General features: G+C 36.6%; 1 protein-coding gene across 1 annotated transcript; it reads right to left on the reverse strand.

The window, feature by feature from the left end:
- Positions 1–17,902: 17,902 nt before the first annotated feature.
- On the reverse strand, positions 17,903–55,061 carry LOC115217573. The gene is made up of 10 exons (XM_029787314.2): positions 54,732–55,061; positions 47,582–47,609; positions 41,932–42,060; positions 41,234–41,349; positions 39,926–40,043; positions 38,499–38,662; positions 37,889–37,948; positions 35,702–35,810; positions 32,168–32,332; positions 17,903–19,311 (listed from the first exon to the last, which is right to left on the reverse strand). The coding sequence occupies exons 1-10, from the start codon at positions 54,810–54,812 to the stop codon at positions 18,590–18,592; spliced, it is 1,692 nt and encodes a 563-aa protein (XP_029643174.1). The 5' UTR covers positions 54,813–55,061; the 3' UTR covers positions 17,903–18,589.
- Positions 55,062–72,089: the final 17,028 nt, after the last annotated feature.

Here is a 72,089-nt window from a genome sequence, read left to right on the forward strand (position 1 = left end):
CTAAGTAACGGGGACATAAACACACCAGCATCGGTTGTCGAGCAATGCTAGGGGGACAAACACAGACACACAAACATTAACGCACATACATATATATAGATATATACGACGGGCTTCTTTCAGTTTCCGTCTACCAAATCTACTCACAAGGCTTTGGTCGGTCTGAGGCTATAGTAGAAGACATTTACCCAAGGTGCCACGCAGTGGGACTGAACCCGGAACCATGTGGTTGGTGAACAAGCTACTTACCACACAGTCACTCCTGCGCCTATATATATATATATATTCATTTATTTTTTTATCTGTATCAGTTCAAAGCTGCAGCCATACTGGGGCACCGCTGTTTTGCTACACTATCATTTTTGAGAGCTTCCTCTGATATGTGGCATTTGGTGAATAAGGGAGTTTGATGTCGCTGCCCTCATTTGCACCTCCTGCATCGAGGTAGGTTCATCTGGGATTCTTGGCAGGAAGAGATCCAGTTTTGTTTGAAAAACACCTACATCCACTTTGTGTAGGTCCCTTAGGCTCTTTGGGAGAATATTAAAAAGCTGTGGAACCTTGAAACCCAAGCTGTTGCAGTAACTGATCTTCAAACACAACAGCAATGTTAGGATCTTTGGCACTGCATTGTGGCGACCCATTCTGGCATCTATGTAGCTCTCAATGCCAAAACTTGGTACAATCCCTTCCAAGATCTTCCAGATGTATATTACTGCAAATCTCTCTCATCTTCGCTCCAGGGAGTAGAGTCTTAGCTGTTTCAGCATTTCCCAGTAGCTGGGCAGTTGCAATGAGATGATCTTCTTTGTGTAACTTTGCTGGATTGCTTCAAAGTCTACTGTTAATTTTATAATGTGGGGTGACCATAGTTGGGAGCAGTAGTCCAGGCAGCTGAGGACCATCATGATTCCCTTCTCTATGTTCTGAAGGTTCTCAGGATCCATCCAGCCTTCCATCTGCACTTTGTCACCACTTTTGTAATGTGCACTTAGAAAGAGCTATCATCACTCATGTCGATACCCAGGTCCCTCACTGGTTTAAGTTCTAGGATTGTAATCCCCACTGGGCTAGGGTACACACACACATATATACATTTTCAGAAGTGGTAGTCTTTTATTTTTTTTCACTGTCATAGTGACATCAGTCTGCAGAAGAGAATTGTATGGGGATTGATGTTACTAAAGTGGAAAAATCTATAGGTACCTTTGGAACTGGTAGCAAACTGTGTTTTTTTTTTATTAATAAGTCAGTGTCACTAAAGTGGAAAAATCTATGGTAATTTATCATTAAAGAGAATCTCTCTTATACACACGCATGCGCACCTTCATTTTGGGATCACCCCTAGGCTCAAAACGTTAAAGACTTTTTCACTTCCCGAGCATTAAACTAATACATTTGTCTGTGGTCTACACCACCTGTCTATATATACATATATATATATAGGAAGAATTCACAAAAAAAACAAAAGCCGAAGACAGGTGGTGTATATCACAGACAGATGTATTAATTTAATGCTCGGGAAGTGAAAAAGTCTTTAACGTTTTGAGCCTAGTGGTGATCCCAAAATGAAGGTGCGCGTGCGTGTGTATAAGAGAGATGTATGTGTGTGTGGAAGAGGGCTGGTGACCTTGCATATATACATATATATATGCACACACATCTATGGGCATATACAGAAATGCATTCACCAAATGTATACACACCTAAACATGTATGTACATGTTTATATGACACTATGTACCTATATATTTAATATATCTATCTATCTATATATATATATATATATATATAATTACCAAAATAATATATATATATGTATTATATATGTATATATCTGTATGTATGTATAAAGTAAAGAATGGAACTGGTAAATACTGATGAGCCAATAGTGTATATATATTTCAGTAAATTTATTGTGCCATCTTTACCTAAATTCAACATATATACACCCCACATATATATGTATACACATATGTATGCAATAGATGTATGCTGCTTTCATACCTACACATGCATTCAAATATGTGGAGGCAAGAGGGAATATACCCAAATATCATATTTATACATAAAGGACAAGTGGGGGAGTTATGAAGGGATAGAGTTCAAGTGCGGGTGCTATGGGGGAGAGAGAATGGGGAAAAAGGATTTCAAAGAGGCAGACTGCTTTTAATCTCTACAAGAATCTACTGCAGTGCACTCAATATTATATGGAACTTAATAAAATATTTTGGTAATATTCAATCACATCAGATGCAGCACGGATTTTTGTCAGTGAACAGGTTGCGGTCTTAAAGCGACGAAAATATTTTGACAAATTAAACTTAAATGTTGAAGTGAATCGAACGGCTTTTGTGTGTTTCTTAAATGGCTTACGAACACCTTCCACGCTGCAATTGTTTTCGTTTCAGCACACGATCTCAGCAATTATTATTAATGCTATTAGAAATATAAACTAAAAACTTTAGTGATAACACCTCCTCCCCTAAACACACACACGTGTGTGTGTGTATAAATATATGTATATATATATTTATATATATATATATATATATATTATATATATATATAATATATATATATATATACACACACACACATACACATACAGGAGAATTTGTTTGGGGATTTGATAATCCACATGAATCTAAAAAACATGTAGTTGTTCTTAAATAGATTTATTCACATACCAAACTAGTTTCGGCAATTTTTTGATTATCAATGGTGCAAATATGAAAAAAAAAAAGGTTTAGGAAAGTTAAAAGTTACAAATTAAAAACTGGACCATGTTTAAGAGATTTCAATGAGTTTCACAGGAATAGATAGTAATATCAATGTAAATGCTCAGCAAAGATCATAAGAAATGTACATCATTGTAAGTTCAGTTGTATTGAGGTTTTACAAAATAAGTATGGAAAAAAGAGGAAAAGGTGGAGACAAAGAAAAACAGTTTTTATGTACAATTTCTGCTGCCTGTAGTTATTTTTTTACGATTTCAGTCTCACTCCATTGGTCTCTTCACCTTTCACACCATGTTGGTGTTGGAAGTACTTTGGGTTTGAATCTTAGCATGTATGTGTTTTTATGGAAAGGGATCTAATTTTTGATTAGTTATATTGATGACATCTTATTCTTTTTCATGTGGGTGTTTTGGTAAATTCTAGTACATATATATAATAATATAATAATAATAATGATAATTGTGTACAGTGCTCAGGTGCACTACAACTCATCTAAAGTGTATATATAATCAGGTGTAGTTTCGGCGGATTTTGGAAAGCATGAGGGCCTTAAAGGATGCAGTGTCATGGCAGTCAACAACTGATGCAGGCAGTTTATTCCATGCTTCAGCAACTCTGAGCGTGAAAAAATGTTTCCGAAAGTCATGGGAGCTGTGTTGTTTTCTGACTTTGTAGGCATGTCCACGTGTGTTAGACACATGGAGATCAAAAAGGTGTTCAGTGTTGTTGTTGGTGAGGTGGTTGATAACTTTGTGGGTGTTTACCAAGTCTGTCGCCAGACGCCGGAGCTTCAGTGAATCCATGCCCAGGGAAACAAGGCGCTCAGAATATGGTAGGTGTCTGATGGAGGGTATGCATTTGGTTGCACGTCTCTGGACAGATTCCAGGAGGTCAATGTTCTGAGCAAGATAGGGGTTCCAAACTGATGATGCGAATTCCAAGTGTGGTCGTACCATAGCTGTATATAGTTTTAAATAGATGGCTGGAGAGCGGCTAACAAAAGTCTTGCTGAGTGATGCCAAGACACCCTCGGCCTTCTTGACAATTTTAGAGATATGCTTTGTCCAACGCAAATCACTACTGACAGTGATGCCTAGGTCACGCTCGCAAGAGGATTTCTTGATATCAGTGTTGTGGAGGGAGTATGTAGGCACAAGGTTTTTTCTCCCAAAATGCATGGTGGTACACTTGTCCACAGCCAGTTTTAGTTGCCAGTCTGTGATCCATTGCTGCATTGTGTCTAGGTCTGATTGCAGGAAAGAGTTGTAGACATCAGGATCTGTCCTCTTGATTTCAAGGTACAGCTTGATGTCGTCTGCATATTTCAATACTGTGGCATTCTTTAAAGTGGCATCTATGTCATTAATGTATGCCACAAACAAGAGGGGACCAAGGACAGATCCCTGTGGCACACCCGATGACATCTCATATGGTGTAGAATGCTGTCCTAGAACTGTGACTACCTCCTTTCGGCTGAGAATGAAGGATTTCAACCAGTTAAAAAGGTCATCCCTCACACCAATTGCAGAGAGTTTCACCATAAGCCTTTTGTGTGGCACAGAGTTGAAAGCCTTAGCAAAGTCAAGGTAGACAACATCCACCCGTGAGCCACTGTCAGTGATCTGAGTAATGTCCTCAAGGAACTCGACAAGCTGATCACTGCAGCTGGAGTTAGGGACAAATCCATATTGTGAGGGTCGGATGAGACTGTGAGAGCTCCAGAAGTTCCAGAGTGTTTCTCTGACACACGATTCCATCAGTTTTGCAATACAGCTAGTGAGACTGACTGGGCGATAGTTGACATGCCTTATTACAATGCAGTAACTATACATCTAGGAAACAGCTGTTCTTAAAAACAGAAGTATTTACAAGTCTTAATAATAATAATAATAATAATAATAATAATAATACTTACAACGACAACGACCATAATTTCTTTTATTTGCCACCAGGATGAAGAATGAGGGGTACAATATAAAGACGGACATAAAGTGTAGGGGTTTACATATAATGGAATGATAAGATAGAAAGTATACGCAGTATACATTAGAAGAAGGGAAGTATACATAGTATACAACACTAGAAAAAGATGGGGTAAAAAGTGATAGTGATGGGGTCCTCCTGATACAGGAGGACCTCTAGGGATAATCAAGGAACATCACCATCCAAGATCATCTTGAATACCAGGGACAAGAGCCCTCTCCAACTTCTTTCTTCCAACTCATAGGTCTACACTGAGAGTGGTACCAGCCACTCTTGCCATTTTTGCAACTTTCACCCACCTTTTCATAAATTCACTTGCGGACAACACCTCCCTCTACACCCTCACTTTCCTTTTCAAGTGAAACTTGAAAAAAATTGATGGGTACTTTACCAAGAGGAAAGTTTCTGTCCTCATTCCTTTCAGCCTCGTCCACCAGATAACTACTTTCACTACAGCCACCAATCAAAGGAAAACTGCCTTGCCAGCCCAATTAAAGAAGGATGGTGGGACAATCATTGTTATGGATTCAGCTGACTGATGGATCTGTCCTACATGTGACAGCAGTTGTTCGACATAGCACCACAAGACAACAATGCCCAGACACTGAAAGAATGCATGCAAAACAGTTTTGTCACTCTGCAAGCACCTTGGACAAGCCTGTCTGACAGTACATCCATGCCTGTAGAGTTTATCTCGAAACGGTAGCGCCCCCCCCCCCCCCAGTAACACTACCAGGCCAAAGACACCTGGAAATTATCCATAATAGTCCCCAATTAGAAAGTCCTCCAGAATAGACTTGCAGTTTGTTTTTGCCTATGCCTAGGGTCTCCCCAAGGACGTCGTCATTCTTACCCACTACTAATCCTCTGTAAATATCTAAAGTAGAACCTCCATCAATCCTATTGCCTGACTTGTAGAGAACACTGACATATACATACATATATATATATATATATATATATATACACAAATATATATACACATACATATATATATATACAAATATATATATACATATATACATATACAAATATATATATACATATATACATATTCTTTTATGTGTTTCAGTCCAATGACTGGGACCATGCTGGAGTACTGCCATTGTGATCATCTTTCCACTATCCACCTTTGTCAGAGCAGCTTCTGGTGAAGGATGGAGTTCGATGCTACTGCCCTCTTTTGTGTTTCTTCCTTAAATATTGGCTTATCTGGGATCTCGGTGAGCCAGATGTCAAGTTCACATTTGAAAACGTCAACATCCACTCCATGGAGGCTCCTCAGATGCTTCGGCAGACAGTTAAACAGCTGTGGACACTGGAAACCCAAGCTATTGCAGTAAATTGTCGTTGCCTGAGATGAAGCAGTCGGCACAGTGGAGAGAGCACAGTAACGTCCTGTTTGTGGTCTGGTATAGCTTTTTATTCCAAAGTTTGGTACCAGTCCTGCCAGTATCTTCCATATATATATCACTGCATACCTCTCCTGCCTTCGTTCCGGGGAATAGAGTCATAGCTCTTTCAATGTGTCCCAGTAGCTCAGTCGTTCCATTGATGCTATTTTCTTTGTGTAATGTTGTTGGACTGCTTCAAGCTCTGCTATCATCCTTTTTGCAGTTTTATTTGGATTAAATGACCTGCATCTTCAGAGCATATCATCTGAATGCAGTTGGCCTGCCGTTCATGTTTGTGAGTATCACTAACTACCAATCTGTTGTTTTACTGTCTTTATCCCAGTGTGACCAATGAGACACAGTGCATTTTATTGTATGTAAAATTAAGTTATATAATTAGGTGAAATTCAATAAGATGATATTCTAGGCTTGAAAACAGAAAAGGGAAGAAGAGAAAGAAACTGAGACGTAAGTCATATTTCATTATATAATGAGATAACTTTATTGCTAATGATAATTTCATTTCCAGTGATATGTGAAAATGAATAACAATGGTAAAAGTATAAAAATGTAAACCTCTTAAAGATTACAAGCTTAAGTGTCTTCTGGAAATGGTTTACAAGTAAAATATATGTATGATGAAAAGTATGTAATTAACAATGTGTAATGAAAAAATTTTAATTATTCATATATCTGAAAATATAAAATCTAACCAATTCATAAAAATAAATGTTGGATCTTTGTGGTTTTCATCACTGTTTACAATTTTGTTCCAGTTGTTTTCAAATTTGGTATATATATTAAGTTTTGTATACTAATTATGAAAACGAAATTTATTTTCCCATTAAATCAATAATTAAAAAGTTATTAGTCTTTAAAATTTGCAAAATTTAGGTATTTTAGCCAGAAGCGAGTATTTACATATCACCGTAGTAAAAATCTGTCTCCATAGCAATCAAAGATGCTGTGCACGTGCAGGAGTATGACCAACAAACTGAGAGTACCTGGGAATCTTTCAAACATGGAAACAAATGTCAGTGTGGAACACACTGTTCCATGGTTGACTCTTTGTGAATTTATGTTGAGAAGGAAATATGAGAAAGATAATTCATTTTATAAAATCCAAGAGTGTAATACAAACTATCGTATTTGAGTTTTTAAACTAATAAATGCCTGTTTTAAACAATGTTTTGACTGCTATTTCTAGCAACTCCTGTTGGTTTGGTCACAGCTTTTAAATATCTAATTTGCTCACAAATCTTTTAATGTTTTTCACTGTTGTTTTCTGATTAGCTGAAAATTCTGAAAATTATCAAACTGAACACCTGTAACATTTTTGCAAAATTTTTCTGAAATAAATGAACAACAAATTTGGATTCAGTGTCAAAAATTACATCTATATGATACATTAAAAATATTTTTTTAAATAATTGTAAACAGTAACGAAAGCCACAAAGATCCTAAATGCTCAATGAATATCAATGAAATACATTTCCATAGGATGATAGTAAACATAAATGTAGCTCTGTTGTTATGCATAATTTTTTCCAAACAATTGAGTTCATACCTGTTCATAGCCAAATCTAACTTCCCTACATATATTGTTTGTGTATGAAGAAAAATGTGAATCTAACTAGTTTTAGCAATTAATACCACGAATCCATCTTGCTTTCAACATGGAATATTAAAAAACAGAAACATATTTAATGATTTCAAAACCTGTATGATGATAATAAATTTTATAAAGATATAAATGTTTATTTATTTTATAAGAATCAATATCTTAATATTTACAAAAATAAATGCATCAAAAAATGTTTATAGCACCAATCATCATTATTTAACATCCTTTGCCCATGCTGGCATGGGTTTAACAGTTTGACTGGGCTGGCACCGGTATCTGCTAATGACTGCAATTTTGCTCGGCTTCATGGATCTTTTCAAGCACGGCATAATGTCAAATGGTCATTGCCTCCATGAGGCCAAAGCTCAGCCACTTTGCCTCCATGAGGCTCAATACTTGAAAGGAACTTGGCCACCTCACTTCTGTGAGGCCCAACACTTGAAAGGAACTCAGCCACTTTGCCTCCATGAGGCCCAGGAGCTCAGCCACTTTACCTCCATAAGGCCAAATGCTTGAAAGGAACTCAGTCACTTTACCTCCATCAGTCCAACATTCGAAAGGAACTCAACCACTTTGCCTCTGATTCAAAGGCTGATTATTTTACGTGCCACCAACACAGGTGTACTTGGCTTGACAGGTCCTCTTAAGCAGAGTACATCACCAAACATCTCACTCACCAGTCATTGCCTCTGTGAGATTCAAAGTTCAAAGGTCATGCTTCACCACCTCATCCCATATCTTCCTGAGTCCACCTCTACCACAGGTTCCCTCCACAGTTAGAAGCACTTCTTTACACAACTGTCCTCGTCCATACATATCACATGACCATACCAGCATAGTCGTCTCTCTTGCACAACACATCCGATTCCTCTTATGCCTAACTTTCCTCTCAAGATGCTTACACTCTGTCAAACATGCACACTGACATTGCACATCCAGCAAAGCATACTAGCTTCATTTCTCTCAAGCCTACGCATGTCTTCGGCTGTTATAGCCCATGTTTCACTGCCATACAGCATAGCTGTTCACACACAGACATCAAACACTCTACCTTTCACTCTGAGAGAGAAGCCATTTGTTGCCAGTAGGGGTAGGAGCTCTCTGAACTTTGCCCAGCCTAATCTTATTCTCATAGCCACACTCTTGGAACAATCACCTCCACTAATATATATGTATATATACAATACAAATTCTGGAGAGAATCGGGTACTTGAATGATATGCATTAGGTAGGTTGAGTTAACCTGTAAACACCACTTTTAGTTGATTAAATATCCAGTAGGATATTCAGGTTGTGCACACAGGGAAAACCACCCCTGTGTATTTAGTGCCTAGGAGCTGGTCCAAAGCACACATTGTGTTGATCATACATTGTTTGGTATACTTTAGGATGCCTGATGTGTCATGAATCCCTATGGTATATAAATAAATAACAGAAAATAGATAAATGTCAGTTCCTTACAGCTGCTTCTAACACATTTTTTGTAGCAGGATTAGTACATTACATCATAGCAAAAAAACTGTTTCCATCAGATGATACATAGAATTTCAAAACAATATAAAAACATTCAGGAATGCAGTGGGAACACGCCTATTGGCCAGCCGAAGCTGACCACGAATGGGAGAAGAACAAAGCAGGCAGTAATGACCATTAAAAGGTTGGAAATATAGAAAGGATTTAGTTAGTGAGTAGGGGTAATATGATATTTATAGTCAACATCACTTGTTAGATAGACGATCACGGGCAGAGGATGGAAGCTGGAGTTAGCTAGACTGGTTCCTTGTCAAAGACTAGAGATGACGTGTAGGTAATTACATATGTATTTTCATGTTATTCATTGTACCATCCGTTTGTGGCCGTTGCCAGCTTTGCCTGGCCCCCATGCCGGTGGCACGTAAAAAGCACCATCCGTTCGTGGCCGTTGCCAGCGCCGCCCCGACTGGCCTCATGCTGGTGGCATGTAAAAAGCACCATCTGTCCGTGGCCGTTGCCAGCCTCGCCTGGCCCCGTGCCAGTGGCACATAAAAAGCACCATCCGTCCGTGGCACGTAAAAAGCACCCACTACACTCACGGAGTGGTTGGCGTTAAGAAGGGCATCCAGCCGTAGAAACACTGTCAGATCAGACTGGGCCTGATGCAGCCTTCTGGCTTAACAGACCCCAGTTGAACCATCCAACCCATGCTAGCATGGAAAGCGGACGCTAAATGATGATGATGATGATTAGGAATGAGAATAGCAAGAATTGAACCCAAGACAAGGTAACTAAAGGCAATTAAGTATCAGATAGGAGTGCAGCATACTGTTGTTAAAGATTAAAGCTCAAAGAGAAGAGGGGAGAGATACAGTTCAGAATTTATGGAGTTATATGGGGGATAGTGGTTATGGTGGTGGAGGGTTGGATTGGAACTCATGATAAATTCTAATAATTGCAGATTGGTAGTGTCTTGTGCTATTGTTTTTATCTGATAAAGAAATATAGAAGTAGGATGTTAATATAAAGGTAATATAAAGGTGATAAACAAACATGCTTGTAATAAGATGTGTGTGCCTGAAGTGAAATTATTATTGGTATAGTTGTTATAAATAGTGTGTAAGGAAATAACAGGTATCACCTGTCATTTCAATTATGGAATTTGAAGAATAAGAAAATTACTTAATATATATCACCTAATACAGAAAGAAGAGGGTACACCAGATCAGGTATCATAATAAGCTACAGGGTTTGCAGTTATCTATTAATTAACTTTTTAATTTGTTTTATAAGTGTCGTGAATATTATTAGTTAATTAGAATGTATAAGTCACTACTGTTCGTTCATTATAATGTGCAGCACTCAGTATAAGGATTACTTATGGTTTTAGTGGACTTGGAAAATTAACTAAGGTGTATAGGCTGCTATTCTATAGGTTAGATACAATCAGATACCACAAATACATAATACTAGGTAAAAACTAGTAATAAGATTTGTTCCCTCATTATCACATACTATTCAAATATTATCAGAGTATATGGAGTAATTAGAGATAGAAAGTGTTGGAAAGGAGAAAAGGAGAAGACTAGTTAGAAGACCCATACAAAGCATTGAGAAAGATAGTGGGACTGAGGTTGTTTTGTCCTCAACTAAAAACTAGAAGAGAGGCTAAGTGATGCCCCTAAAATATTTGAAGGTACAGGTTACTTTATGGATATTTTATGGTACAAGATACATGAAAGATGAAGGTCCAATCTGACTCCAGTACTTATCCTCTTTGTAAGCCTGATACTTACTGAACTATAAATACACACAAACACATATCTGAAATAACTGTAAGCCTATAATAAATAAATAAATCTATTATTTCTGTCCATTTCATATATACAGGATGTGCCTTAAAGAATTCACGGTTATTTAAATAAATTTATTTTACTAAATTTAGTTTGAAATTGCACAAAAATGATTAAAATGTGCTGTTCAACATTCAATTGTTCATGTGCACACCTTTGTTTGTATACATTCAGCAAGTAAAACGTTTCAGTATGACAGCTAACATGGAAAGTGAGACTGTAGCTCTGAAAAAAGCAGATTATAGCACCAAAGATGTGGCTTCAAAGGTTGGTGTTGACCCAACATTATCTATATATTTCTTTATTGCCCACAAGGGGCTAAACATTGAGGGGACAAACAAAGACAGACAAAGGGATTAAGTCGAATACATAGACTCCAGTGCATAACTGGTACTTAATTTATCGACCCCGAAAGTATGAAAGGCAAAGTCGACCTCGGCAGAATTTGAACCCAGAACGTAACGGCAGACGAAATACCGCTAAGCATTTTGCCCAGTGCGCTAACGTGTCTGCCAGCTCACCGCCTAAGACTATCTATAATGTCATGAAATGCTACAGTGAGACAAGTTCAATCAACAGCAAGCCCATTCCTGGTTGAAAATGATCCATAAGGACTGTTGTGGAGTGAACTGACACCCACGCAAGTGACTGTCAGTGGAATGGATGAGTTTTATAAATAAGATGAGCCAGTAGATAGTTGAGGTCGAACTGTGGGAGCGTTAGTCTCATTGATTCTGTGTTGGAGTATTGGATTGTTGTTGTGCGAATGGTTACAGGCACAAGAGTGGCTGTGTGGTAAGTAGCTTGCTTACCAACCACATGGTTCCAGATTCAGTTCCACTGCGTGAGACCTTGGGCAGATGCCTTCCACTATAGCCTCAGGCTGACCAAAGCCTTGTGAGTGGATTTGGTAGACAGAAACTGAAAGAAGCCCATCGTATATATGTATGTGTGTGTGTATGTTTGTGTGTCTGTGTTTGTCCCTCCCAAACATCGCTTGACAACCGATGCTGGTGTGTTTACATCCCCGTAACTTAGCGGTTCGGCAAAAGATACCGATAGAATGAGTACTAGGCTGACAAAGAATAAGTCCTGGGGTCGATTTCCTCAACTAAAGGCGGTGCTCCAGCATGGCCACAGTCAAATGACTGAAACAAGTAAAAGAGTAAAGAGAGAAAGGCTTCTTTCAGTTTTCCTCTAGCAAATCCATTCAGAAGGCTGTGGACAGCCTGGGGCTACAGTAGAAGACACTTGCCCAAGGTGCCATGCTGTGGGACTGAACTCAGAACCATGTGGTTGGGAAGCAAACTTCTTACCTACAGAGCCATATCTGCACCTCCAACAAAAATATAATTAACAAAAAAAGAAAAAGAAAACTAATTAAAACAAAAATATCTACTTAAAAACCAAAGTCTATTTAAAAACATCAACTAAATAGAAAACAAGCAAAAATTTAATGAATGAAAAGAAATTGAAACAATTCCCACCTTAAACATTTTCTAAGGAATTTCTCTTCTTATAAATTCAGATATGTTTCTGTCCATAATCTCAAGGAAAATATCAAAATTGAGAATTAATAGACTTCACCATGTGTCACAAGTTCATCTTCAGAAAAATAGAAGATTGCAGTGAAAATGAATGAGTATTTAAAATAAATGCTATCAAAATAGAAAGACAAATATTATGATAAAAGATTTTTTTACAAAACATTAATTAATCATTCTTAAATTTAAAAGAACTGTTGTATATAGTTAAATGATTGAAAAAAATTATGTTAATGTAATATTGGTTTTGAATTTTGGCACAAGACCAATGATTTGGGTGGAGAGGTGAGTTGTGCTTAACTGGTACTTATTTTATTAACCCCAAAAGGATGACAGGCAATGTTGACCTCAGCAGAATTTGAAGAGAGCATGTAAAAATGGATCAAATGTTGCTAAGAATTCTGCTTGGTGTGTTTAGCTTAACTGATATCCTCACTGTTTGTGTCCCTGAAACTGGAACATGGATGAGTAGCTCTGTGGTCAGTGACTAGACCTTAGAAGGTCTAGAGCCAAAGACCTGGAACAGTGAATGGTGGCCTCTTTTAAAACCTGGGGTAGGCTCAAATGAAGCATCTTATCCGAAGGCTGTGATTGGTTGGCTTACACACTGGCACGATTGGTAGTACTCAGGCGAGGGGGCACGGCCGCGACTTGTAGTTTTGTAGGCAGATCGCAGTTGCATTGCGTGCTAATGATCTTTCCACAGGTTCACCTACGGAAACCTTGTTACGGCTTTTACTTCTTCTGGGTGACTGGCACAGGCTTGCCGCTGGCAGCCCCTACCTATACTAGCCACAGTTGTCATCTTTCGGGAATTTACGGGATGGACCACATCGCTGTATCGACCGTGTCTGGTTGGCTTACACACTGGCACAAAATAAGTCGAAAGACAAACTACGCCAAATGCCAACCAATCAGAGCAGTGGACACAACAGGGTCAAACTAGCCAAAGATGGTTGTAATCTACCATGAGATTATTCCTAATAAAGTATTTCTCTCTCAAACAGTGAGGATATCAGTTACGCTACATGTGCTAACAATCCTGCCTGCTCATCACCTTGATATATAGTAATATTAAAATGACAAACTTCAATAGAACTCATAAAATCATATTTGAACAGTTGTTAGAGAATTAGATATGTTCAAATAAAAATTTGAATAATTATCGTCATCGAGTTTCAGAGTTTGTAAATAATTGCTGTCAGGCGCAGGAGTGGCTGAGTGGTAAGTAGCTTGCTTACCAACCACTTGGTTCCAGGTTCAGTCCCACTGCGTGGCACCTTGGGCAAGTATCTTCTGCTATAGCCTCGGGCCGACCAATGCCTTGTAAGTGGATTTGGTAGACGGAAACTGAAAGAAGCCTGTCGTATATATGTATATGTATATATGTGTGTGTGTGTGTTTGTCCCCCTAGCATTGCTTGACAGCCGATGCTGGTGTGTTTACGTCCCCGTCACTTAGCGGTTCGGCAAAAGAGACCGATAGAATAAGTACTGGGCTTACAAAGAATAAGTCCCGGGCTCGATTTGCTCGACTAAAGGCGGTGCTCCAGCATGGCCGCAGTCAAATGACTGAAACAAGTAAAAGATAAAGATAAAGTACAAATGCAAACACCTGCAGTGGACTGGGAGCCAGTGACACACTCCATATGAATAGTGAGGAATTGGTTTATGACCAACGACCAATGAAACTGCCGGCATCAGTTGTTAGTCGTCGGAGCACTGCATCCTTCAAAACTTCCATGCTTCCTGAGATTCACCAACACTACGCCTGATTTTCTACCCTCCATACATATGCAAGCATGTATCTGACTCGTATAGTGTTCACTTCCCAGACGTTTATACATTAAGGCACATGCTTTATACGCACTTTTGACAAGTTGTGGTGCACCTGAGCACTGTATACAATAATTTCATTATTATTATTATATGAAGGAAAAAAATTATTAATTCACAAGGAATAAATACGGATACACCTAACACGTAAGACTATACACAAAAACACACATATACAAATATGAATGCATGTGTATGGGAAGATAACTTTTTCCTTCGTATATTTGTTTGTTCTTATTCATATTTGATTATCTCCCCTGCGCCAGGCAATTTTTGAGTCATAGACTCTTTTGAATTACCCAAATATGTTCATTCTGTGTTCGTTGTGATGGTCGACTTTTGGCGATCTTTCGATACAAGTACCATAACTGCCAATTATAAACCCACGTGAGTTTATTTACATTTCTGAAGAAAAAAGAAACCCTTTTCCCCTAACCCTAACCCCACATATATATAAAAAAAAACTTTACGCAAAGTGAAGATCATCACTTTGCGTAAAGTTTTTTTTTTTTGAATGAACATATTTGGGTAATTCAAAAGAGTCTATGACTCAAAAATTGCCTGGCGCAGGGGAGATAATCAAATATGAATAAGAACAAACAAATATACGAAGGAAAAAGTTATCTTCCCATACACATGCATTCATGTTTGTATATGTGTGTTTTTGTGTATAGTCTTACGTGTTAGGTGTATCCGTATTTATTCCTTGTGAATTAATAATTTTTTTCCTTCATATAATAATAATGAAATTATTGTATACAGTGCTCAGGTGCACCACAACTTGTCAAAAGTGCGTATAAAGCATGTGCCTTAATGTACAAACGTCTGGGAAGTGAACACTGTACGAGTCAGATACATGCTTGCATATGTATGGAGGGTAGAAAATCAGGCGTAGTGTTGGTGAATGATCTTCAAATATAAACAGACGTGGCAATTATGGTACTTGTACCGAAAGAAACCCAAATATAGTTTTGTTAATTAGCTAGAAGCTTCTTGTAATATATTTTTTCGTTTTCAATATAAATATGTATTTTCTATGGCTTTTTTCTGTTAGTGAACGTGTTGTTTATATCCTCTAGACACACGTGTTTTTATTTACATTATGTTTCGTCTCGATCTTTTACTATTATTTAAAATATATCCGTTAGACTTTTTAAGTTATAAATTTTTGCACAAGTAGACTTGCATACCTTATTATTATTTTTCCCCTTTACAACTTGTTTGTAAATATCCGGTTTAATTTTTCCCTATTATCCCCACCCGTTTTTCCTTATTTAATTTTATTAATAACCTTTTTGATGTTCTTCCTAAAATTCTTCTCACTGATGAGAATGACAATGCATAACTTTAATTATAATTATTATAATTTTTCTTACATATTTGCATTGTCTTTTGAAACGTGCCTATGTATTAAATTCAATTTTGATTTTAACATATTTTCTCAATTTTTATATTTTATATGATCTTTATACATATAACGAATTTTTTCAATTATATACATATATATATATATATATATATATATATATATAGACTTTTGGAGATATGCTGTGATTGAGAAGACTTGGCAACTAAAGTGAGATCACAACCATGCATGTCCAGCCTTGTTAAGAATACCCCTGATGTGTCGGGCGATATGCTATGCTTGAGAAGACCTGTTGAATCAAGTAAAATCAGTATCGTAGCTGGACCAGGTGCCCCCTGACAGGCTCCCGTGCTGGTGGCATGTAAAAAGCACCATCCAAACTTAGTTGATGCCAGGTCTGCCTGACTAGCTCCCATGCCAGTGGCATGTAAAAAGCACCAACCAAATGTGGCCGATGCCAATACCTCCAGACTGGCTCCCGTGCCAGTGGCACGTAAAAAGCACCATCCGAACGTGGTCAATGCCAAGTCCACCTGACCTGGCTCCTGTGCCATTGGAACATAAAAGCACCAACCAATCGTGACTGATACCAGTACGCATTGACTGGCTTCTGTACTGGTGGTACATAAAAGGCACCATCTGAACGTGACCGATGCCAGGCTGTCCTGACTGGCTCCTGTGACAGTGGCAGATAAAAAGCACCCACTACACTCTCGGAGTGGTTATTAGGAAGGGGCATCTAGCTGTAGAAACTTTGCCAGATCAGATTGGAGCCTGGTGCAGCTGCTGGCTGTCCAGACCTCAGTCAAACTGTCCAACCCATGCCAGCATGGAAAACAGACGTTAATCGATGATGATGATGGTATATATATATATACATATACAGGCATGGACATGTAATGTGAGTGTGTGTATATATACATATGTAATTGTATATATATATATATATATATAAGTTCAGCAAAAATTTAGATTCAAACGAATATGGTACTTAATTTAGATGCACCAGAATTTTGTATGGTGTTATCCATAAAAATTTGTGGGGTGATTATAATCAAAATAAGCAACAAGAATGACTCCGGTAATTTAGTACAATTGTTTCGCACTTAAATCTGTTGTAATACTTACAACATTTAATAAAATGATGCAGTGCGAAACAATTGTACCAAATTACCGGAGTTATTCTTGTTGCTTATTTTGATTATATATATATATATATATATATCATGATTCAGACACATACATATGTACATATTCAGAGATTAGAGAGAATTGGTAGCATATTTTATATCCCCATGAAGAAGAAATATGTATAGCATAATTTGAATAGATGTTAAACGACGATGATGATGAAACCCTGCCCCTTTTTCACATTTTATACAATGAGAAATGTGCAGTGTTTTTTGCTACATACTTTGGATTTACAGAGTACTTAATTTCATTTAACTAGTTAATTTAACTAATTAATATTCCGTTGCTTGATTGATAGCTGGTGAATATTACCGGAATTCATCCTGAGTACTCTATTATATTTCTTTACTACCCACAAGGGGCTAAACATAGAGGGGACAAACAAGGACAGACAAAGAGATTAAGTCGATTACATCGACCCTAGTGGGTAACTGGTACTTAATTTATCGACCCCGAAAGGATGAAAGGCAAAGTCGACCTCAGCGGAATTTGAACCCAGAGTGTAACGGCAGACGAAATACAGCTACGCATTTTGCCTGACATGCGTTTCTGCCAGCTCGCCGCCTTCCTGAGTACTCTATTAGCCAAATACATGTTAGAGTTAATTGCCAGGATCATTGAGATCCTCAATTTTACACACACACACACACACACGATTACTAGCCACTGGGGACAACAAATGCCTTTTCCCTGAGTTATTGTATGATGTTTGCAATGCTCTGAAACATGTGGCTTGAATGCAGAGGATTTGAGTAGACTGGAAAGAAATGAAGCAAGCATGTTTTGTTGGGTGTACATGGAAGACATAGAGCAAATGTGCTGAGAGAAAAACTGGGCACAAGATGAATCAAATATAGAATATAGGTAAGAAGACTGCATTGATGTCACCAGCTTTTCCCTGACACAACTTATATTTTCTCACTATCTGGAATTATTTCTCTTATTAGTCATCCTTCATTCTTTACACTGCCCTCTCCATCCATATTTTACACTGATCACCATTCTGAGCCACCACGTTACTCCCTCTATTTAGCGACATATCCATAGAAAAGTTGGCTTTGGAGCAATTTGAACTGAGAAGAAATAGATGCAAGGCAGTTTTTTCTGATGCTCTAATGATGCTGTCAGATTAATTATAATTAAGCGTTTCATTTGCATGAATTGATGAATTCAAATTTTCCTCTAACTCTAGAGGAGCCAACAGAAAACTGCATTATCACAAGAAAATCCTATTCAGGGTCATTAAGAGTTAATTAATTTACAACTTAAGAGTCTTCAATAAGCCAGAATAAAACTGTCTTAATTTTGGAAACTTTGCTCATAAAAATATAATTATTTCTCTCTCTAACATGTCAATGAAATAGGCAAAAGTATAAAATAAGTTCTTTGGTTTTTAAAGTTAAATGTGGATTTTGTTGTTTTTTGTTTCTATAAGAGAAGGAAAAATGCAGAACATCAGGTAAGAGAAGAAAAGAGGTAGAGTGAAAAGGTAAAAGAAAAGCAGGAAGGATCCAGGATGAGATATAAAAATATAAAAATGGAACCAAATCTTTGTTGAAACAAACGAATCCAACCTGTGAATCTTTTAAGCAATTGTGTCATTGTCTACATTTATCTGTTCAAACATGTAACTTATAGGGATGGAATAAATACTATGTTCACATCCATCGACAAGAAACTTTTCAGTGTAATCAGGCATTTCATTTAAAGACTCCATTTTCTTGGGGCAAATATATTTGTCTTCAAACCAATAGGAACTATTTTCTTCAAATGTGGCAGCATTCTTGATTGTGTTTGTCAAAGAGTTAAATTTATGATTGAGTTTATTACTTTTGACAAGAATAGCGAGATCTTGATCCACCCCTGTTCTATGGATTTGTTGAATAAGCAAGTTCAATTCTTTTGTAAGAGTGTAACACTTAACTGAAGGAAATTCACTGCTGATACCAGAGTTTGGTGCCTGAGGAAACTTACAAATGATAAGTTTTTTGCTTGCTTTAAGTTCCTTGAGAAGGGAAACTGTCAAAAGTGCTGAGTTATCCTCTTTTAAAAAATTTATGTAATCTTGGTTGCTTTTCCACGCCTGAATTCTTTTGTGAAGAGCTTTGGAGTAAACAAGAATTATAAAATCAGACTTTTGAATTTCCAAACTCAGTCTTAATGGATCACCACCTTTCACTAGCCGAGCAGCAACTTCTAGTTTACATTTACTCTTATTCATGAACGATATAAACTTATCAATGGCTTCACAGTGGTAAGAATGGTCCTCTGTATAAAATATCAGCCCTCTTTTCTCTTGGACTGTTCCTGAAAATATAAATTCAAACAATCAATAATAAAATATCAACAATATACTAGAATTAAGGGACTGAATTTCTTTAACTAAATACAAGATCAATAGAACTAATCACACAATTTACACAGCTCCAGAAAAATATAATTCCCAAACCAGCCACAATTAAACTTCAGCTCACAAAAGTGAGATTTCAAAATAGACATTATCATCCACAGAGGAATGGAAGCTGCTATGTGGTCACTTGACATGCAAGAACTTTAAAACTTGATTAAAATCTGATATCAGTTGTTGAAACAAAAGGTTATTGAATTTCTAGAGAAATAGTTCATTCCTAATAATAATAACTCTAAGCCATGTTCAAAGACACTTCACTTTACTAACCTAGTCACCTACTTCTTAAATTGATCTTTTTATGTGTTTCAGTTATTGGACTGTGGCCATGCTGGGGCAGTGCCTTGAATGGTTTTAGTCAAACTAATTATTTTTTAAGTCTGGTACTTATTCTATTGGTCTCTTTTGCCACACTGCTATATTACTGGGATATAGACAAACCAACACCAGTTTTCAAGAAATGGAGGGGAACAAAGACACACACACACACACTTACACAGTTTCCATCTTCCAAATGTACTCAGAAGGTCTTGGCTGGCCAAAGGCTACAGTAGAAGACATGATGTCACACAGTAGGACGGAATCCAAGCTCACATTAGTCTCACGTTCACACACACATAAATAATAATAAGACAGACTGTAAACTTCCATTCATCAGAGAATTTAGGCTGTTTTATTTCACTGAACATTTCTATGAATCTGTTTTAGTCCACCTAACTCTAATAAGTATTTAATAAACCAATATCACAATTAGTTATATAGTATTACTATTACTGTCATGATTATTACAACCTCTGTTGATATATAATTATTATTTTGTTAATCATTATTGCTAATATAATCCTATCGCTGTTATAACTCCTGCCACCAAGCACTTCTATTAAGATTTGAACAACCACAAACCCTATTAATCATTCACTCTCTACACATTCTTACAACCTTTGTCTATCTTTCTTCATCTTTCTGTTTCCATGCTTTCTTCTATAATACTGAAGCAAGTCAAAAGTTTTGCAATATTTACTGCTGAGTGGTGTCCTCGCGTCCAGGTCAACGACCAAAGTCCTGAGCCACCTACATGTAGGGTCAAGACTACAGCTTCCAGTGACATCTTCCACCTGCCGCTTTCGCCCCTTTCCCGTCACTACAGGGCTTTTAGGATGGCTGGTCACAGAACATGGACATGTCCTTTGGCCTGCTCTAGGGAATTTTAAGGTGAAGTGCAGTGTGCGTAAACTGGCCCCACCTTTTAAGCACGAGGGTCATCTGCCATGGCCTTGCGAGCTGGGATGGTGACAGTGAGATCCTCGGGCCATAGGTTTGAAGTCAGAGTTACCCTCTCCTAGGAGGGTTGCCAACTATAGCTGACAAACCCCTCCTGCCCGTGCCATCTAAACCATCACAAAAGTGGGAAAAAGATCTGTGGTTTTCAGTAGGCGTATACTACCCGGTTGCCTGGGCCAGAGTAGGGGGTTAGCTTAGGAGACCGCACCCAGAGCCTTTGACTAAAAAGCACTCCACACACACACATTGTTTGATGGCCATTGACTACGCTGTAGTTCTTCCGCCCTTTGACAGGTCTTATTTTTTTGTCCTGCAGGGTGTCCAACAATCACCCGCCTCACCAAGCAAGCCTGGTGGGGTTACCAGTTTAGTCACCGACGACCCGACCATGTAACAATATTTGCATACATAACAATGTATATCACATAACTGAAGCAGTTCAAGCTGTAGAAGGTACCTGCTGAGGTCGGTAGCACTGTAGTAGTTGGTGTGCTAGCACATTGTACATTGCTTTACTCTATATGTGATTTGAAAGCTGCACAAATGAACGTGCAATGTAATATAATGCGGGAACTTATGTTTTATGAGTTAAAACTGGGCCCTAATGTTGTGGAAGCTACCAAAAACATTTGTTGTGAAAAAGGAGAAGGCACAGTTGATCACAGTACAACTATCGATTCCAAGGCTGTTTTCGAAGCCATAGAGGTAAATCCAACGAGCAGAACTCAGGGAGTATCAGATGAGCTCAGCATCTCATGTATGTTTGTTATTGTGCAGCAAAAATACCAGCATTGGTTAACAGAAAGCAAGCTCTTCTGCAGTAGGACAACACAAGACTTCATACTGCTTGAATGACCTAAAATAAACTACAGGAACTTGAGGGAATTGAACTAACGCCATACCCAGCATATAGTCTGGACCTAGCTCCCACAGATCATTACTTTTTCCAATCCGTGGCTCACTTTCTCTGCTCAAGACATTTGATCAACCAAGAGGAGATGAAAGCTCCAGTGAAGTTGTTACAAGAACTGGTGTCAGCATGGGATCAAAAGAATTGGCAGACGGTGCAACATGATGGCTTCAACTTTGAATGCTAGGCTGCTTTTGTTGTAACTTGACAAATAAAGCAAATAACTTACCAAAATATTACAAAATTTTTGACTCAACACAGTGCTTTCTGAGACATGTTTACTTGAAGGTACATTAATGATGATACGATGATAATAATGACATTGACTGTTCGATGAGTTACCTCCCCTAGGTTGTGTAAAATAAGCAGAGCGTTAACGTACTTCAAAACAAAAAAAATTCCTTCAAAAGGCTAGAGCTCTGCAGCCTTCTATTTTAATGTCTTATTTAATTTTTATATCCACACACACGCACACACATACATATCATCATTATTTAACGTCTACTTTTCCATATCTACTTGGTTTGGACGGGATTTTTAAGGCAGACTTTCTAAGGCTAAATGACACCAGTTCGCACCTGTTTTCAAGCAAGGTAATATTTCTCCATGACCAGACATGTTTCCACCGAAGATTGGAAATGAAGGACACTGTTTGCATGAGAGTAACACTTATTTACAACTATCACATAAAGTCAAGAAAGGGGACAGTAACACACACACACACACATATATATGACAAGCTTCTTTGAGTTTTTATCTACTAAATCCACTCCCAACCTTTTGATTGGCCTGGTGCTATAGTAGAAGACACTTGCTCAAGTTGCCACTCAGTGAAACTGAACTTGAGGCACATGGTTGGGAAACAAATTTTTGATCACAAAAATTGATTTACCAGAAAAAACTCGCAATAGGCGTAGGAGTGGCTGTGTGGTAAGTAGCTTGCTTACCAGCCACATGGTTCCAGGTTCAGTCCCACTGCGTGGCACCTTGGGCAAGTGTCTTCTGCTATAGCCTCGGGTTGACCAAAGCCTTGTGAGTGGATTTGGTAGACGGAAACTGAAAGAAGCCCATCATATATATGTATATATATATATGTGTGTGTGTGTCTGTTTGTCCCCCTAACATCGCTTGACAACCGATGCTGGTGTGTTTACGTCCCCGTAACTTAGCAGTTCGGCAAAAGAGACCGATAGAATAAGTACTAGGCTTACAAAGAATAAGTCCTGGGGTCGATTTGCTTGACTGAAGGCAGTGCTCCAGCATGGCCACAGTCAAATGACTGAAACAAGTAAGAGTAATATAATCAGACACCATGAACTACATTTCAAAAAATGATGATGTAACTTTTCAATGTTGTAAAACAAAGAATTGTCAGGATAAAACATTAGAGTTAATGACTGTCAAACTTGGTGCATTAGAATATCGGACATTTCATTCTTAATGACCTGATGGATGGATGGATGGAGCCATATATAAAAACTGGCACTCTGTCAGTTACAACAAGGGTTCCAGTTAATCCAATCAATGGAACAGCCTGTTCATGAAATTAATGTGTAAGTGGCTGAGCACTCTACAGACACATGTACCCTTAACATAGTTGTCTGGGAGATTCAGTGTGACAGAGTGTGACAAGGCTGGCCCTTTCGAAATACAGGCACTACTCATTTTTGCCAGCTGAGTGGACTGGAGCAACATGAAATAAAGTGTCTTGCTCAAGGACACGATGCATTGCTAGGAATTGAACTCATGACCTTATGACCATGAGCCAAATAGCCTAACCACTAAGCCATGTACCTTCGCATAGCCATATATACAAGGTTAGCATATACGTATGTATGTATTTATGTACATGCATCAAAAAGAGATCAAATGTCCTTCCCAAGCCATAAGATCATAAACCTGGTTTCCTGGATTCTGTGACATGTATTACCCATTCACAGGATTGCTAAATTTTGTTAGGATTTTTTTATGCATTATTCATGGTACCAACTTGCAAGACTATGAACCCCAAGAGAGGCAACCTTAAGCTAGGAAATGAAACGTTAAAATAAGAGAGCCAGAGCAGAGCATATTTCTTGCAGTGGTGAGGCTACATAGCTATTTATATTTTAGAAGAGAGGATAGGGGTGATCAGGATGAGGCTGGGAAGAGATAAAAAGTAGTGGTGAGATGTCTGGATGGACCCTTGAAGTACAAGGTGAGTTAAAGAAAGTAGGGACAAAGGAAATAGGAGTGTGAATGAGTAGAGTTGTAAGATATTATGGAAGAATGAGAGATGGGGAATGGATTGGGGGTGAATATAATGAATGAAGAACAAGTGTTGGGTATATGATGAGTAAGAGAGATAAAAAGAATAGGTGGTAAATGTAGAAATTTGGTAAGGTTGAGTGGAGGGTGTGTGTGACCAATGATGCATTGGAGTGAGGAGCAATAGTATGGATACAGTAGACAAGTGAACAATAAAGGGATGGACAGATATATATGGAGTAAAATAAATGAGGTAAAACAGCAAGAAGATGACATCAAAAATGTGTAATTTAGGGGTCTAAGTAGTAAGGTTGCTGTAATCTGGAAGCCGTTCAGCGACGTGCAACCAAAAGAATACCCTCCATCAGGCATTTGCCATATTCTGAACGCCTTACTTCCCTGGACATGGACACATTGAAACTCCGACGTCTGGCAGCTGATTTGGCAGACACCCATAAAATTATCAACCATCTTACAAACAATAACTCTGAGCACCTTTTCAAACTCCACCCGTGGACATATTTACAAAGTCAGAAAACAGCACAGCTCCCATGACTTTCAGAAACATTTTTTCACGCTAAGAGTTAATGAAGTATGGAACAAACTGCCGGCATCGGTTGTTAGTTGTCGGAGCACTGTATCCTTCAAAACTTCCATGTTTTCTGAGATTCGCCAACACTACACCTGATTTCCTCCCCTCCATACACATGCAAGCATGTATCTGACTCATACATTGTTCGCTTTCCAGACATTTTTACATTACTGCATACACCTTATACGCACTTTCTGACAAGTTGTGGTGCACCTGAACACTGTATACAATAATTTCATTATTATTATTATTATAATATGAACTCTCATTGTAAGGGTGTAAAAGTGTAGCATTATGAGTATTTAAGACCATCATTCGAAAAGCAATATGAATGTGTTTAATTACAATTGCTTTACTATGTATTAGTTGAAGCACACATACACCACAGGGATATGTAGATGTATAGAATGGAAAAGAAGAACGAAATGCCAAGGTGATGTTGTTAAAAGTTCATAAATGGAGAATCCAGGAGACAGGATTGTGGAAATGTGAACTCTTAAAGAGGTGGGGGTCATCATTGTTTTAACATCATACACTTTTCCATGCTTGCATGGGTTGGATGGAATTTGTCAAGGCAGATTTTATACAGCTGGATGCCCTTCCTGTCACAAACCCTTGCTTGGAGATAATTCATTATGATCAGACATGTCTTTGAAGATTGGAAATGAAGGACACTCCTTATATTATGGTGATACTTGCTTACAACAATAATATGTCAAGGCAAGGTGGCATTTGCACACATGTGTGTGTGTGTGTGTAACAGGTTTCACTCAGTTTCCATTTACCAAATCCACTCACAAGGCTTTGGTCAGCCTGGGGTGCTATTATAGAAGGCACTTGCCCAAGCTACCACACAGTGGAGTTGAACCTGGAAACATGGTTGGGAAGCAAACTTCTTGACCACACAGCCATGCCTGTGCCTATAAAAGTATAGCTATAATGATATATTATGTGGTAAAGCTTAAACTGATCAGCTAAGAGAGTGATGACTATTAAGGTAAAAACTATCAATCTTGTTAAATACAGCTATTCAGGGTTTCATAAGAAACTGGAAAGTTAAAAAATGTTATTACAAAAACATTGTGAATGTATAAGTAAAAAATAGTAGCAATCAAAGAAAAAAAACCTCCCTCCCCTCCCATGTACTGGTTTTGGAGTCACATACACGTGCACACACAGACATGGGGACAAAGAAGGCTTTGAGGTATAAATTTCTAAACAATGATATTAGAGAGAAGGAAGAAATAGATGTCAAACCGGTGGCATAGAAAATGTGTTGGCAAAATTCACTGTAATTATTTTTATTGTGGGAAAATTTTAGGAAATTTCACTGTACATAAGCAGATTGTAAACCTGATAACTCATTTTAAAGAAAATGTTTTTCTCTAATTGAAAAGTTAGTGGATGTTGCCATTTTAAGAAAACAGCTAATTTTAGTCATTTTACAATTTGTTTATTTTTTTTACAGTAAATTTTTCTATGTCAAAAATGTTTATAGCAAATTTTTCTAAAACCAATTGGAAAATATATGGGGAGAATTTTATTGATGAGGATTTGGGTTATATGGGGATTGGTATTATTGACAACAGATTGTATAGAAATGGGGATAAAGCTATCAAAGTTATAGCAATATATTTGCTTGAGAAAATGTTTAAAAATATACATAGTTTACTGAAAAGATTACACTACTGAGAGATGGAGAAAAGAGTGGCGATGAAGGGGGGGGGTAAAAATTTATATGCAAGTAGGACTGTGATAGTAATGGATAGTGAGGGGGATTGTTGAGATGCTATAGTAACTAAGAGAAGACATATAAAAATAGTGAGGGAGAGAAAAGTGATGGAACAATAGGAAAACTACCTAAGTTGTATCATGTTTGTTAATTAGATTGAATTTGGTGGCTTAGAGTCTCTGAGGAAATAATACTCCTGTTCATGTAAACAAATGCAGAGCAAATTGTTCATGTTGTTGTGCTAACTTTCATTTTGACATAGTATTGCTATCTTCTTTCTTTAAACAAAGCTGACATCTAATGCTGGTGTTAGCTCACCTGTGTTTATAGACTGTCAGCAAATTGAAAATGGACCATAATAGGTGTTGCCATTGCTTTCATATCACTTATCTTCCACTACATGATGACTTATTCAAAAATCTTATCTCTATCATTTTCCACCTTTGCCTTACATAGTCTCTCAATGTCTTTTACCATCCTGTCTCTCTATACATTTATCTTTACTAAGACCTATCTGCAACCACTTGGTATTTTTGTTTATTTGGTTTCCCTTTGTGTCAGATTTTACTTGTGTTATTTGTATGATTTTTACATGTACATATAAATAGATACATACATTCATATGTATACTCTTTTACTTGTTTCAGTCATTTGACTGTGGCCATGCTGGAGCACTACCTTTAGTCGAGGAAATCGACCCCAGGACATATTCTTTGTAAGCCTAGTACTTATCCTATTGGTCTCTTCTGCCGAACCACTAAGTTAAGGGGACGTAAACACACCAGCATCGGTTGTCAAGAGATGTTGGGGGTAAAAACACAGACACACAAACATATACACACACATACATAGAAATATACATATATACGACGGGCTTCTTTCAGTTTCCGTGTACCAAATCCACTCAGAAGGCTTCGGTCGGTCCGAGGCTATGGTAGAAGACACTTGCCCAAGGTGCCACACATTGGGACTGAACCCGGAACCATGAGGTTCGTTAGCAAGCTACTTAACATACAACCACTCCTACGCCTATGTATATATATACATACACACACGAATATGATCATAGTTACTTTACAAATGGCGGTGCCCCAGCATGGCCAAAGCTTGTGAGCTGAAACTAGATGAAATAATTTATTTTACATGCTAGCACAGGCTAAACAAGATACAAACTGCATCAGTTTATCTTCAGAGTCACTACTCTCCTAGATGAGTCAAAGACCATGTCTTGCTTGTATATTTCGTCTTTGGCTTGTGTTTCTATAACTGGGTGTCCTTCCTATCACCAACCAGTTTGCAGAATGTATGGGGTGCACATAATTATGGCCCTGGAATAAAAGAAACTGTCATATCTTCTGCAAAACTATACAGACCCTTCAATCCTCTACACTATCTTCACTCATTTGCCACCCTCTTTACAGAGTGTGCCGAGTGCATTTTATTGTGGTTCCAGGATTAATGAGGTTGCCCAGTACCTTATAGAGCTAAAAACATTTTCATTTTCACTACACTATGATGTGTTCTTTCCTTTAGAGCCTAGACAAGTGACTCTCAGCCAGGGTCCACATGACTCTTGGTGGGGGTCCATACAAGATTTTGTTGTTAAAATTTATGTGCAATAAATTAATTATACTTCTACAATACACAAAATATTTAATAAAATCCCTAATAATATTTAATCATAAAAATATAAGAGGATTTTTTTAAACATTGAAAAGCTGTTGGGGTCCTCCTGGGTAAAATAGGAATCAAAGAGGTCCATAGTTCAAAAGTGGTTGGGAACTACTGGCCTACACCAACAAAGATAATGATTAATAACAAAAGAAGGGTCTGGGTGGGTAGATGGAGAAAGTGAGAGGGGAGAGAGGTGGTAGAAGAAAGGAGAGTGAGTAGTGAAGATAGTAACAGAGGCGGACAATGATAAAGACTCAGTGATGGAGTGGGGTGTATTGTATACAAACAGATCTAAAGTAATTCCTTATACTTTGGCCTAGTAGTAGAGGAATAAGGATAGTGGTAAAAATTATTGGACCAATATATGGCCTAAGGCATCCTACATTATGGCAAAGAGGAGAAAGAATATGTGATTGAGAAATGGGTGAGACAAGCCTAAAGCCATTTCAAATTACAAAGGTAGCATGGTAGAGTGAATAGGAGAGATCTACTACCATCGTTAGTTAAACTAGCAACAACATAGTACCTCTTTCCACCTCTCTCTCTCTCATATACATGGGTGTACACAGCTATAAGTTAGAATACATTTGACTATGCTATGATACTGTTCAAGTGAAACCAAGGGACATGATTCTGTATGACTTCTCATTTTATATATATATATAACCAGCCACTTGGTTACTGATGAATCTAGCAGGCACAAGAGCCAAGATTGACTACATTCTCAACAGAAAATAGAATAGAGGGATGCTTGTGATTGCAAAATCTTTTCCTAATGAAGAAAATATTTCCCAACATAGGTTAGTAGTAAATGATTCAGACTTAAGTCTAAGTCTCAGAGGTACAAACTAATCTGGAAAAGGAAAACTTGGAAGTTTAGGAACCCTACAAACAATCAGATAATTAGAGATGTACTAATTAAAGCATTTAATGAAAAGGAGGGAGAGAGATGTATGACATAGAGGACAATTGGAAGTCCTTACAAGACAATCTATTGAGGCTATAGACCATATTTATGGCTGGTGAAAATTTCCAGTCGCCAAAGATGATATGGTGGTGGAAGAGGGAAGTAGATAGAACAAAAAAATTGAAGAGGCTGGCTTGGAAGATGTGAAAGATTGGTAGCTACAGAGAACTTTACCAGGTAGCTACAAAAGAAGCAAGGAGACCAGTCTATTTAGCTGAGGAAGAAGCCGAGAAGAAGAGGTTTGTCAATGTTCTACACTGTGAGAACCAAAGGTATGGGGACTTCTGGATTGCAAGGCGGTGTATCAGAGGAAAATCAAGATGTGGTAGAGAAATGTGGGTGGATTATATGACTCCTGCTCCCTTGTTATCATCAATTATTTTATTCTATACATGTTCTAATGCATATGTATATTAAGTTCAAACTATTGTTTATTAGTATTGCTATGCTTAAGCAAAATCATATTATCTGTGTATGTATATACATATATAATTTTTCTGTTTTAGCATAATTGTAATTTCATTTTTCCTTCTGGCTTTTGTTGAAGCCAAGCAATTTGTTTTTACTTTTTACCTTCGAACTGACTGGATGTTAATATTTGTACCTTCAAAACAAAAGAGCTGTTTTTACTTTTTCCAGTCAACTAATCCAGTCAACTGTTTAATCATGATTTATGTTTAGAAAAGTAGAATTTCACATGAAAGTGTCCTGCAAACTTGCTTGGCCAAACACAGTTCTTTACTTATAATATTGTAAGAAAATTATATCTACTTTATTATTTTATATTGAATGTATTTTCTTTCTGACCAATACAATCGCCTCAGAAAACTAGGCACATGCATGTGTGTGTGTGTTATTAATCAACAGAAGTTACAGAGTGACTCAAAGGCTGAGGGTTTTGTACATTGGAACTTGTCAAACTGGTTTCAAATTATGGGATTACATTTATAGATTGACTAAAAATCATCATCATCATCATTTAATGTCTGTGTCCCATGCAGACATGAGTTTGATGGTTTAAAAAGATCCAATGTGTCTAAAGACTGCATTGTAATTCAATATCAGTTTTGGCATGGTTTCTATGGCTGAATGACATCCTAAAATGATAAATAAAATTCCCTTTAGATAGCAATTTTTTTGTCTTAATTTATTTTAGAACAAAGCCATATGAAAATGCATATCACTAAATGTGTATATATATATAGGACACATAAAATGGTTCATCAAAAGCCAGAGAAAAACCACTAGAAATTTTGTGATTTATTGTTTAATCAGCACATTGCTTCCTTTGATATTAACTGATATTCTTGAATAACTCTATTTTTTTCTGAATATATTTACATTTCATTTGACTGCATTCACTTAACTCTTGCTAGTTCCAAACAATTTTTTATGAAGAAAGAGAAGATGAATATAATAATTTGCTATATACAACTGTTGTAAGATGACTTAGGAATGGTAAAAATTAATCTCAGAATTTTCTTCAACTTCAGATTAGTATAGACATTTTCTTGATGGAGAATATCTCTGCTCTGCTGCTACTTGCAATCATTTGAGATTGTGGCAATTGGTGTTCTCTACTAATTAAATGAGGCACCATTCGAGCATGATCATTACCAATGTCACTTCACTGGCATCTGTGCTGGTGGCACGTGTAAAAACATTCGAGCGAGGTCATTGCCAGTACCGCCTGACTGGCCCCCATGCCAGTGGCACGAAAAAAGCACCCACTACACTCTCGGAATGGTTAGCGTTATCCCTCCCTGTACATTCCCTCAGAGTTGTCACTGTCAATGTAGGCACATTGATAGATAGGTCTAGTGAAATTGTTAAGATGCTTGAAAGGAGATGTGTTGATGTGTGTTGCATCCAAGTAGTTCAGTGGAGAAGAGCTTCAGCCAGGTTTCTCACTGGCAAAAGGCATAGGTATAAATTCTTCTGGGAGGACAACCGCAATGGGGTAGGAAATATTGGCATACTTCCAGCAGAGAAATGGGTAAATAAGGTGACTGAAGTAGTCCGAGTATGTAATAGGATATTAATGCTTAGACTAGTTTTGCAGAGCAACAATCATCATGGCCTAAACCCCTCAGCCAGGTTTGCCAAATGAACAAAAGGATTGCTTTTATGACACTCTTTTGTCTCCGAAGATAAATGACAGTGACCTTATCTGTGTATCTATACACAGTGGCTGGTGATTTCAATAGACATGTTGGGCAGTACTCTGATGTCTTCTAAAGGGTGAATGGGTGCCATGGAATTGATTCCTGAAATGAGGAGGGAACATGGCTGCTGGAGTTCGGTGAAGCAAATGACCTAATGATCTACAACACCAACTTCAGAAAGCCAGCCAGTCACCTGATAACCTACAAATCCGGTGACCATGCTAGCCAGATTGACTACATTCTCACCAGAAAGTGGGATTCATGGCTGCTCAAAAATGCAATGACCTTTCCTAAAGAAGAAGGTACCTTACAGCATAGGTTACTCATTAGTGACTTCAAGCTACTGGTGCAAAGGATCCCAAGAAGCAAGCCAGTTTGGAAAAGAAAGATATGGAAGCTTAAGGATCTTTGAATAGTCAGAGATTTAGAGATCCCTAACTGAAGCATTTAATGAGAAAGAGGAGGAACTACAGACATGTAATATAGAGGATAGCAGGAAGTTCCTACAGGATGACTTGCTGAGAGCTAGAGACCAAATTTGTGGCTGGTGCAAAGTGCCAAACAAGCCTAAGGTGATGTGGTGGTGGAACAGTGTAGCCTGTTTCAGAGCAAAGAAACAGGCTTAGAAGGATTGGAAAGGTAGCAGTTACAAAGAACTATATCAAGCAGCTAGAAGTTAAGCTAGGAATCAGGTATACTTAGCCAGGGGTGAGGCAGAAAAGAAGTTTACCAATGTTCTGCAATGTGTGAACCAGCAGCTTGAAATGTTTTGGCTTGCAAGACTAGGAATCAAGTATTTTTAATGGATTATTAAATAATATTTAATGGATTATTAAATAATATTTAATGGATTATTATTTATGAACAGTATTAACAATTTTCTTCATCAAACATACATCAAAACATATACATAAAAAGAATAGCTCATAAAAATATCCACATTTCAACATATTACAAAGGTGAAAGAGCTAAGTAGGAAATACATTTGTAAATTTTGAATCCACATTAATATGGCCTTAGGTTTTCAATTTGTAATAAAATAGGAACTACATCTACAAGAAATATTTCCTGAAATAGACTGGTGTCCTATATGTGAGATTTAACTCATCTGCTTATGATTATGTAATCATACAGATAATCTTGGTGATCCTGCTTGTGTATAAGTCTGAACAAAGATTGTATACTCACGCTTGAAACAGTAGAAACTAAGAATCAAAAGTAGCAGACCAATCATAGCACCAATAATGGCAAGTAATATGGTTAACTTAAAAGAGCTCTTAGGTTTTGTTGCTAAACCCATCTTAGCTGTAGTCACATTTGTTGGTGATGGCACTGTACATGGTGAACTCAAAACTAGAAAATAAAATACAAGTCAAAGACAAAATTAGAAATAACATTTTAAAATATCAATTTAACCTCAAGAAACAAAAGTATTGTTAAATTGGTTCAATAAATGTTAGTTTCAAATCATTATATATATATCTAGTACAATAAATGCAAAAACTAATTTCTGTGTGTCAGTGTGTCACACTTAGACCCCCTCTCTCACTATTCAATGACACTCCTACTATCCCTCATGATGGGGTGAGAGTAATAGTAGGCATAGAGACAGTGAGGGTGGTGGCAAAGACAGAGAGAAGGAAAAAGAAAAGGAGAGAAAGAGAGAGAGACAAAGAAATTTAGGAAGAGTTGATGATGTTTTATTAAAAGTAATAGTGTTGATGGTGGCAGTGGGAGTAATAATGAAAGAGTGGGTATGTGAGAGAATGAGAGAGATGATGTGGTGGAAGCACTCCGTCGGTTACAACGACGAGGGTTCCGGTTGATCCGAATCAACGGAACAGCCTGCTCGTGAAATTAACGTGTAAGTGGCTGAGCACTCCACAGACACGTGTACCCTTAACGTAGTTCTCGGGGATATTCAGCGTGACACAGAGAGTGACAAGGCCAGCCCTTTGAAATACAGGTACAACAGAAACAGGAAGTAAGAGTGAGAGAAAGTTGTGGTGAAAGAGTACAGCAGGGATCACCAACCTCCCCTGCCGGAGCCTCGTGGAGCTTTAGGTGTTTTCGCTCAATAAACACTCACAACGCCCAGTCTGGGAATCGAAACCGCGATCCTACGACTGCAAGTCCACTGCCCTAACCACTGGGCCATTGCGCCTCCACTACAGAGAGATGATGTGCAACTTGTTTGAACCATGTCTCTCTAACAAATTCCTGTCATCAACATACTGAACACCATCATTTTTGTCTTATTTTTTGCTTTCTTTAATACACACACACACAAAATACACTTTAATTGAAATAAAGTTTCCCCAAAATTAAACATATCTAATATAATAAACGAGCAACACCCTCCACCCCCGTCCAATGGACGTTGCTGAGTTGTCAAACATTTAAACCAAATTTTCTCAAAACAACTTGCCTGACCGTCCCAAAGGCATCCCCTTTGAGAAACACTGATTTAACCTAAATTTGAGACACCAACAAAAGAAGAAATAAAGATAGACTTTTTTTCTATTCCAAGAAAACGATTTTACAAAAGCACGTTCCCACGGCTTTATCAATCGCATTTTCACCTGGAATCGATTTTTGTCATTTTTTCAAGACTTATATACACCCTGATACTGTTGGTATCTACATATCAAATTTGAGCGCAATCGGATGGAGGATGCCCGAGATCCTAGAAGACACACACACAGACAGACAGAACGGATTTTATATAATAGATGTAAATGTCATTGTGTCGCGCTATTTCAACTTTAATAAATCCTTTCTACTGGAAGCACAAGGCTTCATATTTTGAGGGAAGGGATTAAGTCGATTACATTGACTCCAGTACATAACTGGTACTAATTTTATCGACCCTGAAAGGATAAAAGGCAAAGTTGACCTCGGCAGAATTTAAACTCAAAACCTAACAGCAGACAAAATACCGCCAAGCATTTTGCCTCATGTGCTAATGATTCTGCCAGCTCACCACCTTAATATAATATAATAAATGTGAATGTCAGTGTGACACACTTTTTCAACTTTACTCCTAGCGGTGTAGCGCAACAGATCTTACCATTTTGGAATCAGGCTGACTCCATGAGTAAATTAAAAACATTCCGAGCCGAATCCTGACCTGCAATCCTGAAATTTTGGATTCCTATGTTTTCATTATTGCGAGTGTATTCAGCGATTTCTTTCACATGATTTTTTGCAATGAATATGATCATCATTGGGATGACTCTGGAGGAAGCAATTGCAACAAATTCTCCAAAACAAGTCAGAGATCTGTTTGCAGATCTTCCCATTCAGGGTCAGTCGCTTAAAAGCTATATACTAGCTTTTAAGCTACCATATATATATATATATATATATATATATATTATATATATATATATATATATATATATATATCATCATCATCATCATCGTTTAATGTCCGTTTTCCATGCTAGCATGGGTTGGACGGTTCAACCGAGGTCTGGGAAGCCAAGAGGCTGCAGACGTTCCTTTGACATCTTGATGTTATAAATCTAAATATACGCTATCATGTAAGTAAATTACAAAGTTGTTTTTATCCTACCAGGTGTGATTTGAAATAAAAGATTACTAGATTTTCAACTATGCTTAGTTGATAATATTAGAGAATACTTATAACTACATCCTTTTGTTTCACTTACCCTGGTTTAATAACACTAATCTTTATCCCTTGGCAAATGTCTATGTTAAATTAAAGTCATTGATCCAGTCGGATCTTTTCGTTCCATTTGATTGAGAACAATTATTGCTGAGTTGCCTTTTCAAACATTTACTCTCAAACTAACAGCTAATTCTACACAACATACAAGTCTGTTTTACACTAAATTACTGCTTCCACAATTGGAAGAGTGTCTTCAACCCTACATACCTACATTTAAGACAGCAGAGAATAGAAACATTTGGTGTTCCACTAGCACGGATGCCAGTCATCGAATTTGATTTCAATTTCAATTTCACTGTTGTGGCAAGTGAAATCAAAATTAAATTCAATGACTGGCATCCTCATGGGTGGAGCGCTGGGAGCGCTATGCAAGCGTGATCATTGCCAGAGCAACAAGCTGGCCTCCATGTCGGTGGCACATAAAAAACACCATTTGAGAGAGAGCGTTACCTGCGTCGCCTTACTGGCACTTGTGCTGGTGGCACAGGAAAAAACATTCAAGCAAGGTCATTGCCAGTACCACCTGACTGGCCCTCGTGCCGGTTGCACCTAAAAGCACTCACTACACTCTTGGAGTGGTTGGCGTTAGGAAGGGCATCCAGCTGTAGAAACTCTGCCAGATCAGATTGCAGTCTGGTGCAGCCATCTGGTTCACCAGACCTCAGTCAAATCATTCAACCCATGCTAGCATGGAAAGCGAACGTTAAATGATGATGATGATGATGATGACTTCATAAAGCAACCCTTTATTCAAAAATGATATTTGATCACTCACCTGTTTTCAAATTATGACCTCACAGTCTGTTTCATCTACCTCTACTATCTGAACTGGCTGACTTCCTATCACCCCTAATTTCTCCCATTACATATACTCTGTCTTATTCCCAAAAAGTCCATTAAGCAACTTATTCATGACTGCCACCATCATACAACTACATTACTCTGAAACTCCCACGGATCTTATATCCCTCTCCATCCATCAACCTTTAATAATGTTTTCCCTTTGGCATTGTTTTAGTTTTGCTTACTTTTAATTTTACTGGACACCGACCGATAACATTGGACACCACATCTTCCATTCTTTGCTCTACATATACATTTTTCATCATCATTCCAAAATTCATCAAATATTTCAACCTTTAAAAAAGAAAATAAAAAAATACATCCACTGAATTAATATTGAAATAAACAAACAAAACAAACGAGAGAGAAGCTTCAATACTTTCATCATAACATATCCTTGTACCTAACCTCACATCTTTCTCTCTTTCCAGTTGGAGAAGCCACATGTATTCACCTTTTCAGCAACACACCTGCTCCTGTACTTCTGTCATACTTTCACTTCCCTCAATACTATACCACACTTGTGATCTCACAAGAGCTGGTGCCACAGAAAAGCACCCAATACACTTTGTTAAGTGACTGGTATTAGGAAGGACATTCAGCTGTTGAAACCATGCCAAAGCAGATGTAGTTAGTATGTCAGGTGAAATGTTTGGTGGTATTTTGTCTGCCGTTAGGTTTTGAGTTCAAATTCTGCCAAGGTTGACTTTGCATTTCATTTTTTCAGGTCAATGTAATCGACTTAATCCCTTCACCCCAAATCTAAGGCCTTGTGCTTCCAGTTGAAAGGATTTATTAAAGTAGAAAAAGTGTGACACACTGACATTCACATTTATTATATTAGATATGTTTAATTTGGGGGAAAACTTTATTTCAATTAAAGTGTAGTTCATGTGTGTGTGTGTTTGTGTATATGTAGTTTGCCTTATTGGTTCCTGCCAAAATGTCCAGCCTATTCCAGCATGGAAAAAGAGACATTAAATGATGAGGAAGAGGAGGATGAGGATGAAAATCCTAGCAAACATATACCAATCGCAGGTAGTCTTCAAATTCTGCTTCTTCAGACAATAGCCAGTCATCGAATTTGTCTGTTAGAGTCCAAATAACAAAAGCATTGATCAAATCCAAAATTCATTTTAAATGATTCCTCAAAATACCATAAAACAATAATATTTTTGATGGAGTTCTAAGGGGGTCATTTCCAACATGTGCAATAAAAAAATCTTGCATAACACATAGAAATTAATTTTTAGGTACTGATATGGTTACGATATTATGCAAGATTGGTTATATAGAATGATGAAATGATACTAAACGACGTATTAAAATGATTTACTAACTCCATTTTTGATACCTGTTGTAATGCACACTCTATGGATATTTGTAGATTTTCAGATACTTGGAATGATATCAACTCTACATGTGTTTCTGCCATGATGGTTTGTTTTACCAGGCTACACCTAACACATAAATCCACCAGTATGTCCTTAGGCTATTTTTCTTTTTATTATTATTATTAACGGATCCAACTTAATCCTACAAATTCTAAGATATCTTAGGTGAGAAGATAGCTGGAAATTCTCATGGGAGAGCTTACTGAGTGCCACAGACCAAGTCTGTGGATGGTGCAAAGTCCCTTCCAGACCTAGAATTACATGGTGGTGGAATAGTATGGTAGACAAAGCCATTAGAGCAAAGAAACAGGCCTGGAAAGCCTGGAGGGAAGGGGGTAGCAGGGAACTGTATCAGGTAGCCAAAAGGGAGGCTGGGCGACAGGTATACATAGCCAAGGGTGAAGCAGAAAAGAGGAAGTTTGCCAATGTCCAGCGACATGAGGACCAAAGATAATTTATGCTATTATCCAAATTAACAGAATCCTTTTAGAACATTATAATTTAGAACATTATAATTTTTAAAAATGTAAACAACGACCAATAGGCGCAGGAGTGGCTGTGTGGTAAGTAGCTTGTTTACCAACCACATGGTTCCGGGTTCAGTCCCACTGCGTGGCACCTTGGGCAAGTGTCTTCTACTATAGCCTCGGGCCGACCAAAGCCTTGTGAGTGGATTTGGTAGACGGAAACTGAAAGAAGCCCGTCATATATATGTATATATATATGCGTCTGTGTGTTTGTGTGTCTGTGTTTGTCCCCCTAGCATTGCTTGATAACCGATGCTGGTGTGTTTATGTCCCCGTTACTTAGCGGTTCGGCAAAAGAGACCGATAGAATAAGTACTGGGCTTACAAAAGAATAAGTCCCGGGGTCGAGTTGCTCGATTAAAGGTGGTGCTCCACCATGGCCGCAGTCAAATGACTGAAACAAGTAAAAGAGTAAAAAAGAGAGTAAAAACCAATATGGAGAATAACTTACACTTATTTCATAGGTTCCAGGACATAATCCATGAAATTTGTGTTTTAATTTGGAGAGTGTCTGAAGAAGATAACAAAAAAAATTATCTGTAAAGAATATATGTAGTTAAATGACATGAAGGTATAAAGTAATTTAGCAGAGCCTCTTCAAAACTGGTTTTTAATATGTCCATATTAAAATAATTTTTTAATAAGATAGAATTTTTATTTCCGTTTTCATGTAGAATATGGTAATAGTTGATGACAAAAAGTTTAAAATGAGATCTTCTCTCAGAAAATAGTTTAGGGAAGAAAGCAATAAGCTTACATTTATTTCACTTGCATCTTTTCAATGATGTTAATCCCAGATAAAATGTTCTGAGAACATTTTAATGAGAGTTTATAAAATCTATATTAAAAGCCTCTACATTTTCTATGGCAGGGAATTCAAATACATGGTAAATCAGTAAACCAATACAAGAGAATGAGTTCTATGTAACAGATCTCTACATAGAATGAATTAACGAATAATATGACTCAAGACAGAGAAATAATTTGCCTTAAAAAAGAAATATTTCTATTTCATTACTGATAATTTACAAATAACACTGCAACAGAGAAAAATGACAAACCTTGGAAGAATTGACAGCTGCCTCCTTTAAAATGCGTGACTGTCCATCATAAAGTGTTAAATTATACATTTTTATATTACATTTTGAAGGTCCTTGTTTAAACTGCACAATTAACATATCATCTTTCAATGAATAATCCATTTCACTTAACCATTCACGGCACACTGCAAAAGTAAAGGGAAACCATTTATGTGAACATAGTAAATGTTATTAAAGTAGGCCAAGGTTGACTAAATTCAAGCAGAAAAGAAAATATTTAAGGTTACAATTTTCATGTCAATATTTGAATGATTGTTGTTCCCACAATATTACAAGAGACATTCCCACCAACAGGCTTCAATACCTTTATTACCAAATCTCATCTTTAACAGTAGCGGTTAACATGCTCTCTCACATGTCAGAAACTTGCAGCAGAAATGTCTGTGAATGTTTAGAATCATGAACAGCAGAAAGAAGTCATTCTTCCTATTAATATAATGCTGTGCAATTAGATAGGAATTGCCATGAACAGCCAGTATTAAGTTCCTCAGACATGGCCTAAACATCTATAAGGTGGGGCTGATAATTGAGCCCAGAAGATAATCAACTGTCTGTTAAATTGAACTCATTACTAAACTGTCACTATGGTTTGTACAACCCTGACACCATATTCATCTAGCTGTAGCTTCCTTAAGTGCCTACCAGAGCACAAAGCATGGAATCCTGTCTAAAACATTCTTTGGGACAACAGATGCTACCATCTTTCTTTCAGTCTGTTTAAGATTATTTCTCAGATTTCACTATCAGGCCATTCTTAGTATTTTTTCTATTCAACCTCCTTACCAATAACCAAAATGTAGGTCTTTATCACTATCTCTCTTCCATCATGTTTCATACCTCCTCACTCACACATTACTCTGCTTCCCTCTTCTCACTCACTCTTCTCTTACTCTCTTACTATGGTTCTGTCGATGTTATCCCTTTCTTCTTGGTTACAATGTCTAGAATAAATATAGAGAGCATACAGATAATTCTTTAGTCTTATCAAAGATATGACAACCTGTCTAGCATTGTTGCCATGATAAAAGGTAACAGTATATTCTGTAAAGTTGTTGGTGTTCAAAAGAGCATCCAGCCAATGAAATCATGCCAAAAATCAAATGTGATATGGTGAGAATCGTCCTTAGCCCATCTAGGCTGCAGAAATTCCAAACAAGAACCATTGACCCTGATGATACAACCCTCTCCAAGATCATGCCAAGAGATCTATAATGGTGGTGGTGGTAAAAATGGTGATGATGCCCCCACCAGTTTCCTCCAAGGAGGAGGAGGAGGAGGAGGTGGTGGTGGTGGTGGTGATGATGGTGATGATGGTGATGATGATGATGATGATGCCCCCACCAGTTTCCTCCAAGATTTTAAATAAATAATAATTTATGGTTCCTTACTGAATGTATCAACTTCCTGAGCAGGAGGATAGTTGTTTCCAGATTCTGGCAATGGATGAAGATGAACCAAAAGTTCTTTATTTTTTCTTACAGGATGTATTTCAAATTCAAAGTTATGCTGCAAATAAATTTTTTAAATTCTACTAATATAATAGAATATTTAAAATATTGCTCAGTTCAATCAAATTTTATAATAATTTTAATTATATTTAAAAAATTAAAACATTCAGCTATTTTACTCTGTTATCATTTTTACATATTTTTCATTGTCTAAATCTAATCCTCCACAAGGATTATTTAAACAATTCTTTGTCGGCTCATTTATATTAATTTTGATATCATTTGAAGTGACTAACATATTTAGCAGGCATTTTAATACCTTATACCAAAGCTTCTTGCACTTCTCACCTTCATTGACATTTATCATTGTCAACAACATTCATAGTTTTTTTTACCTGTGTATATTAGAACCTCACTGATTCTCCTCACTTCTGTCTCAATTACTTTTTTCATCAAAAATATTGAAGTCACAATTACCTTTTCTCAATATCTCTGGCTCTACCATTTATATAACAAGGAATGCCTACTCTTTTAAATACAAGTAAATGTGATAATTCTTCTTTATACACGCTTACTTCAAATCTGTTGTTGATGTTAGTCTTCACTAAGTCATAGCTAAGAAGCAGAGCCATTACATACATATTACACACGTGTGAACTTAATGAGGAACTTTTCTTCTTTTTAGCTCTTTTATTATCTTCAATGCTCAACAACTTCTACTTTCTACAGTCCAAGCCAAAAAACATTCACATCTCACTTTAATTTTCCAATTTTTTCCTTCAAAAGGAACAAATATTTACCAAACCATTTCGTCAGAAGTCCCTTCCTCCAGCAACATCCAAAATAGAACTTTCACTCCAAAAGTCCACATCGGTCCCTTTGTCTCTAACATTATCTTTATAATCAACCTTAAAATTTAGTTCAACTTCACCAAGCTAATGAGAGAACTTCTATATGGTTGCTTAACCTACTAAATATAAAAGTTAAATACCCCTCAAATCACTTCCCATCCTGTTTCTAAAATGAAAGTATTTGGTAGTGTATTCCTAGAAACACTCTGTATGAATAAAATACAAGGTGGTCAAGACTGAAGTACTTCTGATCAAAAGTCAGCTAGACCAAGGCTAAAAAATAATTTCATCTCCAGCAAATCAACAATACAACATGCAGGGTCTGTAATATATTCCATGTAGATGACCACCTTCCTGGGGTTAAGGGAAGATTCTTTAAAGATAGAATTGTACTCACATTACTAATGGATTTGTTCTTCCTCAGAAATTTAGAAAAGTCCAAAATTCTACAGATTTTCTTACCAGAATCTTTAAACTCATATTCAATTTTAAATCCTTTTAAATGGGTTAAATCTATTAAAACAAAATAATATATATATAATTTACTCATACAATGATTCCAAAAATATACATATCTACAGGCTTGAAGATTTTACCAAAACTAACTTGTACAACCACATACAGTGACATAACTTTATAACTATTTTTAATATTGTGTGTGTGTTTTACTGCTATAAAGAGTATCATACTCACTATATATATTTTTTTATTTTCTACCTTTAATCTTTTTTTTTTTTTGCATATTTATAACAAGAAGAAGCAGCAAGAATTTGCAACATTTCTGCCTTTTACAAAAGTCTTTGTACCAAAAGAAAATAAATTTTATTGAGAATCAGAACCAGCTAGCAAAAAAATTGTCTTATTATTTAGGTCTTGGAAAATGTTATACAATAATAACTGATAAAACATTACAATGTTCACATTTTAAGAACTAGATCTGACATAAAATTTAGTACAGAATCTATATAAAAACAAAATTTTTTAATTAGCTTTAGGAAATGGAATCTTTGTCTATGCAGTAAACATTTTTTGAAGTATATGCACCTTGATTATAACATAATAATGGCTTATAGAATTTTAGAGAAATTTTCTTACTTGCATTCCACACAGCTTTTATTCCTCTTTTTTCATTTCGCAGGAAATCTGTTAGTTCAAGAATCTTTGGCTTTTCTGGGTACTTTCCATTAGGAAAAGGTTTGAAAACATCCAAATCCTCCTGACAACCTGAAACATGGAAAATATTTCTTTGAAATCTATTGACATTATAGAAAAAAAAACAATTTTTACATCATCAATAGCTCTTGGATATGCATGGACATTCCTGTTGTAGATGACAGATGATGGTTCAGCAATTTCTGCATAAATGATTTGTTTATAAGGATCAAATGTTTGTGCTGTACATAAGCCCCCTCCTTCCATCAAATAAACATTCCATGTACCCGTGTACATGATGCTACACATCAGATATCAAAGTATTGGCAGAGTAACATGAGATGAAGTGTTTGTTTGTTTTTCAAGATCACCATGTGCAACTTGGTCTGGGAATCAAATCAACAGTTTTGAAATTACAAGGGCAACACCCTCACTACTCAGCCATATGCTAACACTCTTGGATATCATATAAGGAGAAAAAGCATGGAATGAGGGGCTGCAGCACTTAGTTGAGATAATCAACCATTCTTATCATTATTTTCTAATTTAGTTGATCACATGAAATATGTAAATCTTGTTTAAATGAGTTTATCTGAATCATCAACATAAAGTTTTTGTTTATAAATTATAGAAACAGTACCATTTATTTTATATTTCCCTACACCCCTCTACACCTACCACTAATTACTTTAAATTCTATCAATATATACTCTCTTCACAACTAAACTATGCAATGTTAGAGAGATAGCCTCATTTGTAGATTGCATCTATAAACCCTATCCTATCTACATACATTATGGAAGCATCATTTTATACCCAGTTGCCACTGTCAGCCAATTGGTAGAGAAATATATAGTCCTTCAAGTGAAAAACTGATGCAAGATAGAGGGGGATATTTAGTCTATCCCAAAACATTCTAGAGCTGCTGGTTATATGATAAAATTAACCTGGTCGACAATGAGGCTGGCAACAGAAAGGGTGTCTAAAGGTGAAAACCATGCCAAATAAATGAACAGAGGTGAAGTGGGGCTCACAGCACACAATCCCTCAAGTACCCATGGCATAACAAATTGCAGTCAATCAAGTTTATATTAAGTGGTTGTGATAGGAGAGGAATCTAGTTGTAAAAAACTTGCCAAAAAGGAGAAAGAAAGGAACAAAGAAAGATTAGAGAGAAGACTTTGGTCCTACATCAAACAATTTTTCCATTTTCAGTAGCATGATAAAAAGTATCAATGTTGTGGAATGGGTTCTAACAGAAAAAAAACATCCAGTTAGCTGTGAAGACATACTAAAAATAACATTATGTACTAAACAACAGCAGAGTTGGTAGACTTTATTCTGTTGCTGTAGGTGCTAGGTGATGAAGGAGATTGACATGACACAGTCAAACCTGTCTAATCGATGGTAAAACACTCACACAAAACAATATTTTTTTACTAAAGAACACTAATTCAGTCTTTGTTGTTTAAGATATTTAAAAGGCTGCAAATTTACAATGTCTTCTGACCTTTATGTATATCACAAATAACCTGTCTGACTGTGCATGTGTGTATGTATACACACACACACACACACAGGGCCAGATTTATGGGGGTGCCAAATATGCAATTGCCCCGGCCCCACCCCTTAATATTGAGAGCTGCTTTCTATGAAGGACATAGTGCACTCAATACAGGGTGGCCACTCCACTTCCCAACAATCTTGCATGAAGAGGCTAATTATTCTTTCAGATTGTCTATACCCACCAATGTTTAACTATCTCTACCAAACATTAGTTAATTTTGGAGTTGCCTTTTATTTTATGTAGAGGTATAAAAAAATGAAAAAAAGTTGAAACAAACAAATGAATAAGCCCAAGGATAACTAATAGCAAGACATCTTAATTGCAATCCATAATACCCTCTTCCTTCACAAAATGATTAGGGCCATTGCATCTGCAAATGTAACAAAAGTAAAAGTAAAGTTGTATGCTCAAAAATTGCTATCAGATAGTTTAAAGAGAGATCTATGAAATACAAAATTTCTTCTTAAATTATATCTTTTGAAGTGATTCTGGCACCTTTTCAATTCAATTTAAGTGAAACAATTTTGAAGAAAAATAATTTTATGGAAACCAAATCCTTAATTTGTAATCCTTGATTTATTGTTTCCCTAAAACTCTTTTCTATTAAATTTTGATTAACTTTGGCAGCAGGGCTACTTACACAAGTGTAACAGGTATTTGCAAAGTGCCTGTCTTAATATACCTGTGGCAGGGTTAACTGAAGTGATTCTATATTGCTGTTATCAGTTCCAGCTTCCTTTTATTTCTGAAACTATTTTCATTTGCTTCTATTCAGATTATATATTGTACTCTCAGAATATCTAAGAATGCCATGGAAAATTCAACTGTCAAGAGCTAAGAAGAGAAAAATTTCTAAAGAAAAAAGTGAAAAACAATGCTGTTGTATTTGCAAATACATGATGCCTTACAGAAATTTTCTTTGCTTCAAAAAAAGAAAACTCAGAAGCTAATGATGAAGAACCATCATCTACTGTCATGACTAGTAAGATGGCATCATGGGATCCAGACCCAGCCATATGGTTTTCTGTCTGAGAAAAGTATGTGTCCATGTTCTTTCAGACAAAATCAGCCATATGTCAAAATAAAAATGACTGACTCCTACCCAGAATCTTGACATCATTATCAATCAGGTGAAGATAAACTGGTTGGGCACTGTTGTTATTTTATAAATTCAATGTTTTATACAATTCATGAAAATGGTGAACTGCTTTTAAGAAAGTGACTCCTGTACAGCTCATCAAAGAGTGCAGTTTATTGCTTTTACTATACCTTGACGTCAAGCCAACGTGACAAGTTTTCCAACAAGGAAGGCTTTAACGACTGGAAAAAAACAGAGAAGAAAATGAAAACACTTGAACAAAGTCAAGGCCACAGAGATTCTGTGTTGAAGTTCAACCTTTTATATAGGGAATCTCGCACCAAGTTGTGGCTGTGACAATATTTCTAGCTGAAAGAAGTCTAGTATTGAGAGGTTGTGAAGAGATAACAGGCTCTAAACACAATGGGAATTTTCTAGGAATTATGAAACTTATAGCATAATTTGATCCATTTCTAATGGGCCACTTGAAAAAATTTGGCAATCCTAGAAGTGGCAAGCAGTCATACTTGTCACCTACCATCTACAAAGAAATTGCTCTATTAATGGCAAAATATGTCAAGAATTATATTGTTGCAGAACTTAAAACTGCCAAGTACTTCTCTGTTTCTGTAGACTGGACTCATGTTGACTAGCTAACAGTTATTGTGTGTTATGTTATTTCTGGTAGAATGGTTTTTAACTTTCCTGCAAACTGGTTCCCACAAAGTGGAAGTACTGGCTACACCTCTCTCAGAATTCCTAAAAAGAAATAGGGTATAAATTTTGAAGACTGCAGGGGAGTCCTATGACAATGCCAGTAATATGTTTGGTCATTATACAGGAATGCAAGCTACACTCAAAGAAAAGAATCTGGTTGCAGTTTTTATTCCATGTGTTGCTCATTCATTGAATCTTATCGGGCAAGCTGCTGCTTCGTGCTGTGTCGAAGCTGTTAACTATTTTGGTTTCACACAAATGTTATACACCTTTTTTTCTGCATCAATGCACAGACGGGCAAATTTAATGAAATTGTTGCAAGGCAATAAAAGAGCGCTAACTTTGAAGTCTCTGTCAGAAACATGTTGGTCAGCAAGAACTGATGCTACTGAAGCCCTCATTGATGGACATAGTTGCATCCAAAATACACTCAGAGATGATCTAGAACAAACACCTGAAGCAAGATATGAAGTTCAGACACAAGCAGACAGAATTGATTGTCTTGAAACTGCTCTGATAGCTAAAATCTGGCATATAATTCTTGTACAGTTTTACAGTACAAATGAAGTTTTTCAAGGAGTTAATGTTGATTTGAATGAAGTGATTTATCTTATTGATTCTTTGGAAAGCTTTCTGAAATTGCTTCAAGATAGGTATGAAGAATTGGAGCTTGATGCCAGGAACATGTGTGGAAACACAGAGTATAAAGCAACAATAGATAGATCAAGGAAGAGAAATAAACGTGATATAAATCTAGCATCAGCCTTTGAAGCAGTTGTCCTTTCTGCAAGAGAAAATACACTCAGAGATATTGAGGACGATGAGATACAGAACATTCAATGTCATTTTAGATCAGTTGTCTGTTGCCTTACAAAAATGCTGGGTAACCTATCAATCAGGGCATGACAAGTTTAAAGTCACAGTGGACTTAGGTAGTTTACCTGATGCAGAAATAAAATCTGAAGCTGTGAAACTTATCACTGCTTTCCCTTGTGATCTTAATGAGGTGTTCATAGAAGAAATTGTACAGTTTGTAGCTTTTTGTAAGCTCAAGTTTTACCCCATCTCAGCAGGCACTTTTAATCTATAATGAAGGGCTTGCTGAAACCTTTCTTTATATTGATGTAGCTCTTAAAATATTTTTGAGCTTAATAGTCACAAATTGCTCTGGAAAGAGGTCATTTAGTAAATTGGGTCTGATAAAGAATTACCTGAGGACTACAATGAGAGAGCAGTGTCCTAAAGACAATACAGTTTGAAGAATTCGTTAAAGATTTTTTGAATGCCAAATGCAGAAAGAAAGATTTTGTGTAGGTATTGAAGTAGTACATAGCAATAAGTTGGTAATATTTGCTGTAATTAGTTTAGATGACAAAATTTTGCATTAATAGATGCATTTAAACTTACTCTGCTGACTTGTCAAATTCAATTGCAGGCAATATATGGGTTTTGAGATTTAAATCTGGTGATTTTCATTGATTTTAAGTCTTGTTTCTGAGGAGCCCAATGAAATTGAAGTGCCCCAGGTCCCCTGTGGGTTGAATCCAGTCCTGCACACATGCACAAACATTTTGTTGAATTTTCTGTCAGTCACTATTTGCTAATGTCATCACCATTGTTATGCCCACTTTACCATGTTTGTACCAACACGTAAATTAAAGTCACCAACCTTGACAAGTGGATGTCACAGAAATAGTTCTTTCATTCATCCCTCAATCCAGACTGAGGTGTCTCAGTAGATATAACCATTGCTTTTGTTTCTCATCTAATTTTAAATTTATTCTGTCACACACTCTCACTACCTCAACCACTCTTTTCAATTTCTACGATTGCAGTACACATTCTCAACCTACAGTCATGTGGTTACTCAACTAAAAGAATTTTTACGAGTGTTCATTGCCTGTGAAGAGTCTGGCAGAAGCTTCCCTCCCTATTAACACTTTGAGCCTGAACACATCTACTTTCTTCTCTCTAAAATCACAACAATATCTTCAGATCTATTGTTCATTACATCAACATTAGTGATGACAATCCAAATGCTCAGTATCTCAAAGAGAGTTTCTGTGGTGGTGGTTATGATTGGATTGCTGATGTAAAATAATTGAAAAATGCAAAATGATAAATTTTACATTTCTTTCAAGCCTCTAAAAGAAATAAGGTGCATTAACATGGATAAAAATGATTCTAATATAGTTTTTTAATTTGAAAGACAGTTTAATTAAAATACTTACAATCTGTCTCATAACGATAATAAGGTTCCTGAAAAGACAAAAACAGAGATTTTTTAAAAATATTTTATTCCTATGGAATTTAAATTTAGTTAAAACATTTAGTAACTAACAATGAAAATATACTGCAGTTGTAATCATAATGAAGTCAACTTATAAGCAGAGGTAGAGCTCATTAGTATCTAGGACTGTGATTTTAGGGACATTTGGTTGCTGTTTTTAACAGTTCGAGTAATCTTATAGACTTTTTCTGTTACCTTCATGAAAATGAAATATATGACTGCAAACCAAATCAAGTAAATCCCATTTCATAAAATATTGTGCATGCATGTACATATGTAAGTATGTATGTCAGGGGGCATATAATCCAGATGTGCTAAGCGTGTGCTGCATACCCATTCAAAATGACAAATTCATTATAAATATTAACCTTACTCAATTTAATCACAAATCTTAATAGAACACTTTTGTTATGCATCTGCATGAAATTTGGTGGTGCTGGGTGTGGCAGTACACTCAATACAACAATCACCATATGCCACTGATGTATGTATGTATGTATGTACATGTATGAAAAAATGTATGTGTATGTCTATATATAAGATGTATATCTACATATAACAATAAATTTTCATGCATCCCATCCCAAGATATATGTGTGTGTGTGTGTGTGTGTGTGTGTGTGTGTGTGTGTGTGTGTGTGTGTGTGTGTGTGTGTGTGTGTGCGTGTGTGTGCAAATGTACATTAATAAACTATATTAATAGTTAATTAATAGTATATAAACAGAATTAAACAATATTTATTAAAAAAATAAAATAATGATTTTTCTTGTAGAAGAAACTCGATTAACTAAATTTGAAAATTAAAACATTAGGATCATTGGCCTACAATACATTTAACCTGCTGAGAGGTTAAATGACCAGATTTGTGGCTGGTGCAAAATCCCCTCTCGACCCAAATGTAACAATGTTGTAGACAGGGCTATTAGAGAAAAGAGACAGGCTTGGAAGGACTGGAAAAATGGTGGTAGCAGGGAATTGTATCAGACTGCCAAAAGGGAAGCTAGGAGACAGGTCTATTTAGCCAGAGGGGAAGCAGATAAGAAAAAATTTGCCAAAGACTTGAGGTATTTCGTGTTGCAAGACAGTGTGTGAGAGAGAATTGTGATGTGGTAGGAGAGAAATGTGTTCACATGGATGATGGCTCACGTGCACTAAATGAGGATGCAAAGAGAGAGGCTTGGAAACGCCACTATGAAAGGTTGCTCAATAAAGAAAATGAATGGGATAAAGAGAGTCTGCCGAATGTCAACCCAACAGAGGGACCAGCTATCCAAGTTGACAGCTCCCTGGTAGATGAGGCAATTAGAAGCATGAAGTCAGGGAAAGCCCCAGGCCCATCAGGAATCACTGCAGAGATGCTCAAAATATCTGGCGGTGTCGGCTATAGCCTAGTCACCCGTATAGTTAACCAGGTGATACACGAAGGAGTCATACCCAATTACTGGTGCAGCAGCATAATAGTCAACTGCTACAAAGGTAAAGGTGACACCCTAGATACTAATAATTACAGAGGTATCAAGCTGTTGGATCAGGTAATGAAGGTTACAGAGAGGGTCATAGCCCAACTAATTAGAGAGAGAGTTAGTTTAGATGAGATGCAGTTTGCGTTCGTTCCAGGGAAGAGTACCACTGGTGCTATATTCCTGGTAAGGCAGCTGCAGGAGAAATACCTAGCCAAAGATAAGCCCCTATAACTGGCTTTCGTTGACATGGTGAAAGCCTTTGACAGGGTCCCCACATCCCTTATCTGGTGGTCAATGAGGAAACTAGGGATAGATGAATGGTTAGTGAGAGCTGTGCGAGCCATGTACAGGGACACTGCTAGTAGGGTGAGGGTTGGCAACGAGTACAGTGAAGAATTCCGGGTAGAGGTAGGGGTCCACCAAGGTTCAGTCCTCAGCTCCCTCCTATTTAGCATAGTCCTCCAGGCAATAACAGGAATTCAAGACAGGATGCCCCTGGGAGCTCCTCTATGCTGATGACCTTGTTCTAATTGCTGAGTCACTATCAGAACTGGAGTAGAAGTTTCAGGTGTGGAAGCAAGGACTAGAATCGAAGGGCCTTAGAGTCAACCTAGCTAAAACCAAAGTCCTAATAAGTAGGAAGGTAGAAAAATCACAAACGCCTTCAGGTAGATGGCCCTGCTCGATCTGTAGAAAAGACGTAGGTAGAAACTCTATAAGATGCACCAAGTGTAAGCTATGGACACATAAGAGGAGCAGCAATGTCAAAGGAAGGCTAACTAAGAAAATAGTTTTTGTATGTGGCAGATGCTCTGGAGCAATAAACACTGAAGATGTGAAGAGACCAACTTCCGCCACATTCCAGGGAGAAAAACCAGAAATAGTTGATAGCTTCCGTTACCTAGGTGAGCAAGTCAATAGCGTGGGCAAGTGTGCTGAAAGTGTAACTGCTAGAGTAAGAATAGCCTAGGCAAAGTTCAGAGAGCTCTTACCTCTGCTGGTGACAAAGGGTCTCTCGCTCAGAGTAAAAGGTAGACTGTATGACGCATGTGTATGAACAGCCATACTACATGACAATGAAACATGAGCCATAACTGCTGAGCATATGTGCAAGCTTGCAAGGAATGAAGCCAATATGCTCCGCTGGATGTGTAATGTCAGTGTGAATACTTGATAGAGTGTAAGTACCTTGAGAGAAAAGTTGGACCTAAGAAGCTTCAGATGTGGTGTGCAAGAGAGATGACTGTTCTGGTATGGTCATGTGGTGAGAATGGATGAGGATAGCTGTGTGAAAAGGTGCCACACCCTAGCGGTTGAGGGAATCTGTGGAAGAGGTAGACCCAGGAGGACCTCGGATGAGGTGGTGAAGCACAACCTTCGACCATTAGGTCTTCCAGCATTAGGCCTCACCAAGGCAATGCTTAGTGACTGAGACCTTTGGAAATATGCTGTGCTTGAGAAGACCCGGCAAGCCAAGAGAGACCATAACCCATGGCTTATATATGTGTGTGTGTGTGTGTCTGTGTTTGTGTATATATTTATATTTACATATTCATATATTCTCTTTCTCTTCCTCTCCTTTACTTGTTTCAATTTATTTGACTGCGGACATGCTGGAGCAGCACCTTTAGTTAAGCAAATCGAACACAGGGCTTATTCTTTGGAAGCCCAGTACTTATTCTATCAGTCTCTTTTCCTGAACTACTAAGTTACAGGGAACGTAAACACACCACCATCGGTTGTCAAGCGATGTTGGGGGGACAAACACAGACCAAACATATATATATATATATATATATATATATATATATATATTATACATATATACGATGGGCTTCTTTCAGTTCTGTCTACCAAATCCACTCACAAGGCTTTGGTCGGCCTGATGCTATAGTAGAAGACACTTGCCCAAGGTGCCACACAGTGGGAATGAACCTGGAACCATGTGGTTGGTAAGCAAGCTACTTACCACACAGCCACTCCTATGCCTATATTTATATATTTATATTTACATATGCATAAATTTATATTTACATATATATATATGTATATATTCACCTATATATATATATATATATATTTATATTTATCTATATATATAAAAGAGGCTTTGGGTCAAAATTGTGCGCACATTTTGCTACGTCAGAGGTTGGCAGCCAGACCATTGGTCGGATTGAGCTGAAAATTGACTCAGGCATAGAAGGTGTAATGAGGCAGAGAGTTGAGTAGGTCAAAACTTGCCATCTGGAAAGATGCGGTTGCTATGGTGTGAAGAGTGATTTTTTATTGATTCAATTGGCGCAATTGGCATCTAAACTAATGTATAAAATGAAGAAGGCAAACGTTGATACAAATTGGATTTTTATGTAAAAAGGGGTCTAAATGGGGCTGGAAGGGGATTAAAATTTACAGGAGGGGATAATTTGAGGTGAGAAATTGATAGGGAGACGTTTTGGGGCACTACAATGGATGCTTTGCTGGAAATACGGATTTTATTGATTTTTGGGGACACTTGGGGGTCTAGATTGGATACCGTTTGCCCAATTTCAATCAAATTTTCAACAGTGTAAAGTGGAAGTGGATTTGTAACTTAAGTGTGGAAAATGGGTTTTAAATTTTCAAAATTAAGGCAAGATTTTTGAAGTTGAAAAAATTTCTCATTTTTATGTATTTTTGCCTTTTATTTTTTATTGTTTACAGTTTTCATATTTTTTCAAAGAAATTTACAACTGAATGTAGCATGTTTAGAGCTTTCATTTGCATGGTCAATCGTCGAAAAATTTCCAAAATAAGTACTAAATTTAACAAAGAAATCCTTTGTTTTCTTATTTTTAACCACTCAAATAATGGCACGCACAAAAGGCAAGTGTGCTTTCCGTTGTCACTGCCTGATATTTATGATTGAGCTTTCAAATTATTTCCTTCCTCAACTTTCTCAAGTTCTTTTGTTTTTTATAAATGGGAGAGAGATAAATAGAGAAAGATGGAGAGTCCAAGAGAAAGGAAGAGTAAGAGAATGGGAAAGTGAGAGAAAAACAAAGAGGGAGAATGTGGCGATAAGAAACAGAAAGGAAGCAACAGAAAGTAACAATCACACCTTCAGCCATGCATAGTGGGGGTCACCTTAAACTAGTATATATATATTTACATATATATAAGTATTTATATAGGCAAATATATTTATATATGCATATACATGTATATATGCTTATACATGTATATATGCATATACATGTGTATATGCATATACATTTATATATGCATATACATTTATATATGCATATATATATGTGTGTGTGTGTGTGTGTGTGTGTGTATATATGCATATATGCTTATATATATATATATATATATATCTACATATGCATAGTTATATATTTATATATATACATATGTGTGTGTATATATATATATGTGTGTGTGTGTGTGTATATATATATGTGTATATATATATATGTGTGTGTGTGTGTGTGCGTGTATATGTGTATATATAAATGTGTATATATATATATATATATATATATACGCGAGAAAGAAGCAACAGAATGGATAGGTTTTTAGTACGATCGTTTCATACAAGGACAGGTTTTATTAAAAGTTGCAAAGATTACAGCATATAAACGAGTCCCGTACTCATCAGCTAAAATACATGTAAGTTCTCTAGACATCCTAGTGTTTGAGGCTATACTCATGAAGTAATGTAGATAATTAAAGTTCTTAAAGTGATGTATAGTCTATCACAGAATTTTAAAAAAGTTTGATAGCATCACAGAGAAGGTGACCTAATCCATATGAATTTCCATAGATATGATGAGGGATTATATACTCACAGAAGACAAATTTATCCATTGTTATTAGCATTACAGAGAGGGTGAATTAATCCTTTGTATATATGCACAGATTCCAATGTGTAGATGTATAGGAACTTTATAGGAACTTTAATGAACTTTAGAAATCTGTTTAATTATCTACATTACTTCATGAGTATAGCCTCAAACACTAGGATGTCTAGAGAACTTACATGTATTTTAGCTGATGAGTACGGGACTCGTTTATGCTGTAATCTTTGCAACTTTTAATAAACCGTCCTTGTATGAAACGATCGTACTAAAAACCTATCCATTCTTGTTGCTTCTTTCTCGCTTATAATCACCCCACATTACTGTATTGTTAAATCAGTATAGTTTTTTTTTTGGTGCATGCATCTAAGTTAGGTACCATATTCAAGTAATTTTTTAAATTAACTTGAATCTTTATTGCTCTTTGTATATATATATATATATATTTTTGTTGAAATGGAAAGATGAATTTTTTTGTTACAAATTTTCTTCTTCCATTCACTAATTATATATATATATATTATATATATATATATATATATAATATATATATATTTGTGTGTGTGTGTGTGTGTGTTATATATGGTGTGTGTGTGTATATATATAAATATATATATATATATAAAAATATATTATATATATATAATATATATATATATAATATGTGAAACAAAACTCTGTTGGCAGCAAACTCGGAGTCCCCACCACCCCTCCACTCATTTCTTTTCCGTATTAAAGTGGCTTGCAACGTGTTTGGAGGTGAGATATGTTGAATGCACCCGAAAAAACCTGTGGAAAAAAATTATTCCACACCGAGGATAGAATGGGTTTTTTAAGAAATATTCACCCTAATGTTCCTACTCAAAAAATTCTAATTCATCAGAAAATGATCCCCCAAAATCCTGATTTAGATATATGTGTGTATGCGTGTGTGTGTGTGCCTGCGCTCCGCGCGCGCATTTACGTCAGGTTTCCGGGGTGTGAGAACAAATTAGGTTTCTTCACCAAATGTAAATATTTTAAAACTGAAACTACATCCATGTTCGTTTTAGTTGTTTACTTTAGTGTTTGACAAACAAACGAGGTGGGGGGGGCTCTCCCTGCGTAAGCGATCGACCCTCTAGAAATAGCAGCCAACTTTTTTTCAAATTCTTCCTAATCGCTTTTGATAAGGATGCATGGAGAACGTGGTTTGGGGCTCCCTGCTCAAAGGAAAAACACAGAATAGTCATTCTTGAGATACGTTTAGTTAGTTATAGGTGTGCACGAGCAGGCTTGACCTAGCGAAACTTATCTGTTGTGGTTGTTGTTAGTATGCTCTGACAATCCAACAGGTGTCAATACAAGATGAGTGATGCTTAATTGAACTTGTACTAACGGAAGAATGCCTAAAATCATACGGTGATAAATTTAATTATCGTATAATCAAATATCAGTTGCTTGTAGATTATTGTTAACTGTATTATTAATAACTGTATATAGATCAATATACTTTTCTACTCTAAGGCAAAGTCGACCTCGGTGTAATTTGAACTCAGAACGTAAAGAATGATTAAACAGGTTAAGTTCGTAGAAATAAATCGATGCTTATTCATTTCAAGACTACCGAATTACAGCACTGACAACAAAATAAAGTTCGTAGAGATTTTAAAGGGAAAAAAAATAATAACTTGAGAAAACAGTCTTAAAAAGATAGTTATTTCAAAAGATGAAGTAGAAATACCTAGATAACGAGATAAAATACATAAATTGCTGAAATGAAATTATTGCATTAATTGTCATACTTACAATGTATTTAGGTTTAGGGCACACGGCGGAGTTGTGAATAAACAACAGTGTCAGAATAAATGCTGTTAAGAATCGTTCCATAGTGTCTTTCTGTAACAAATTTAGTCGAGATTGAAATATTGATACAGTAAATAAGAATAACTTTAGTCAGATCATGGTCGAGATAACAACAACACCAGCAACAACATCATATTGGCGTCTGTCTTTCGAAATGAACCAGAACGAAACTCTTCAGAATAAATAAAGACAGAAAAATTTGTTGCGGTTATGACCCGGATATATAAAAAAATATGAAAAAAACTGTGAATATGTCAAAAATACCGTTACATATAGTATAACACTTAACCAAAAAAAAAAGAAAAGAAAAACGAAGAACTTGATTTCTAATTTTCTGTGCAAACACACCGGATATACAGGAAATGACAATTAACACATTGCGTTTAAAATAATAATTAATAATTAGTGTTAAATAATTGAAGTTGATAAGAAGCAAATTTCATTTCTACACTAGGCACAAGGCCCGAAGTTTTGGGGGAGGAGCCAGTCGATTAGATCGACCACAATACGCAACTGGTACTTAATTTATCAATCCCGAAAGGATGAAAGACAAAGTCGACCTCGACGGAATTTGAACTCAGAACGTAAAGACAGACGAAATACCTATTTCTTTATTACCCACAAGGGGCTAAACACAGAGGGGACAAACAAGGACAGACAGACATAGGTATTAAGTCGATTACATCGACTCCAGTGCGTAACTGGTACTAATTTATCGACCCCGAAAGGATGAAAGGCAAAGTCGACCTCGGCGGAATTTGAACTCACAACGTAACGCAGACGAAATACCGCTAAGCATTTCGCCCAGCGTGCTAACGTTTCTGCCAGCTCGCCCCTTTAAGAAACAACGTTAGTAGACATCGCGCTTGCAAGATTGCTAGCGTGTCATACTTTAGGAGACATTTATTCCGACTCGTTCTGCAAAATCGCGCCCAAATCAATTTGAGCCTTCATTTTTTTTTCCCGTGATGGATAAAAAGTAAAGTCCAGTCATGAACTGGGGGCAATGTAGTCGACCAACTCCCTTTCATTGAAACTGCTGGTCTTGAGCCAAAAATAGAAACAATTATCTTAGTATGCTTAGGAAACAGTTTGGGGTATGTTTCGGTTTTATTCTGACCTCAGCATCAAAACGTATTTGCTGAAGTAGTGAGGGTGTCAAAAATTAGAATACTTTAGTGAGCAAATAACACATGAAAAACAATAATCAAAGTGGTGTTGGCTTATTTAATGTGGGGACCATTAAAATAAAAGTAGAAATAATTATAATATTTTAATTGTAGTGAATCTTGCATGCATGAAGTGGATTCGATCCACCATACCCAAATTTAAATTAACACTGCAACAGAACTTTTCCCACGATGGAACAATGGTTTTTCTTTGACAGCGATTTTAGATTTTTCAGATGCCTTTAGCTAGGCCGAAATAATGTCTTCACCACTTGACCCTTTCTAACCTCTTCTACTTCACCAAAAGCTAGAATAGAGATAACAAGACCACCAACTAAATCTATTGTTTTCAATGATATATCTATCCTTCTAGATAGTTATAAAAGCAAGCATACCCCAAGCAAAAATCAGTTCATCATAGTCGTGACAACTCAACGGAGTTAGTCACGGTCGGTGATGACTCAACGAAGTCTGGCTGACCAGCTAGAATCTTAGTCAGAGGGAGAAAGCAACTGTGAGACAACATCCTACAATTCTCTCTAGCTCTAATTCTGTTCTCTTACAACATCATTCTATCTCTCTCTGTATTTACAACTAAACAATGAAGAGGACACAAACATAAACTTTACTTTGCATGCTTTGGGATTTATTATAACCTGCCCGTCGAGGCAAGGTTTTTGTAAGTAACGGTAAATAAATATTTCCTTAAAACTTCATGCATCAATCAGTCACATCTTACGGTATTCAATTACAACAAACTTTTTATCATTACAAATGCAGACTTCGACATTTCAAAATATTGTGTACCAAATCAATTTCTGTCGTTACATAATAATAATTTATAAATGCAAGAGACAACTCTCAACAAGTTTCTTTGCTGTTATAATATACACCTGAGGCAATGTATGCATACTTCTGCTGTTGTTTCTGTTTATGAATGATGGTGATAAGTTAAATATGATCCTATACTGCCAGCTCCTACCACTAATCTTGGATGAATAAAATCCCATTTTAGTTTTTTTAATTAACGTGAGCTAAAACACCAATTCATCCATTTTTTTTTCATAATTATTTTTCATTATTTTTCATATTTTTTTCACCATTATTTGTATATATACTTCCAAATTCAGTTTCCAGTTCGTTTAATTTTACTGTATTATGATATAAATTCCTTCAAATAGGTAACAGACCTTCAACTTGTCCTCATCTCTTTAAAATTTGAAGACATGGTACTAAATTTTAAGAAACATTTATTACTGTTGTCTTTTAAAGTCAAGTGACATCATATTCGAGAATTATTTCAGAATACCAAGCATATGACCGGGTTCCCAGGTTCAGCCATTTTACTTCACTTATATTATTAATGCTCCTTAAAAAATCATAATTATAACAATTTTATTATCTTTAAAAATCCAGGCGGTATATCTACTTTATTCTTTTTATTCTTTTACTTGTTTTAGTCATTTGACTGCAGCCATGCAGGAGCACCACCTTTAGCCAAACAAATCGACCCTAGAACTTATTCTTTGCAAACTGAGTACTTATTCTATCAGTCTCCTTTACCAAACCACAAAGTTATAGGGATGCAAACACACCAACATTGGTTGTCAAGCGATGGTGGGGGATAAATGTAGACACACAAATACCTACACACACACATATTTGAAGGGTTTCTTTCAGTTTCCATTTACCAAATCCACTCAACTGAAATGATTGTTTTTTTGGTTTTTTTTGCTGTACTCAGGAAGACTCACCCATCACAGTGAAAGTGAGATACTAGAAGTATTATGCTAGTTCTTGTCCATGCTGGGTCTATACCCAATTTGTCTGCATCAAGCAACCTCTTGAAAGACACACGCACATCTCATCTTCCTAATATTCACCCCTCCATCACTCTTCTAACTAGTGTACTACTCAACTGCTGCAATCATTTGAGAGGATAATCAGCACATACTTTAGCACTGCCAATAACCTCACTTTTATTATCATCCCTGTCCATGCTACTTCCAATGATCACCTCACTTTCTGTGCCTTCAGTAGTCTCCACCTCATGTCTGAGCTAAACCTTAGGTCTTCCATATTTCATCTTTAACACCTCTCCTATTTGCTATCATTTTCAACACCTCATATCCGCTATTGATGATCCTTCCACCTTTGTTGCCCTACTCACTTTAGCCACCCTCTGACCTCCATCTCTCCCAGTTTATCACCCTCCCTCTTTATTCTCACACTCTGCACACCATCTCCCAAATTTTTTATCTGTCCACGAATATATGGTACTGCTGTCCTCCACCCTTCATGTGCTGCTAATTGTCACCTTCTCCTCCCTCAAACACTTCTATCTCTATCTCTTCCACCTCCTCCCTTCCATTCTGATATTTACCATCAACTACATCCCCACCCTTTTTCATCACTCACAGCATCCACCTCTACCCTCACCTTTAAACATTTGTTCCTTTCCTCTCACACCCTTATGAAATTGCCCACATTATCCTTCTTACTATTCCACTGTCGATATTCTTTCTTATACTCACTTTCATATACCTTGAGAGTTTGCTCTGACACCTTGTCAACACAATCTCTATCTTCCTTACAGCTACTGTGACCCACCTACACAAAATGTGGGGTAGTCATGTATCACCTCTATAGCAAGATCAATGATTGTAGTGTATTAGAAGGTGAAGGCTTGTGGGTGTGGATTAGAACTGTTAAATGAAATTGGGTTGGCTTTGCAAGATGTACCCAAGGTTTTAATTCATAGAAATTCTCTGGCTTCTCATTGTCTTTTCAAATACAATAACCTATTTCTTTACTACCTACAAGGGGCTAAACACAGAGGGGACAAACAAGGACAGACAAATGGATTAAGTCGATTATATTGACTCCAGTGCGCAAACTGGTACTTATTTAATCGACCCCGAAAGGATGAAAGGCAAAGTCGACCTCGGCAGAATTTGAACTCAGAACGTAGAGGCAGACGAAATACCTATTTCTTTACTACCCACAAGGGGCTAAACACAGAAGGAACAAACAAGGACAGACATAGGTATTAAGTTGATTACATCGACCCCAGTGCATAACTGGTACTTATTTAATCAATCCCGAAAGGATGAAAGGCAAAGTCGAGCTCAGCAGAATTTGAACTCAGAACGTAGCGGCAGACGAAATACGACTAGGCATTTCGCCCAGCGTGCTAACGATTCTGCCAGCTCTCCTTAATATGCTGTTGACACATTATTAGAAGCCGTCACTGTTTGACAGATATTTTGTTTACAAGACATAAATTAGCTATTAGCTGTTGTGAATGTGTTCATCAATCAGAGCTCTATATTAACGTGTTAAGTGTCTACATTTTATCAACAGAAGTAATAAAATAATTGATCATCATTTCAGATATATTTATTGCAAGTGAATGGGGATTTATTGAAAGTTAAATGTCTCTATCATTTTATATATTTTAACAATGGCTGTTTCTTTGCTTCTTACTTCATAGCAATTGTTAGATATTTTTCAAACTGATTCATATTTTCTATACCATTTATACATATCCTATAATGTCATTTAAACATATAAAATTCACAGTTCTATATTTAAGAGATGAGGAATAATGTACATTATTTACATTAGACGGATATTTGTCCTCATCTTGTTTTGTTGTTAACACAACATTTTGGCTGATGTATCCTCCAGCCTTCATCAGGTGTCTTGGGGAAATTTTATTATTATTATTATTATTATTATTCAGGTCACTGCTTGAAATTGAACTCAGAATCTTGAGGTTAGTAGCCCATGCTCTTAACCACTATGCCTTTTGCTCAGGCATATAGCATAGTGGTTAAGAGCACGGGCTACAAACTCTAAGATTCCGAGTTCGATTCCAAGCAGTGACCTGAATAATAATAATAATAATAATAATAATAATAATAATATAATAATAATAATAATAATAATAATATCGAAAAATACCTTATGAATGAGAACCCAGGTTCGAAATTTCCCCAAGACACCTGATGAAAGCTGGAGAATACATCAGCCAAAACGTTGTGTTAACAACAAAACAAGATGAGGACAATGTAAATAATGCATATAAAATTCATTTTATAAAACAATTTTAAGCTTACTTTATAACAAGGGTAGAAACTTTTTTACAGGGTGGAGATTGCAAATCTATAAGAATCTCTGGATATATGATATGACACCAAAGATGTCATATCATACATCTTGAATTTAATATGGAAAAATGAAGGTGCATGGCATCATGACTGCAAGATCATGGTTTCAATTCCTGGACCAGGTAATGCATTTTGATTTTGAGCAAAACACTTCATTTCACATTGCTCCAGTCCACTTAGACAACCATCATATAAGCAGTGTCCTTCATTTGCAATCTTCTGTGAAAACATGTCTGGCCATGAGAACATATCAGCTTACTTAGAAAAAAGTGAGCATTGGTGACAGGAAGAGTATCCATATGAATCCATAAAAATATATACTGTCACTTTCAGCTCAAAATAGTACTTGAACATATGCCTTTTGTTTTTCTCAAATAAAGTTTCAAGTCACCATCATAATTGTCATTATTAGGATTTAACATCCATCTTTTGTGCTGGTATGGGTTGGATGGTGTGATAGGACCGGATGGGTCGAAGGACTGCATCAGGCCCCAATGTCAGCTTTGGCTTAGTTTCTAGCATTGAATGCCCTTCCTAATGCCTGTCACTTTACAAAGTGTACTGAGTGCTTTTTTCATAGTACCTGCACCAGGAAGTTACTAGGTAGCTCGTTAAACTAAGATCCCCTTTAACTGAGTGAGAGTACAGTAAAGAGAGATGTGGATTTATGCTAGGGAATATGAAAGAAGGAATTTGAATGAGTTCCTTTTGTCGTATGTTAATCTAAAAAAAAAAATACCATATTCTACTCCAAAATCTTTCAAAATGTCTTTTCATTTTCCATTGTTCAATTCTTTATTTTTAAATAATTTAATTACCATTTTTATAACATTGTTATCTAAGAGAATGTGATAAGGTTTTAGAATCTAGTTGATGGCTCAACAATTCTTTCTTGATTTTAAGTAGCAAGTACTTATTGTTATTGTGGTATGAGGGAACTGTAATGCAGGGAATAAAATATGGTTCACCTACCTCTCGTTGGCTGTCCAGCTGTGTTAAGTCCAAACACATGCTCTACCCATCTTACCTAACGATAGCAGCCGCTACTACCAATCCCTGCACACTTGCTCATCCACTCATGTCTATTCACCACCACTGCCCCTGGCTGAAAAGAGGACGACCCTGGTCTTGCTTCCTTCACTTTCTCTGCCTTCCTATTCTGGTGGAACCCCTCAGTCGGATGTCACAGCCCTTTCCTTCAGGTTCATCTCATCCCTACAGTTATCTTACCAAAGACAGTGCACCGCCCATAACCATGCACATAAATTTTTTGTAGATTAAATCAAAATTACTTAGACTCAGAAAAAATTATTTTCAGCCACATGGTTCCGGGTTCAGTCCTACTGCGTGGCATCTTGGGCAAGTGTCTTCTACTATAGCCTCAGGCCGACCAAAGCTTTGTGAGTGGATTTGGTAGACAGAAACTGAAAGAAGCCCGTCGTATATATGTATATATATATATATATATATATATATATATATATGCGTGTGTGTGTTTGTGTGTCTGTGTTTATCCCCCTAGCATTGCTTGACAACCGATGCTGGTGTGTTTACGTCAATTAGCGGTTCGGCAAAAGAGACCGATAGAATAAGTACTGGGCTTACAAAGAATAAGTCCCGGGGTCAAGTTGCTCGATTAAAGGCGGTGCTCCAGCATGGCCGCAGTCAAATGACTGAAACAAGTAAAAGAGTATCTCTAGTAGTTTCATGCATTGATTTTGTACAAGTAAATTTTGTCTTATTGAAAGGACTGTCATTTTCCCAGTCACAAAAATAGCTGACTGTGCCATTATTTAAGTATGTCTGTTATTTCATTATATCTCCAAATTCTTGATGCTGTTTTTGTTTCACTGATTCTTGAATAACATCATCCTTGACATTTTATCTCTTCAAAAATTAAAACCCTCAATCTGACTTTTTCCAGTTTTTAAATTTATACAACCTACATACTCTCCAAGAAACTTCTTTAATGGTTTCCTTTGCAATAAATTCACACATATAACTACTTGCTTGTATTACATAAATATATTTATCAACATGCCTTTTGAAAACAGCTTATTGTTAGTGTAGATATTCTTTAAAAAGTCTAATTCCACTTAATACTGTATCTTGACCAGTTTTCTTTATATTCCTTATACGGTACAGGTGTGGCTGTGTGGTAAGAAAGTTTACTTCTCAACCACATCGTTCTGGGCCAAGAACCAGCCAAAACCATGTGAGCGGATTTGATAGATGGAAACTGAAGGAAGCCCATTATATGTATACAAGTATGTGTGATTGTGTGTGCATGTATTATTGTCTCCTTGCTTCAATATCACATAATAGTTGTAAGCAAGTGTCACTGTAATGCAAACTGTGTCCTTTGTTTCCAACCCTCTGTGAAAGCATGTCTGGTCCACAAGGAAACCTTACCTTACTTGGAAACAGGTGAAGATTGGTGGTAGGAAGGGCATTGGGGGCATAGAAAAATCTACTTCCATCTGACTCATGCAAGCATGGATAAGTGGATGTTAAAACAACGATAAAACAATGGGAATTATTCTTAGATAAATAGGGACTTTCAAGATCAAACTTTTCATAAACCACATCCCAATCTTTACAAATAAGACCCTTTTCATTTACTTCTGTCAAAAGAAACTCCAAAAAGAGTTATTGTTAATGAGCTTTTTATTATGAATTTTGAAGGGTATCCAGCTGTAGAAACACTGCCAGATCAGACTGGAGCCTGGTGCAGCCTTCTGGCTTCCCAGACCCCGGTCGAACCGTCCAACCCATGCTAGCATGGAAAACGGACGTTAAACGATGATGATGATGATGATGATAATATTGATTTCAAATCTTTAATAAAAATTGACAATTGTTACCAACATTCAAAGTTCTTGAACTTAATTCCTCACAGCACAACTGATAAAACTTATTCACACTGACTATCCTCATTTACTGAAAGGGATTGGTTCCAAATAATACAGTCATAAATTAATAATCTCCACGCAGTTTATAAATAAAACAAATAGAAGATTCATTGACACCAAACTTGTCGCCCACAGCCGAAAAACTTTCAAAGTCATGCATTTTTTTATCATCTCTTCCTTTTCCTATAAAGAGTACACTCATCTGCATCATTTGTTAGCATCAGAGTGGTGCTTTCATATTTTTCATGTTTGCTGATCCTGTGTTGATGTCCTATTAGTATGTAAATCTGTAGAAAAATATGCAGCCTCATGGTACAGTCACGTTAGCACAAGTGCTAGTCAGTACATTCTGGGTAACTGAGAACTGTGTATGATTGCTGAGGTGCATTTTTATGGTCCAAGCAGAATCTTTGATTAACCACTAACCTGTGTTATCACAAATTAATCCATAATAAGCATTTCACAGTTCACAATGAATTGTTATCCCAGATCAGTGATAAATGAATCAAGGGTAAACAAGGATAGATGTACTAAAACTCAATGAGCTGGAATAACAGAATGTTAGCAGTAGTAAAGGACCCAGCAATGTAGACCCTTGTTCTAACAAATAAGAAATGCCACTCTTACAAATATAAAAAAAAATGTATGCAAGGCATTAAATAAATAAATAAAAGAAGTGATACTAAAGTTACTCTGTTATTACAAAGTGGACATTTACCAACCATAAAAGGACAATAATATTTAGACAGGGTGTATAAAGTTGATGGCTAATGACTATATGATGATGATGTCACCAAAATGTAACAACAATGATTTAAATGAAAATGATGTACCTGAGAAATGATTAAAGAACAAAACTATTAATTATGAACATGACCATTTTTCAAACAGATTGTAATATTGGTTGTTACAAAAATTTATGATATCCTTACATTGTTGTGAGTACACATTGTTGCAGTAAACTATACTCCATGGATCTGTGGTCCATTCTGTATGATAGCTAGTCTACTACTACTAGAGAAAGACAGAATAAAGGGAATGCGGAAAGACACAAATGATAAGAAGTCTATGTTCACTTGCATAGTAAGAAAGTTCATTCCTTACCCAGGCTGTGGCCAGCCAAAAAGAGAGAGATGGGTAAATTGCTTGAGTTTTTAGGTTTGCTAAGTAAAGTACATCAACTGAGAACAATAAATTCTACCAGAATTATTTGTCTTGACCCTTCTGCAACAAGAGAAAGATCAAGAGATCAACTCATTCTCATTAATCTCCAAATAGCAGAGAGAAGAAGACAATAGACCAGAAATTTGTTTGACAACTAATAAAAATGTGGATTCAAGACTCCACTTAGCTATGCTGTAAGCTGGTTGCTAAATCACTCTTCCTCCCACATAATTTGTCAAAGACCTAGGATCAATACTGGGAAAAATTGCAGGCATGTGCACTATGCACAAATTGAAGAATGTTCAAAATTGTGAGGGTATAGACTGATCTGATGCCAGGTCAAGAAAAATCATGGGTATCAGGAGAAAGAAACTGAGGTGATGCACATGGAACAAAAATCTATTTGAATGGGTCTGAATAGTTCAATATCTTTTTGCGTGCAAAAAGTACAGTCTGGACTTTGGCTTTGGACAGTGTTAAGTTGGGGTGAGAGAGTGTAGATATAATTTGAAAATTTTCAGGCAGAACTGTGCATGCTGTGTTAAGTGCCTTAAAAAAAGGTTCAGAAGCCAACTGCCTCTGGCACTCAGTAGAGAGGCCAAGTGAGTCTGGTCCTGAGGGCAAGTGACTTGCTGGTGCATTGGGAAAGACAGGCAAACTTTTTGTCTTTATACTGTGGCCAACTTGGGGGTCTTACAGAGTGATGTTGTGTCTAGAAACAAGGGTGCAGAGAGCATAATCAAACATACATACTAGGTACAAACATGGAAAAGCATGTCAATAAAGGCACAATATTGTGGTGCGAGTGTGTAACTATGTGCAAGTATGCATGCATATATGGACATTATATATATATATATATATATATATATATATATATATATATTTTAAATATAGAATGGTGAAAAGTCTGATCAACCTGTGGAAAAATAAGTAAATCTGTGAAAGGTGCAAAGAAAACATTGTGAAAATCATGCAATGAAAATACATCAAACAATATGTATGCATGAAATGGGCAATACAAGCAACCAATAAGAAAAATACATTATAAAAATAATATGAATGCATGTGAATCTCTTTGTGGAATTGAGTCTTCATGGAAAATGAGTTCTCAAGGAAAATGAGACATCGCAGAATAAACATGCTAATGTGTAACAAATAAAAGTTTGCAATGCAGACAGCATAGTAAACAGTACAAAATAGTTTAAACGAAGGAAAGAAAAATCAAATAACAAACTTGACAGGAAGAGCATCCTTTACTAAAAAGCTAGTGCTGAAATGTAAGAAAAGAATAGGTACATGCAAAGGGGAAAAAACATTCTTGACAGTTTATGTATGCAAAATATGTGGAAGAATGCCAGAAAGATGCAGGATTTGTACCTTGGGATTCAAGATGAAAAATGTGTGGCTGTCGAAAAAGTAGAGTTTATGGGCTTCCATAAGTCCAGTGATGTTTGCATGAACAGCAGTTATTTCTCTGTATTTGCAGTTTCAGTTGCAGTTTAAGTTGTTGGTCCTGTCCTGGAGAAATATGCAGGGATGTAATTTGGCTATTCTGCGGAGTGCATGGCAATTAGCTGCATTGTCTTGGTAGATAATATTTGTGTTGTGGCCAGATAAAAGTTGTCTGCGGGATTTTGGCATGGAACCATGGAATTCAATCAGAGTGCATGTTGCTTTGTTTATTAGTTGGAGGCTTGTAGCTAATTGGAGTCTGTGCATTTCATGTTAAGACAGGTGCACATTGGTTTTTAAAAGCAGGATTTAACTGTTAAAAAGCTTCAACTCCAATCATAGAAAATTGCATGTTTGGTTGAAGAGAAGGCTGTAATTCCTTTAAGTCAAACGTAACAATTTCTGTGTATCAACCTGTGATGAAATTAGGGTGGTGGCGAACCCTGCAATACTCTTTTCTCACAACTTTCTCTCACACTCTCTTCTTATTTCTGTTGTACCTGTATTTTCAAAGGGCTGTGTCAAACTGAATCTCCCTGAGAACTACATTAAGAGTACATGTGTCTGTGGAGTGCTTAGCCACTTGCACGTTAATTTCATGAGCAGACTGTTCCATTGATCGGATCAACTGGAACCCTCGTCATCACAACTGACAGAATGCCAAGGAGGATGAAATTAGTGCAACTGTTTTAGGTGTGTAATTCTTGAATCTGGGGTAGAAAGCTGCTACCTGTAACAACAGATTGCAATTGGTTTAGAAGGCTTGAGTTCTTGAGTCGGCAGTCACTAAAATGTAACGACAGTGATTTAAATTAAAATGATGCATTGAAGAATTGATTAAAGAACAGAACAATAAGAATTATGAAGACAGCCATGTATTAAGTTGATTATAATATTAGCTGTTGCAATATATTATAATTAATGACGTATAATTAATTGTTGCAGTAAAATATATTCCGTGGGTCTGTAGTTCATTCTATATGAAAGACAGTTTCATGTCTGTTACTATTAGAGAAAGACAGAATAAAAGGAATGTAGAAAGATAGAAATGATAAATAATACATTCACACACATAGCAAGAAGGCTCACTCCTTACCCAGGCTGCAACCAGCCAAAAACAGAGAGATAGCTAAATTGCTTGTGTATTTAAAGTAGATCAATGCTAATTAAAGTAGGTCAATGAGGACAATAGATTCACTGGAATTATCTGTCTTGACCCTTCCATGACCAGAGAAAGATCAAGAGGTCAACTCATTCTCATTAATCTCCAAGTGCAGAGAGGATAAAATAATACACCAGAAATTTGTTTGACAATTCATAAAAATGTAGAATTTGGTTTCAAATCCATTTAGCTATATTGTAGCTGATTGCAAAAACTATAAAACCATATTGTCATCATCTTCACAGATCATAGACTTATCAAAACATGGACTGAGTTTCTGGCTGGCTCATTTCTCATAAATCTACAGAAACCACTGACTGGTAGATTAGTTTACCACAGCCATTGTATCTAAGTCTAATTGTCAAGAATTATCAGATATATTATTAAGAGAAAGCTGGTGATTGTCACACACTGATAACGGGTAAATACTCAGAAACTTGGGTCTGTGTGTATCGTGTCAGGCTGGAGATGGGACCGATGACTTCCCTTTGCAAATACTGATAGGGCACAGAAAGTGTGTCAATAGCTAGCTGGAGGAGATGTCTTTCTGGGCTACAAGTTACAGTAGCATCAACCCTTAAGGGTTAGCCACATTTAGGTGGAAAATAAACTTCACAATGTCATGCAGCTACTGTTTATACCTTGCTCAGATATTTATTATCAGTCAAAGTACTTTTAGACTAAATATTTGTTGGTGTCTTCGTTTCAAATTAAAATCCAACAAACTTGGTTTCATATAATGAATGCAATTAAAAAACTGAAATTATATTTAATCTATTTTATTCTTCCACTCTGAAATTTGTCATTTCTCAAATAAGAAAACAAAAGAAATATTTATGAGGAGAAAAGAGAGCAACTGACACAAAATACTTATATTGGTACTGACTTCGGAACTTGTACTTGATAAACACTTGAAGAAATGTTACTTTCTTTTTTCAGTAAAGTTGTTGGGAAAAGAATGAATGCAACAACATGGCAGTAATCTGTTTTCTTGTACCTAATGAAAATGTTAATAATATTGAAAATATAATTTATTTAAATTTTCGGGATTGTCTTACAATGTCGTCATTTTTTTTTACTTATCTCCATCAAAAAACCTCAAGCCCATTGCTAAGTAATCAACTACAGGAATTTCCATTTAACAGGATGTTCATAAAATACAACGAAATGTTTTATTGTCATAGGATTTTCCATTGTATATCTAACCTCTATTGCTAGAATATATCTTTTTACATGCTTTTCAAAAAAGAAAAAAAGAAAAAAAGAATGGGTGTTTTAATGATTCTAAAGACAACAAGATAGTTGTTTCCAAGATTAAATGACGTATCAAGGAGTGTTACAATATTGATAGAATGTTAATACATCAGTTATAAGGCCCTGAATTTGAATTCTTTCAACATTAAATAGGTTTCCTAGAATACTTCTTTAGTTTGCAGAACTAAGTTTAAATCTGAGTCTTTGATATTATTACCAGGTAACAGGAGAAGGATAAGGAATAAGTGTGCTGAACTGTTTTTTTATTTCTATTTTTTTTTTATCTCTCTTGATATTAAAACTTCTCATTGTCAACTTTCCTTAAAATAATAATCACTCATGTGCTCTCATAGCAACTTTGTTTATTTAGGCCAGAACAAGAACAATAGTGACTGCTGCTACTTATTTCTAAATTTTATTAAAGTAAAACCAAACAGAAGTTTTAAAATAAACCACTTCTCAGATATAACTAGTTCAGAGACGGTGTTTAGATGACCTTCACACATCTTACAAACCACTGCAGAGAGATGAAACATTCAAAGTGTTAGTGAAAATACTGTTATGATGGAAAACCAAACTCACACTTATTTTCTATTTTCTATTTTCTCCTGTCATCCTTCATGGATTCATAAAATAAATAGTAATAATAATAATAATAATAATAATAATAATAATAATATAATAATAATAATAACACTGGGATTAATTTAGTTGGCTATTATAATGCTAACAAAGTGATACTTGTATGCTCCTCCTCCTCCTCCTCCTCCTCCTCCTCATCATCATCATCATCATCACCACCACCACCACCACCACCACCACCACTACCACCACCACCACCACCACCATCATTTATTGTCTGTTTTCTATGCCAGCATGGATTGGACTGTTTGACAGGAGCTGGTAATGCCAGGTGCTGCACCAGGCTCCAGTTGTCAGTTTTTGCATGGTTTCTACAGCTTGATGCCCTTCCTAATGCCAGCCTGTGTTTATAAAACCTTAGATTTAATTATTGCCAAAGTGTTGAGGTTACACTATGGTTTTGTTTTATATATACCAAGGCCTAAATTCCCCATACGAGGGGTAGCCCCAACAAGACGCACACCAGGCATTCCATTCATTTCCCAGCTCAAAGAGGTGAGCCCTGTTCTATGCTTGGGTAAAGGCATTGAATGCAACCTCCGACATCACCACTGGGGCCCAACAGCATATGCTGGTTTACCCCTGCCACATCATGCTGGTTTCATACCCCTTTGAACAACATCAATTCACTCATCCATCCACAAACACTCTCCAAGCTTTCCTATCGTTTATAAACCCGCTTGCCTTTCTCACACCAGCACCTCTAGCCACCAAAGCTTTCCTCACTCCATCCATCCACAGAAAACAAAGTCTGCTTCAGGTTTTGCTCCCTACCATTTCTACCTTCATCACCCACCTTACCATCCACCCCTCATCCATCTTATCTCAAACACATCTAGTCACCTTCTTTCTGCTTCTCTCAACCCCACGTCTCTGCACCATATAACATTGTCAACACAATCACACCCTCATACACACCTCTTTTTACTTTCATATTCAACCTTTTATCTTTCACAACTCCAACTATGTTACTCTCCTCCCTCACTCTATATCCCACTTCCTCAGCCAACTCCCCCATCTGCAATCACATGGGATCCCAGATACTCGAAAACACTCACCTCCTCTAACATCTCACCATTTATACTCGCATTCACCCTACCAGCTATTCCATCTCTTGAACATCTCATCACCTTACTCTTAGCTACATTCACTTTCAGTCTCCTCCTTTCACACACTCTTCTAAACTCTACCACCATTCTCCTCAGTTGCTCTTCCGAATCTGCCACCAGTGCTGTATCATCAGCAAACAACAACTGACTTACCTGCAATTTCTCTCCAATTTCTCCTACCATTTGGGCTCCCTTACCAAAGGTTCTAGCATTCACCTCTCTCACCACACCATCAATATATAGATCAAACAGCCACGGAAACATCACACAACACTGTCTTAACCCCCACTTTCACATCAAACTACTCACTAACTTCACCACTCACCCAAACGTACACCCTACTTTCTTTATAGGAACTCTGTACAGCTCTCAACAATCTACCATCTACTCCATACACCTGCAACACCTGTCACATTGCATCCCTATTCCCATGTCCATAAAGGCCCAATATACATCCCTCTCTTTTGCCAAAAACTTCTCATACATCTGCCTTACTACAAATATCTGATCTGCACACCCCTTCCCACTCTCCTCCCCTTTGATATCAATTTATGTAGATTACTTTTGAGAATTTTGACAAAGCATTTCCAAATCTCAAACTTCACCATCATTGTCATTTAATGTTCATTTTCCATGCTGGCATGGGTTGAAAGGTTTGACAGGATCTGGTGAATTGCAGAGCTGCATCAAGCTTGCTTTGGCATGGTTTCTATGGTTGGATGCCCTCCCTAATGCCAACCACTTTACAGTGTGAATTGGGTGATTTATTTTCATACCACTGGTACTAACGGGGTTACCTAGTAAGTTACAAGACAGGTAAAAGTAAAACCCCACTTGACAAAGTGTGCATATGTGAAGGGAGTACGAGGGAGGGGTGTTTGTGCATGGTGTTGAGAAGCTAGAGTATGATAAAGAAACAAGTACAGGAATCTTGCTTTAGACAAAATATATGGCTACCCTGTGTTATATAAAGGTGGGTGTTAGTAGCCAGGAAGAAGATAAGATAAGATGATAGTGATGATTAATTGTAACAAAGAACAGTGTCTTCTCAAACAATGCTACTCAATTTTTTTAAACTATTGCTCCCTTCCTTTTTAACATTTTTTCAATGTCCCCCACATCATCTAAGTTACAATTCATCAGAATTAAAAACAATACAAAAAAATTACTGCTGACGGTTTAACCATTGTTAAAATGGCAAAACCACAAACAGTAGGAAATGATTTGCACACTGAAAAACAGATTAAAATATTTTTGAAAATGTGTAGCTGTGTGGTTAAACAGTTTGCATTTCAACCACTTGGTTGTGGGTTCAGTATCAAATTGTGTGGTACATTGGGTAAGTGTCCGCTATTAAAGATTCTGTTGAATCCCTAGCATGAAACTGATTGATAAGAATTGGCTGTAATGGATATATGATACTGTACTCTTTGGATAAATATACCCACTCTGTTGACAAATATACAAGTGCATTTTTTCCTGACTTATGGACTCTTAGATGATTTACACACACACACACACACATGAAATTTTGTTTTCAGCCAAAGTTTTAGGAATGCATTACCTACTAATGTGAAGAATTCCTGTATATATATATATACATATATATATATATGTGTGTGTGTGTGTGTGTGTGCATATGTGTATATATATATATATATATATATATATATTATATATATATATATATAATATATATATATATACATATATATATATATATATATGTATATATATATTTATATATACATACACACATACATACATACATATACATATACATATACATATACATATACATATACATATACATATACATATACATATACATATACATATACATATACATATACATATACATATACATATACATATACATATACATATACATATACATATACATATACATATACATATACATATACATATACATATACATATACATATACATATACATATACATTTCATTTTTGTATCTGGTTTGCAAGATCCATTTGTCTAGTGAGAGTCATTATGCCAATATAATTAACACACACACACACTGATTCAATTTCAATCCTTTCCTTCATTATTAGTATTTTTAACCAATATTTTCCCAATTGACTAATAACAAAGTAAAGGAGTGGAGTTGTACCAGTGTGTATGTTACTTATATTGACATAATGACTCTCTTTAGACACAACATTGTATATATAGACAGAAATTCCTTGCTTTATGGAACTAATGCATTCCTAGAAACTTAGCTGTAATGCAAAATTAATT

This window comes from Octopus sinensis, linkage group LG11 (genome assembly GCF_006345805.1).
Source record: "Octopus sinensis linkage group LG11, ASM634580v1, whole genome shotgun sequence".
NCBI lineage: Eukaryota > Metazoa > Mollusca > Cephalopoda > Octopoda > Octopodidae > Octopus > Octopus sinensis.

Coding starts and splice junctions, on each gene's coding strand:
- LOC115217573 (XM_029787314.2), bottom strand. CDS start 54,812: ATGGAACGATTCTTAACAGCATTTATTCTGACACTGTTGTTTATTCAC. Junction 37,949..38,498: donor CAGCTGTCAATTCTTCCAAG/GTTTGTCATTTT, acceptor TATCTTCTTCAG/ACACTCTCCAAATTAAAACA. Junction 32,333..35,701: donor GGTGTCCAGTAAAATTAAAA/GTAAGCAAAACT, acceptor TTTATTTTCTAG/TTTTGAGTTCACCATGTACA.